Here is a 71570-nt window from a genome sequence, read left to right on the forward strand (position 1 = left end):
CAGTGAGCCAAGATCATGCCACTGCACTCCAGCCTGGGTGACAGACTGAGACTCTGTCTCAAAAAAGGAAAAAAAAAAAAAAAAGAAAAAAAGGCTACTTCAGTCCCCCAGTAATGTCCCAGCATCCTCAGTTTCCTCCATGAGCGTAAGCACAGGCCTTTGAGCAAGGATGGCAGCCAGGACTCAGTCAGCAGGCAGCTCTGCCTAGCAGCTGATGTGGAGAAGATTTCAGGCCGATGAGGTTTCCCTGGAATCCAGTTTTGGTTTTTCTTTCCATCCCTTATTCCCTCTCTTCCTTCTCTTGTCTGGCCTGAGGAGCCAGTTCGTGGTTCTTTGCTATGGCAGCCCGAGCAAACAGATACAAACTCTTTCCAGGTGGCTCCAGGATGGGCCCTTTCCCTCCCCTGCCCTGCCATGGGCATTAATCATGAACAGGAGTTGTATGTGTACCATGGAGAGGAAGAAGACATCGCTAGACAAGAGAAGTAATAAGAGCAGACATAGGCATTGACAAGATACTCTTGCAGTGGGGATGGGAGGTGGGAGTTAGGATAACAGTGCTAACTAACATTTATCGAGCACCTTCTATATACAAGGTAATTCCAATGCAGTGTGTCTGCTCACCCCGAAACGATTCTTTGTAGGTGAGTCTTAATATCACGTCCATTCTATCTACACCCGAGAGTAATGGCTTGGGAAAGTTAAAAGTTATGTCAAAGATTAGATAAGTGGGGAAGCCCATGGTTTGAACCCAGGATCACAATGGTTTGTTTTCAACTTTCCAAGCACAGCAGAATAGAATTTGTGCCTTAAAGCTCACCCTGATCCTCCCTCGGGGGTTTAGCCTGGGGCTGGGTGGAGTCTCCTAGGATCAGCCTGACCTGAAGTTGTTCTTGCCTGTTAACCTCCACCCCAGACATGGCCACTGGGCAGGTCCAGGGCTAAACCAGCCAAACCAGAGCAGAGGTGTCAGGGCCAGGGCCAAGTTCTTGCTCCAGTGCTCTCCCACAGTGGCTGCTGGCCACTGCGGAGACCACCTAGGGTGCCTGTGCACTGGCCAAGAGATGCAGGGTGGTTTCGGCATAGCCACATTTACTCCCATTAAAAAGGATTTTCTACACAGCTGCTAAAGAAAGCCTGAAAACAAAACCAAACAATCTCCCAAAATGTTCTGATTCCGAAAAAAAAGGCTGAAAGCCTCTTCACTCAAGCAACAGCCCAAGGAGAAGGAGCCAGCTTATAGCTCCAGCTTCAGCTCCTACCAACAGTCAGGGACTCAGCTGTCTTGCCTAACTCTGGAATCTTTATTATCAAATAGCACATGTGTCACTCCAAGAACCGTGCCTATGAAGTCCTGTATGAGAACTCCCTTTTTTGCCCTTAAATGCAAAGGTCCCAAATAGGTCAGTCTTACACGCAGACAGGATCCTTGTGGCTGTTGAAATACAGACATCGTCATTCTCATAAACACTTCGACGTGACATTCACTCTGTGCCAGGCATTCCTATGCTTCCTATGTGCTAGTTAATTCCAACCTCATACTTCATTCTAACTTGCCCAAAGTCACTTAGCCAGTTATTGTTGGAATTAGGATTTGAAAGCCAACAGTCCAGAACTTGTGCTTTTAACCACCACTCTATGCTACCTTTCTTAAAATATTTGGGGAAGTAGGGCCAGGCGCACTGGCTCATGCCTGTAATCCCAGCACTTTGGGAGGCGGAAGCAGGCAGATCACCTGAGGTCAAGAGTTCGAGACCAACCTGGCCAACATGGTGAAACCCCATCTCTACTACAAATATAAAAATTAGCCTGGCATGGTGGTACTCCCCTGTAATCCCAGCTTCTCAGGAGGCTGAGGCAGGAGAATCTCTTGAACCTGGGAGGCGGAGATTTCAGTGAGCTGAGACTGTGCCACTGCACTCCAGCCTGGATGACAAGAGTGAGATTCCGTCTCAAAAAAAAAAAAAAAAAAAAAAAAAAAAAAAAAAAAAAAAAACCAACTAGGGGAAAGAGATGACATTTTACTCCTTGAGCATGTGTAACATCCTCACCATTGCAACTAGGTACCCGGCAGCAATTGCCAGTCCTATGTTCTTTCTTCTCTAGTCTGCGAAGCTGCTAAGGACAAAACTCTGGGGGCTGCTTGCTTCCCTGCTCCCTGCAGCACCTCCCAGAGGGCTTCACCCTCCAGTTGTCCATCCTACACATAAGATGCTTCAGGTGAGAGGAGTAGATTATCACCACGAAATATTTGTGAATCCCAAAGTTAAGGCCTTAATTCCAGAAAGCCTCATGAGTTATCTAGATGGTGTCACTGCAATGATTAAAACAGTGGTTCATAACCTTTACTTTGTCTCCTCCAGCTCAACCATGGCTCTAGTGGTGTTTGAAGGGGGAAGCAGATGTAGCTTGCTCCTGTGTCTGGATAGACCAGGTAGACACTACCAGCCACTTTGCATCAGTGCTTCTTTGTTCAAGGTCCAGTGAGCTTGGATTTGGCCCCTCTTAATTATGCAAATATAAGGTACTTATTGTCAGGGAGGAAGAGTTTAGAGGTTTTTTTGTCCTTTAAAGTCACCTCTTTCAATACATTTTGATCTGCAGAAGTGGCCCTTGGAAGGAGGGAATAAGTTCACTCAGAATCAGCCTCATGAGACAAAAGGGATTGTATCAGTCAGGATATGTTATATAAGATATAAGTCAATGTTATGCTGCGGTAACAAATAATCCCTCCAATCACAATCACAATTAAACCAGCAAGGTTTAATTCTCACCCATGATTCCTTGTCATAGTTGCTCCAGAACTAAGGCTGACTAGCCCCAATATTGCTGGTCACCATAGTAGAGAGAAAGTCATTATTTCCATTCACAGCCCACTGGCCAGACCTCCCAGACACAAGGAGGAAGCACAATGCTACCTTGTGTCTGAAAAGCAGAGTCTCAAATATGTATATATATTTGTTTTGTTTGTTTGTTTGAGACAGAGTTTCACTGTCATCGTCCAGGCTGGAATGCAATGGCACGATCTCAGCTCACTGCAACCTCCACCTCCCAGGTTCAAGCAATTTCCCTGCCTCAGCCTCCCAAGTAGCTGAGATTACAGGCATGCACCACCATGCCTGGCTAAAGAATCTGAAATATTTGATGAGCTCAGCCTTATGACCTCTGTAGAGATGGGGAGTTAGGCCCCCTTTCTGTTTAAAAATCATTGCTATTAGAACCACACTGGCAAAGAATAGAATGGATGTGATGAATGGAATCAGAAGGCATCATGGCCGGGCCATAACTCCAACCAGCAAAGCTGACTAAAGCCTTGATTGAATGTTCCTGGTTGAACTAAATTTGGGAAGAAAATATATAATCTCTTAGAAAAATCAAAGTGAACAAATCTAAATATGGATTTAAAAAAGGACCATCATGATTAATGATATTGTTGGGAATAGAGAGAGGATTCTGAATCTGATTTATGTCCATAGAAGGACAAGCTTACTCTGGGGATAATTAGAGAAAAAAATGGATTGTCACAAATAACGCTTGCAAGCATGTAATGAAGGAAAACTTTGTTGAGGATAAAGAATATTCCATGACCCAGAAATACCTCAGTGCATGGTTGAAAAATATGACTTCCTATTGGCTGGGAGTTGCACTTTGCACTGGGCATAATGTCCCTTTGTGACATGGGCTAAGAGTATGGGAGCACTCAGCTCTCTAGGAAATTTACCAGACGCTAGAAATAGGAACTTCAGACCAGTTTACAAAAGACTGTTGTTGGTGGGCAGCTGTGGTGGCGCATGCTTTTAATCCCAGCACTTTGGGAGGCTGAGGTGGGCAGACTGTTTGAGCTCAGGAGTTCAAGACCAGCCTGGGCAACATGGTGAAAACCCATCTCTATCAAAAATACAAAAATTAGCCTGGCTTAGTGGCGTGCATCTAGGGTCCCAGCCACCCAGAGGCTGAGGTAGGAGGATCACCTGAGCTTGTGGAGGATGAGGCTGCAATGAGCCCTGATGGCACCACTGCACTCTGGCCTAGGTGATAGATTGAGATCCTGTCTCAAAAAAATTAAAAAAAAAGGAAAAGGAAGGAAGGAAGGAGAAATGGAGGGAGGGAGGAACCAAGGAAAGAAAGGGAGAAAGGAAGGAGGGAAGGAAAGGGAGGAAGGAGGGAAGGAGGGAGGGAGGGAGGAAGGAAGGAAGGAAGGGAGGAAAGAAGGAAGGAAGGAAGGGAGGAAAGAAGGAAGGAAGGAAGGGAGGAAAGAAGGAAGGAAGGAAGGAAGGAGAAGGAAGGGAGGAAAGAAGGAAGGAAGGAAGGAGAAGGAAGGGAGGAAAGAAGGAAGGAAGGAAGGAAGGAGAAGGAAGGGAGGAAAGAAGGAAAGAAGGAAGGAGAAGGAAGGGAGGAAAGAAGGAAGGAAGGAAGGAGAAGGAAGGAAGGAGGGAAGGGGGGAGGGAAGGAAGGGAGGAAGGAAGGGAGGGAGGGAGAGAAGGAAAGAGGAAGGAGGGAAGGGAGGGAGGGAGGAAAGAGGGAAGGGAGGAAGGGAGGAAGGGCAGGAGGGAGGAAGGAAGGAAGGATGGAAGGAAGGAAGGAAGGAAAGAAGGAAGGAAGGAAAGGAAGGAAAAAAATACTGCTGTTGGTGTATTATGATGGAATAATATAGACTCACATGTTGACCAATGCTATGATCCTTCCCAAAATTCATATGTTAAAGTCCTAGCCCCAGTACCTCAGAATGCGACTGTATTTAGAAATAGGTTTCAAAAGAGTTGATTAAGGGTAAATGAGTTCACTGGAAAAGGCTCTAATTCAATATGACTGGTATTGTTAAAAGAAGAGATCAGGGCACAGACACAGGAGGAAAATCATGTGAAGACACGGGGAGAAGATGGCCACTCACAAGGCAAGGAGAGAGGCCTCAGGAGAAACCAATCCTGCTGACATCTTGATCTTGGCCTTCTAGCCTCTGGAACTGTGAGGAAATAAATTTCTGTTGTTTAACCTACCCAGTCAGTGGTTCTTTGTTATGGCAGCCCTAGCAAACTAATACAACCAGTATACCAGACACTCTTCTATTTTAAAAAAAGGTAATCAAAGCCTAGAAGTTTCAATACTATTGTCCCAATTAATAGAAATCTCTAGAATCTATATGTTCATTGTTCCTCTGACTTGCCACTTCCCCAAATATATTGTCCAATTAAAGAGCTAAAGTCAGCATGGAAACTGGACTAAACTGAACATTGTCTTTATTTCAGGGCTTTGGGGTCTTACTGCCTACTCTGTAGAAATACTTCACTGCCTGTAATATCCATTGCTAAGTCTGTGTTAGCAAATTATCCCAAAATGTAGTGGCTTAAGATAATTATATACATTTGTTATCTATCACAGTTTCTGTAGGTCGAGAATCGGGGATGGCTTAGCTACATTATTGTGGCTCAGGGTTGTCAGAGGCTACAGTCAAGATGTCTGCTAAGGTTGCTGTCATCTGAAGGCTTGATTGAGGCTGGAAGATCTACTTCCAAGTAGCTCTCTCACTTGGTTGGCATCATGGTGCTAGCTGTTGGCAAAAGGGGTAGTTCTCAGCATGTAGAACTCTGCATAGACCTGCTTGTGCGTCCTCACAACGTGGCAACTGGCTTCCCTCAGAGTGAGTGATCCAAGAGGGATCATGCTGGAAACAATAATATCATTTATGAGGAGTCTTGGAAATTACATACCATCGTTTCTACACCATCCTACTGGTTATATAGATCAACTCTAGTCAAAATGAGCAGACACTACCTGAGGATGTGAATATCCAAGAGCAAAAATTATTGGGTGCCATCTTGGAAATGAGCTGCTTCATTGCTTTATCCCAATTTTGTGAACATTTGGAATTTGACCTTCCTCCCTAACAGGGACCACAACATGGCAATTTCTATACTGACGTCGGATTGCTGCCCCACCTATAGGGGCCTTTTCTGTCTTAATAATTGATCTGAGTTGTGGCAGTGCAATACCCACCATTGATATTTGGGCAGCCCTCTTAATGTTTGAACCCCCTCCCTCCACTGCCAACACCCCCCCAACACACACACACAGAGTTTTCAAGCCTAATTCTGTCTTGAGAAACAGGTTAGATGAGTGTTATAACCTCATTGTATAGATACTGAAACAAAGCTGTGAAATAGTTAAATTACTTACTTAGCTTACATTTGTAGCCAGCATAGAAGTGATACCAGCATGATGGCCCCATGACCCTAAGAGAAGCTTCTTTTCACAAGGCCACACTGTTTTACTTTGTCTAGTGGTAATAAACACTCAGTGCTTGTATTTATCTTTTCAGTGAGATTGTGCAAACTAAAAGGGTGCCTTTTTGAAACTGATATTCAAGCTTCACACAGCTTAATCAGAGAAATGGGAAACTGCTTCTACCACAGCCTGGGTCATCCTTTCTTCACTTCACATTATTTCTTAACTTTTCTTCTCAGAATTTTATATAGATTTTTCTAAACCCAGGCTGTGCCTCCAATTTAGAATTAAAATTTAGAATTAAAAATTAAATTCTTCCAAGAAAATGAAAGAAAGATAAGGTGTCACCTTTTTATATTTTGGGACATTTTCTCCCTTTCAGCATCTTGCTGCCAAGCTGGTCAATCAAGGTCATGCAGGGATTGTTGGCATCCATAGTAGAGAGCCATGAATTTCTAATCTCTGTCAAGATCAGGATGCCAACTGGCAGGGGAAGCTTAAAACAACAGACGGCTCCATTTAGTTTTATTCCTTCCGTTAGAACAAGCCAAAGATGAGAGAGTTGTGCTTCCTTGGAATTCTGTGTCTGTCAATTTGAGGCAGCATTATGTGGGCAGACCTGGCACGGGTGTGGCCTGATGATTTCCTTGGGGCAGAGATGTTTTTGTCACTCATGCTGATCTTCATTCCCTTGGGCTTTTGAATTCCTAGAGCTCTGGGCATAACTTTATATCATTTTTAGCCCATGCTTGATGGGGCATCTGAGATTGGGCACTTTATCATGAATGAACTAAATTCAGACTTGGAGAATTCCCTGAAGCTGGGATCATTATAAAGAGAACAAAGTGATTTCGGTAAATTGACGAACTCAGTTCATACATTGGAGGCTTCTATGGTAACTCTACCCAAATGTATGCTCTCTAATTAAATGATGAGTACTCATGCTCTAGCTTTCCTCAGCAAATGGCCATGGTTTCATGCTTTGTGCTTTCCCTCCCATTAGATTGGCCTCTCTGCAATGAGATTTACTGTAAATGGGTTACCCAAATAATTACCATACATAGGTAGAAATGTGGGCACCCTGGGTATCAAAATTCTCTAATCATCCAGTTCTAGGTGGCTTCCCTTTTTTAGAATTGGCAGCCACCCTCAGTGGGCATTCTAAAGCATCCACTGCCATGCGTGTGTTCCTAGACACGGGTGCTGTAATGGTGCCAGCAAATATCGAATGCATTATACTTTCCAGGGGCTTTTGTGTACAAAATCTTATTTGAACTCGTCAGTAGCTTGATGAGCTGAGTAGGGCAGGTGCATTTAGCCTCATTTTTAAAGGCAGACCCAGACCCAGAATGATAAAGCAAGTTTCTTAAGGAATAAATTAGTTATTAGTGTAACCAGGACTAGAATCCAGGTGTGGTGTTTTGTTTGTTTTTGTTTGAGACAGGGTCTCATTCTGTCACCCAGGCTGGAGTGCAATGGCGTGGTCACAGCTCGGCAGCCTCCCAGGCTCAAGTGGTCCTCCTACCTCAGCCTCTAAGTAGCTAGGACTACAGGTGCGCACCACCATGCCTGGCTAATTTTTTATTTATTATTTTTATGTATCTATTTATTTATTTTTACTTAATCCCCAATGTGATGGTAATGCCTGGCTAATCTTTTCTTTCTTTTCTTTTTGTCCAGATGGGATGTCCCTGTGTTGCCCAGGCTGGTCTTGAGCTCCTTGGACTCAAGCAATCCTCCTGCCTTGGTCTCCCAAAGTGTTGGGATTACAAGTGTGAGCCACCACACCTGGCCCATGGTGGGTAATTTTATGTGACAACTCGATTGGGCCACAGGATGCCCATATATGTGGTCAAACGTTCTGGGTGTGTGTTTGAGGGTGTTTCTGGAGGACATGAACATGTGGATTGGTAGACTGGGTACAGCAGATTGCCCTCTCTGATGGGGATGGGCCTCATCCAATCAGTTGAAGGCCTGAATGGAGCAAAAGGCTAAGTAAGAGGAACCCTTGATGCCTGACTGCCTTCGAGCTGGGACTTTATTTTTTTTTCCAGCCTTTGTACTCAGATGGAAACATAGACTCTTCCTGGCTCTTGAACCTGTTGGCATTTGGACTAGAACTACACTATTGGTTCTTCTGGGTCTCTAGTTGGCTGACTGCTGATCTTGGGACTTCTCAGTCTCCATAATTACATGACCTGATTTCTTTTATTCAGTTTCATATAAGGAATACATATGTATATATGTTCTGTTTGTTCCATTGGTTCTATTTCTCTGGGAGAACCTTAATATACCAGGTCTTTTAATTTGATCAGTACTCTTTCCCTGATACTGACACCTCCAGGGCACAGTTACCTGTGTAAAAAATTAGAGGCAGTGCTCTTTGAAAATGAACTTTATCATTTCTCAAGCTCTGCTTAAGTTGGTCAGCAAAATGCCAGGACCGGATTAAGGCATCAGAATAAAATTCCCTTAAGGTGTTGCCCAGAAGATCTCGTCTAGTTCCAGGGCTCTGCTGATGTCCAGTGCCCTTGCTGGAAGTCTCCATTTCTGTCTCCGCCTTATTCTGAAAGTCTTCTAAAGAGAAAGGGTAGGGTAAGAGCCAAGGCAACACTTTTCAGCCCTTCCAGGCTGAAGCATTAGACTCACACGAAGGGCCTTAGTGAGCCTAGTGTATGTCTGTCTTGATCAAATTTCTTCCCTGCCCCCTTAAAAATGCAATGAAGAGAATTCAAATGCCATGAGACTCTTTAAGAGTTTGGAAGGTGGAATAAATGGTTCTTCCAGTGCTAGCAAAGAATAATGGGAACAAGAAAAAGGCAATCTTCAGCTTCTCATCACCTTTTTCTATATCCTGCACGTAACAACTTCCTAGTTGTTCTCCCTCCCTAAAATTGCACAGGCCTCTTCTCGGCTCAACTTTCAGTTTGGCAAAATTGTTAAGCCTGTGCTACGTGTCAGGGACTGTGCTAGATGCTGGTGATGTAGCAGTGAGCTGGACCCACAGGGTGCTTGTCCTCATGAAGTTTTACAGTCAAGGGAAAAAAGACATGAAGTAAAGGGTAATAATGATTATTATGACAGTGGAAATGTCAAGGTAAAAGGGCAGGGAAGGCCGGGTGCGTGGCTCATGCCTGTAATCCCAACACTTTGGGAGGCCAAGGTGGGTGGATCGCCTAAGGTCAGGAGTTCAAGACGAGCCTGGCCAACATGATGAAACCCCATCTCTACTAAAAATACAAAAATAAGCTAGGTGTGGTGGTGGGCACCTGTAATCCCAGCTACTCAGGAGGCTGAGGCAGGAGAATCACTTGAACCTGGGATGCAGAGGTTGCAGTGAGCCGAGATCACACCATTGCACTCCAGGCTGGGCAATAGTGAGACTAGGTCTTGCGGGGGAGGGCGGGAAAGGGTTGGGGGGCAGGGAAAACATTCCCAGCAGAAGACATAGCACATAGGAAGGCTCGGAGCTTGGACACAATGTAGAGTACAAGATGGAAAGTGGTGTGGTGGGAGGTTGGTAGAAGCCTAAAGGTGCACGGTCTTCTAGACCTGCTCGGTCCACTGCAGCAGCCACCAGCCACCTGTGGCTACAGAGCACTTGGAATGAGGCTAGTCCCTACTGAGACTAGACTAGATTTCAAAGATTACCACGAACATTAAATGTTTTTTAAATACAAATTCTAAATTTAAATATAAACTTTTTTTTTTAACTTTTTTGATGTGGCTACTAGAAAATTTCAAATTACATATGGCTCACATTATATATCTATTAGACAGCACTGTTCTAGACCATGTTATAAAACCTAGACTTGACTCTGAGAGCATTGGGAGATTTCTGAAGTGTTTTAAACAGAAAAGTGACATAATCAGGTTTGCATTTTCAAAAGACTCTGTTGTGAGGAGGCTGGATAGTAAGAAGACAGGACAGAGGCAGGGAGGCCAGTTAGGGGTGGCTGCACTGGCTTGAGTGAGAGATGCTGGATTAGACAGGATGGCAGCAATGCAGGTAGAAAACACTTTAAAAAAGTAGTTACTAATACCAAACAGCTCTCGTTCCAGTGAGAAATGATAGGTTGAACCATATAAAATTTTCATCTTCATTTATTAAAAATGGTTGAATACTGAAAGAGCTAACAAGGGCCAAGATGGAACAACTGAGTCACAGAATAATTAAGTATAGTGTTAGAACTCAAAGAATGAGATAAATATTCAAGTCCATGCTGACATTTAAAAAAACTGAATAAATGGAGAAGAAACAACTCTTACAGAATTCCAACTTAATAAATAATGAGGGAATTAGCATATCACAGTAATAATTGCCCTAGGCAACATTTCCATAAGGATACTAAAATAAACGGGGAAACGTGTAAGCAGAAACAGGTTATTTGCATAATCTTAAAGTATGTCCCTCTACATATTTAATAATTATAAAGAGAAAAATGCTAAATTTACAGTGGAAAATTCCAACAGATTATCACCCTAGCCAAAGTGAGTGAGGTTAGCATCACCAGTAATGCATATGGACACCATGTGTTTGTGGGTAAGATGTGCTGAGAAGGGCATTATCACTCTGGGGCATCTTTCCCACATACCCCATAGCCTCAATCTAATCATTAATAAACATCAGACAAACCCACATTAAGGGACGTTCTGCAAAATAACTGACAAGTAATGTTCAAATGACAGGACTGAGGAACTACTACAGATTGGAGGAGGCTACAGAGACATGACAACTAAATGCAGTTTGAGATCCTGCATTAGGTCCTGTAACAGGAAAAGGTAGAAAAGCTAGTAAAAAATTAAGCTAGTAAAAAGGTGTTTCTGCTTCAACTTTTCTTCCTTTTAGTATCCTTATGAAAACTTAATAGTATTGTACCAGGTTTAACTTATTAGTTTTGGGTGCCTGTAATCCCAGCTACTCGGGAAGGCTGAGGCAGGAGAATCACTTGAACCCAGCAGGCAGAGTTTGCAGAGAGCTGAGATCATGCCACTGCACACCAGCCTGGGCAACAGAGCGAGACTCTGCCTAAAAAAAAAAAAAAAAAAAAATTAGATCCTGCTTCAACATTCAACTCAAAAACACGAACTCTATTTACAAGATTCCTAAGGAAAGACCTCAGATACCAACTAGGACTGCAAAGAATACAGCCGAAGGGTGGCATAGTTTCACGGGCCACATCATTACAAGGGACTGGGCATTGGGGGAGGCAGAGAATATTTCAGTCATCTTCCTCCATTCCCACTTCTGGAGACCTGCCACCATGAAAAGCTCTAAAGGAAGAGGATGGTCCAGGTGCCCAACACCAAAGCTACACCAGAGGCCAGAATGGCAAAGCGTCTCTCCAGCAGCGTGTCATACTCATGTGGTATTAAGTCTCCAAGAAAAGTAGCAAGAGGTGTACAGATGTCCCGATACACTTGTCCTACAACTGCTGCCAAGTGAGTACACGGTCCCTTACCATGGTGTTTGTTCAACAATGAGGCAGACTCTAGGTCACTGGTTAAGTTGGGCATTGTGGAAGATGTTCTCCTGACCACAAGGGGATTTCAGTGCAAGCTAAAATAGTAATCTACAAAATTATACTCTATACACCAAGTAGCATTTACAGCCCTTAGTTCTTTCTACTGATGAGCGACTAACAAGTGTTTCTCTTCAGAGGTGGATTACTTTTCATGAGGCTTAAGTACCAATATGTTTATCGCATTTAAGGTATCACTTAATTGTCTAACTTCTAGAGGTAAGCAATTTACTCGCTATTAAGTCAGCCTTTTCATTTGCCACAGCAGTTTCATTGCTTGTAATTATTCACTGTGGTGTTCCCTTTAACTTGAATACTACTTAACAAGATTTTGTTGAGAGCTGGGGCTATATTTCAACCCCAAATCATCAAAATATTCAAGAATGTTTAAAAACTAGCACTTTGGGAGGCCAAGATGGGCAGATCACTTGAGGTCAGGAGTTTGAGACCAGCCTGGCCAACATGGCGAAACCCCATCTCTACTAATATAAAAATTAGCCGGGCGTGGTGGCGCACACCTGTAATCCCAGCTACTCTGGAGGCTGAGGTAGGAGAATCACTTGAATCTGGGAGGCAGAGGTTGTAGTGAGCTGAGATCATGCCACTGCACTCCAGCCTTGGCGACAGAGTGAAACTGCGTCTTGAAAAATAAAAAACAATATTTAAAAATTAAATGTGTTTTCTTAGAACTGGCTGGTTCACATATTACCTCACCAAATAGATATTTGGTCTCACTTTGTACACTCTCTTAATGGATTCATGTTAAAGACATACTCCTACAGTTCTAAATTTGAATGAGACCCTTAGAGAAATTCAGACACTAAGTCCTTGGATAATATAAATGATCAATGTCAAGGTGAGAGTTGAGAATGGTTTTTAAGAAATGCAATGACCATTCTATATACCAAAGGAAATTCTTTATTGTAAACAAGATATAAAGTACAACAAAAGAAATATTGTGCAAATTGTAAGTCACAAGGATTTTTTTTTAATTAAAACTTTTGTTTTCCAAGGGTCCAAGTTTTGATGTCAGAAATCTACACCCAATATACAAAAACAATGTTAAATGGGAAGATATAGTGATGTTTTTCACTATATATTTGAAGCAATTTACTTGTTTTGCCACTGTGTATATCATCCACTATATAACAGAATAAAAGAGAAATACTGTTAACAAAAGTGAATGTTCTAATAATTTTTCTACCCAACTACCTCCACATCCCCAAAAAACTCCTATAAATTAACAGGACATTTGTCCACCTGTGAATAATGGTCACTAATTTTCTAATTCAATAAAGCACACATTATATCCTCATAACATAAAGGTACTTTACTGATGACATAAGCCATCTTTTTCAAGAAGTTATCTAAGATTCTTAATATCCCTTCTTTACAATATATATTTCATCTTCAGATTTTTTTTCTAAACAAAGTGCAGTATATCTTAGAGTCTACAGAAAACACATTGGTATACAATTTTCAAATCTACACAAGAAACTGCAGGCAAACTAAAGTTCAAAGCATAATGAAATGCCTAGATACAGTCATTTGTTAAACTTTCAAAACAAAAATGCAAAAACAAATTGTAGCTATGCTTCAAAGCAATTAAATTAAGGAGGATTCCAATTCTTTGGGCCCTCTTAGCAATATACAGTCGTTCAATTCCAAATATTCACAATAGTGTAAAAATGATAGTTCTAGATATATTTAATCACTACATCCACGATGTTGACTGGAAAGACTAGGAGTAATAAAGAAGATAACTCTAGAAAAAGATGACAATATTTGTAATAATACAAACTGATTTTACATCTCCATGTCTGTACCGTAATGTTTATTTCCTTCCAGCCTCCATATTCTTGAAACCAGTGCTTTAGAAGAATCACATTGAAAAGTTGGTCTCAAGTATAAACAGCAAAAGTAAAGTAACAAATATGCACACAGATTCAAAATCTGTGCTACCTGTGTTGACCTCATCTGAAACCTTCAAAAAATATTCAAAGGAATAAAAGCTTTCTCATCTCTCTTATGTGATAAGAAATGAAACCTGCCTTTCTGTGACCTGCCTGTGGCCGAAGCCCTTTTAGTCACCTAACCCAGGCGGGGCCTTCGCGCCAGGCTGTGGGGCTTCTGCTTTAAGCCCACGTTGTGGGGCCACAGACTTGCAGTGGAAGCATTTTTACATCACCACTGGCTCCCGCTGAGACCAAAGTTAGTTCTGACTCTTCACTTTCTGGTCTGTCACTGTGTGGGAGCAGGGGTTGGAGGTAGAGCAATGTCATTTAACTTGCTCACTTCCATCTGCCAGTTTGGTAGCTTCTTGGCTGACAGATGGCGCCGGGCATGCTTGGTCAAATGGTCACTCCTCATGAACCGCCGGTCACACATGGGGCACGCAAATTTCTTCTCACCCGTGTGGGTTCGCCTGTGTCTGGACAGTTCATCAGAACGGGCAAACCTCCTTTCACAACCTTTCCAGCTACAGCTGAAAGGCTTTTCTCCTAAAACAAAGACATACAAATCATTGTTATGCATAAGATTGCTGTAAATTATATGTTCAATTCTATCTAAAAGTATATGAGAAGATACATTTTAAATAATAAAAGCTAATAAATCGAACTGTCAAATGAATATGAGATATGTATTGCTCCAATTTCAACTTGTCACTCGATCACATTTACAAAACTCTTCCCCTCATGAAATAAGGCAGCCAGGTGGAGTAGTATGCACCTGTAGTCCCAACTACTCAGAAGGCTGGGGCAGGAGGATAGCTTGAGCCCAGAAGTTTGAGACCAGTTTGGGCAACAGAGCAAGACCTCATCCCTTAAAAAAAGCCAAAAATGAAAAGACTTCCTGACTTCAACTATGATTCAAAGACTTTAAAGATGCCTTATTAAAGTAACTACTCAGACATCTACAGAATCATCATTTGAGAGACTGAAACAAAAGCACATCAATAAAGTGTTTACATACTTATTTATTTTTAAATTATTTGTAGAGATGAGGTCTCAGTATGTCGCACAGGCTGGTTTTGAATTCCTATGCTCAAACAATCCTCCCACCTTGGTCTCCTAAAGTGCAAGGATTATGGCACTCATGAGCGGCCTCCAATTAAGTCTTTTGGAGGACCTTGCACTGGTAAATACCATCTTCTAAACTAGCTAAGGCAAGTTATTCCTTATCATCCTGGGTTTAAATGTGTGATCACAGCCAAAACCTCTTCATTTAAACACTAAAGACATAAGTAAGAAGTGGCTGGTACCTGTGTGTGTCCTCGTGTGGGCCTTCAGATGGGAACTTTTGAAGTATGTCTTGCCACATCCTGGGTGGCTACAGATGTGACTCCTTATCCTTGATGAATCAATCTGAGGAGTGACTTTTGCTGCTGAAGGTGAAAACCCAGGAGCAGGGGCAATGGGAGAGAGTCTGGTGCCATTCGGGCTCACCACTGGAGGCTTTGAACTCTGCACAACAGGCTGGGGTACCACAAACATGACAGCGCCTTTGGGGACTTGTGTGCCCATGAACACAACAGGGGGACAAACGGCTGGTGGCTGGCTGGGAGGAGTGCTGGGAACGACTGTTGTCACGACAGGGTTGTTGGCAGGAAGGGGAACCATCTGGCAGATGACCGGCATAGGTGGCACTCCCCCTGCAGATACTGCAGGTGGAGAGACCAACACTGACTTCTGTTGTGGGGACACAGGCGCTGGCTGAGACCTGCAGATGACCGTCTCTGAGGAAGGCACGGAAAAGTCATAAAGTGCAGTACTTGCTTTCTCATCAACATCTGCCACTGTGTTTCTCTCACATTTGGATCTGTTTGGTGACACAGCGGCACATGGTATGTTCTTTCTTGCAGCCTCAACATTTAGGTGGGTTCTTCTTCTAAAAGAATTGTCCTGATAATTGAGGATGCTGGCTGCTTTCACTGGGCAGGACTGGTGGTTACATAGCTGGGCATCAGCTGTATGACGAATCACACTTGTTGCCTGAGCTTTGGGGAGTTTGGGGGCAGATACTGGGCTCTTTTCTTCCTCTTTGAAAGGTGCAGCAATGTGAGGTTTGGCAGTATCTGAGAGTGACTTGAAGTGTACAGTAGATGGCGCTGGTGCCATCAGATTTGACACTTGAGAGGGTTCAAAGTCAGAAGGACTGTAAGGTGGAGTCAAACACTAAAGAAAAGAGAAATATATAAGCATGAGAAATCTACGGTTTATTATGTAAATTTTAAGAAATTATATAATTTACATCTATCTTAAAAACAGTAATACTTACAAATGCTGGGATTGTATGAAAATCAGGTGTTCCCGGAAGCAGATTCTCTTCCTCTGACAAATCAGATACTGGTGTAACAGGTCTGTTTTCAACGTATTTCTTAAAATCAGACTTCCAACTGCAGCTCATTGACATAAGTGCTTCTACAGCTTCAAAATCACTTTTTTCTGCAGTTTTGTTCCAGGAATACATACTCTCTTTTGGCCTTTCAGAAATCATTTCCATTCTTTCCTCCTATAAAAACAAAAGAGGAACGCTTATAAGCATATTTTTTGTCATCCAAATGACACACAGAAAAATAAGTAAATATTACTATTATTTTTTTTCTTACAACTCACACACCTTTCCAAATTAAAATCACAAATAATTTTCCTCTCACACTTACTATGATACTAAGGAAGTTCAGCTACACTTGTTAGGTAGGTAACCCAAACCTCACAGTAGTGGCAATAAAATCTTCCTCATTCTTTCTCTTAACATTTAGACTTTAACACTGATATAGCGATATCCGTTCATGGGAAAGAGGCACACCTATTACCATTAAGGGGACTAAGATGAAAATTATCAATGCATTTGTGATCCAAAAAAAGTATTTGGCTAAGAAGAAAAAAACTGTTTTATATAGACTTTCCAGAGTAGCTACCTGCAACTGGAGTCGGACAAAATAACTAAGGGAGAGTGCTGCGAAAAATTGATCTTTTTAAATATTACAGGTATGGTATGAGCTCTTTTGAGGTACAAATTGCTGATAGAAAATAAAAATAGCCAAAACCTTCTAATAAAGACAAAATGTAGTAGAGCTCTGGCCTGTTGTTATGGGTCTGATCTTTGGAAAGTCACTTTGCACTTTGGGATAAAAATCAAAAGATAAGGGATCCTCAGGGTATCTTTCAAGTTAAAATTGTATTATTTAAGATCTAAAATTATTTGATTATTTGATTATGGTAAAGAAAAATCAAGTGAAATACTTAGAAAAAAATTCTAATGTTTATTTTGATTAACTTTCAATCTCTTCATATTTGTACTCCCATTTACTGAATCTATTTCACACAATGGTTTGCCACACATAACTACATCATAGCTAATGCAATATTACTAAAAACTGGATAATCAAAAAATTTAATATTCTACTTGGAATTTGCAAAAACCGACTTTAAAAAGTCAGCATAATCAAAGTACAATCTATTTTAATTCCTTAAAGAACTGCTTGATGACAAAATAACAGCACACGTTTTGCACTTATTTGTAGAACTCATACCTAATGTTTTATAGCAAAGTTCTTTGAACTACGCTAAAAAAAATGGTACTACTCACCATTTCTCCTATTTTCCATTAAAAAAAAAACTGTCCAGACTCGTTTGGTCAAAGTAGAGATTGTGTAAAAATACCAAAAAACCTTCTTTACGTTGCAAGGTATTATTCTCAATACTAGTTTTTCAAAAATGCATGATGCCTTCGTGTTGAAATCCTAAGAAAACGAGCCATTGCTCTTGAAATAGCGCTAACAATGCAATTGCATAATCGCGCCCGCCTTTATGTAAGCTGCAATGGACAGCGCGCGTGTGTGTAACAGCCCCAAGACGCCAATGCAAAGAAAGGAAAAAAGAAAGGCAGGCGGCAGGGAAGGAGAGCGTGAGCTGGGAAGGACAGGAAGGGAAACAGGGAGGGGAGGAAAGGGAGTGGGGCTGGAGGCAGGAAAGGGAAGCGCGGGCGGAGGCGCGGGCGGGGGAGGCAGACGAGGGGCGGGGGCGGACGGCGGGGGAGATCCTAGCTGGCGGGGACCGACGGATGGGGCCGCCCTAACCTCAATGGGGCTCGCGGGTGAGTCACTGGGAACATTCCTCGCCACTCGCACGTCCCCGCGCCGCTGCCCCCGCCATTGGCCGGCCGGCTCGGCGGCCCGAGCCCGGATTGGCTGTGCGGCCCGCGGCGGGGGCGTGGGCGAGGAGGGGGCGAGGCATGTGAACAAAGCGTGATCAGCGGCTGCTCCGAGAGGCGCAGGAAACGTGAACTGGGAATTGCCGCGCCGTCACCTTTCCCCTACTTCCTGAGCCTGCGGGCCCCCGCCCGCGCCCGACCCGGGGGAGGGGCCGCGGGCGCCGCCGCCAACCGCCCGGCCGTGCGCGCCGGGCCCGCGGAGAGGGGCGGGGCTGCGGGCGCCAGGCTCCGGGAGGCGCCCGCCCCTTCCAGCTCCCCGCGAGCCGCCGTTCCCTTAGGAACCGACAGCGGAGCCAGGCCTCGCTCCCCCCCCTGGCGGAGGCCGGGGCTGGGTCACTCGGGGACGAGAAGCTCCCCGGGCGCACCCGCTCCCGGCCCACCCCCGGCCTCCGCCTCAGATGCGGGAGGAGGAGCCAGGTCCCCGCGGAAACCCGGCCGCCGCCCTCCTCCCGCCGGCAGCCCCCGGGAACCCGGCCGAGCCCTCGGCACTTCCCGCCCACGCGGCCCACGGGACCTCAGACCACCCCGTCTCTCCCTGCAGACGCAGCGCCCCCTCCCCGTAGCTTCCGGCAGCTCCAGGCCCCTCCCGCCGCCCGTCTCCACGGGTTCCCAGACGTGCAGCCCCCACAGGCCCCGGCTCCAGACGCGCGGCCCCCGCGTCTCGCGGCCCAGCTCCCCCCGCCCACCTTCCCGCCCCAGCTGCTGGGTCCCGCTTCCCACCCTCCCGCCTCTTCCAAGGAGTCGTCAGAAGGCGGCCACCTGCCCCTGGGGTAAGAGTCCCCCTCCAGACGTCTGGGGGAGCAACTCGTCCCCCAGGGCGGTCGGCGGACCCTCGTGTCATCCCCCCGCGCCGACGACAGGCGCCCCTTCCCCCAGCCCCGAGCTATCTGCTGAGCAGCCCCCGTCTTCCAAGCGTGGGTTCAGACCCCCAGGACGGGTAGCCCACTCGCCTCTCCTGTGGACACCCCGCCTCCCGAGTGCTTGCGAGCAGCCCCTTCCTACCCTGGCTCGCGTTCCTGAGCCAGACCGGGCATCTCTCCTCGCTGCCAGGTGAGGGTAGCCCCCTTGTCCCTCCCGCGACTCCCCTTCCACACCGTACCCCAACCTCACTGCAGGGCAACGGCCCCCTCCCCACTCCCCCCCCGCTCGTCATCCTCCTCCTCACCAGCCCTCTCGGGTCTCCATGCGGAGTTGTCCCTTCCCCTCCTCAGTACATCTAGAGCAAGACCCCTGTCCCCGTCTCAAGATCCCAGCCCCCTGGTTCGACCCCCTCCCCAACACACACGCCCTCACTAATCCCCATAGTCTGCAGGCAGGAAGCCCTTTCCTTCCCCACGACTCCGCTGCAGCCCCGATTCTCAGGCATGGCTGATGTCAGGGGCTCGGGGTTCGCGCCCCCTTTGGCCCCCCAGACAAGACCAGGCGAGGAAGCACAGGGGCATCCCCAAATGACTTACCGCAGTCTGCTGGAGAGAGGCACCGAAGTTGAGCATGGTTGGCTGCTTGGCCGCCGGCGGCAAGCTGACTGGCTGCTAGGCTGCTGACTGCTTGGCCACAGACGGGCGCCCGGAGACACTAGACGACGCTCCCACCGCCACCGCGCTCAGCGCCGTCTGCCCCCTCCCCATTCAGGTAGCCGCTCAGCCTGCCCCGCGCCGCGGGCGGGGGCGGGGGCGGAGCCTGAGGCCGGCCAATCAACGGCAAAGGTGTGTGAGGCGCCGGCCAATGGGCTCGCGGGGCCACGCGTGATCAGCGACTGCCCGGCAGCGTGAAGCTGGTGTCAGTGGAGCGTGTACACAATCCCCGGCAGCGTGTTCCCTCGGCCCTGCCCCAGGGAACTCCAGAGGCCACCTGATTGAGTGACGCCCCCCGCCCCTCGCCCACCCCTTGCCCGCTCCTCGCCCACTCCTTGCCCCTCGTCCCCCGCCCCTGCCTAGAGAGGCGGTGCCGCGGCCGGGGAGGCGCGGCGACGGCAGCGCGCCCCGGCACTGCGGAGGGCCGGCCCCACGTGGGGGGTGGGGAGGGATGCCCGCTCCGCCCGTCCCCTCCGCGCCGGGCCTCGTCTCAGCCCGCCACGGAGTGGGCGGGACGCCAGGCAGGCGGGGGACGCGGCGGCTGCCAGCCAAGGGGCCGGAGCCAAGAGATTTGCATTGGAAGCGCCATCCTCTTGAGCGTCTGATGAGGAAGCAGAACCCGGTGACCGACTGAGCTGCATTTCTGAAACATTTGCTGGGTTTTGCCTCGCTAAGCCTCGGGGAGCAGTGGGGCGCGGGATGGGGGACCCTGTCACGGAGCCGACACCTACTCGCGCGCCCCTCCCCCGCTCACGCCGTGTCGCGGGCTCGCCCTCCCCATCTGCAGCGCCCGCAGCGCCTGCCCGCCCCGCCCATCCTTCCTCCTGGGCAACCCAGAGGATGGCGTGAGGACTCCTGGAAGCCCCGAGGACCGGACCAGGGGCGTGGTGGGGAGCCGTAGACCCGAGTTTTTATCCTTCTCTGCCGCTGACACTCGGCTGCGGAATCGAGTTTGAGCTCGGTGTAGCTGAAGTTTAAATTGTAGCTGTTTCAAAGGTAGACCCCACCTCACCCCCACCCCTGGACCAAGACCTCTGGAAGCGTCCTGCCTGGAAGCCGCTTGTGGGGAGGGTTCTCCTAGGGTCTCCAGGCTCCCGCTGGAGCACGCCTGGAGGTGGGTTTGCCGGCCGTCCCCTGAAACTGGCACCACTACCGCCCCACCCACCCACTCCAGCTGGTGGGAGGCAGGCTGGGTTTCTGAAAGGAAGCCGCCCGTGTTTTGCGCCCGGGGGCTGGGGCTGGGCCTCCTGATCAGGAAAGCCCATGCCCCTGCTTTGGCACGGATTTGCCCCCGTTTGGCCGTTTGTGCGCGATCACAGCAGCTGTTGTTGGAGAAGAAGGCAGTGATAACGGGGCTTAAAGCAAATTAGAGATCTTATCCGATTTGGACAGGCTGAATTTAAGGCAAAAATCACAGTCTCTTCTGTGAGCACTCACGTCTCTATAACTGAATGAAAGGCTGGTAATGCAAATAGCATTTCTATCCCAATCACAGAATGAACATAGGAAGGGAATTAATTGTTTTAGAAACTGCCAATGCTATGCGTATCTTCCGATGGTTTTTTTCTAATATATCTAAGGCCCAGGCTAGCGAACAACAGCAATAATAATGATAATAATACTGTTGGCCAGGACCAGAGAGGCCCAGGGCTGCGGGGATGAGGACGGAATGGCCTCCTGTCACCGCCCCTCCTGAGTCTGCTGGAGAGGCGCCAGCTCAGCAGCCCGGCAGCTCTTCCTGCCTCTCCCCACCCCATGTCCCTGCTTCTGTCTGCGGGGTGTCCCTCACCACAGGCTTCCTTCCGCCTGGGCTGTCCCATCCTGTTGACCCAGCCTGAGGGCTGGAGCAGCTGGCCCTGGACACTGTGGCAGGAGAGGAAGCTCCTGTATGCCCCTCCGGCAGGCCTACCTTCCTTCCTGTCGGGCTCTGCCCTGGGGTGGCTTCTGCCAGACCCTCCAGGCCAGAACCCTGTCCCTTCCTCAGGAATGTGGGGCCTGCTGGCCTGGTTCCCCAGCGGGCTGAGAAGCAGGGAGCGGTCTTGACTTGTGAGAGTGATTCAAAACAGGAAAGAAAAGAGAAAAGGGGTAGGAGGAACAGTGTGGTGGTGGCACAATTCCTAGAGATTCAGAGAAAGATGTTTCCCGGGCTCCTCAGACTCAACATATCCAAAACTAGAATTGCTGTTTCTACTCCCCGGATGCATGCCTTGTCTCCTTCTAGCCTTCACCTTCTCTCTCAAAGCCCTGGATCTGATTGGTCCCCAGGACCCAGCAGTTTTGCCTCAGAAATGTCTCTGTTCTCACTTTCCATTTCTACTCTCCAAATGTTGCACTAGATCAGTCTGTCATCAAGTCTTGCTCGGATTAAACAATCTGCAATCCCCCCACCCAACCTCCACCCACACTCCCGCTTATTTTCCACTGCCCAAGTCCACACTGTGACTGGAATGGCTTTTTAAAAGTCATGATCCAATCATAACATTCTCTCCTTAAAAATGATCCATGGCTCCTGTTGCCAGGAGATAAAAGGCCATTCAGTTCTGAGCTATCCAGTCCGCCTCCAACTATAGGACTCTCCCAACCCTCCCCACCTCGTCTTCCACCCAGACTTACCCTTGCCCACAGCCACAGCAAACCGCTTGCTGTTCCTCAAACATATGGTGCATTTTCATGTCTCAGTGCCACATCCTCATTCAGGAAACACTATGTTGCACATGCTTTTGTTCGTTTATCCACTCCATTCGACAACTATTTGTTGAGCATCTACTATGTGTTCCAGGCACTGTTCCAGGGACAGTAGCAGTGAACAAGACAGGCCAGGGGAGGCAAAGATAAGTACACGTCGAATATACACACACAGACACACACACACACACACACACACACAAGTACCATGAAGGTGGGTAAGTTGACTGCAGTGCACCAAATTGTAACAGGGTGATAAGACTGTGACTGGGCAACTGGTTTGGTATGAGATACAGGAGAAGCTTGCTCCAAGGACATGTTTAAGCTGAAAACCTCACGAGAGGATAGGAGGATCCCGGGCAAATGCACCTAAGTAGAGGGAGTAGCTAAGTCTGTCTTACAGCAGGAAGGAGCTGGCCCCGTGGGGTGCAATGTGGCTGGAGGTGCAGAGGGTGTCAAGGAGAGTGGGAGGGGATGAGGTTGGAAAGTCAGGCAGGAGGAGCTAGACTACTGAGGAAGTTATAGGTCATGGTTTGAAATGGGGATTTTCTTTTCTTTTTTTTTTTTTGTTTCTTCAGACGGAGTCTTGCTCTTTCACCAGCCTGGAGTGCAGTGGCGCGATCTTGGCTCACTGAAACCTCCATCTCCCAGGTTCAATCAATTCTCCTGCCTCAGCCTCCTGCGTAGCCGGGACTACAGGCATGCGCCACCACGCCCAGCTAATTTTTGTATTTTTAGTACAGACAGGGTTACACCATTTTGGCCAGGATGGTCTCAGTCTCTTGACCTCGTGATCTGCCTGCCTCGGCCTCCCAAAGTGCTGGGATTACAGGCATGAGCCACCGTGCCCGGCCGAAATGGGGATTTTCTTTAAAGTGCAAGGGGAGGCCATGTACAAGAAATGTACATTTGCAGCCGGGCGCCGTGGCTCACGCCTGTAATCCCAGCACTTTGGGAGGCCGAGGCAGGCGGATCACGAGGTCAGGAGATTGAGACCACGGTGAAACCCTGTCTCTACTAAAAAATACCAAAAAAAATTAGCCAGGCACAGTGGCAGGTGCCTGTAGTCCCAGCTACTCGGGAGGCTGAGGCAGGAGAATGGTGTGAACCCGGGAGGCGGAGCTTGCAGTGAGCCGAGATCGTGCCACTGCACTCCAGCCTGGGCAACAGGGCGAGACTCTGTCTCAAAAAAAAAAAAAAAAAAAAAAAATGTACATTTGCATCCCTGAAGGCCCCCTTTGCCTTCTTGGCTTTCAAGGTCTTTGTACCACTGTCACTTTGTTGAAGGCTTCCTTCATAACGCCAGGATGAATTGATGGTTCTTCTTTGCTCTCAGCGTACATTGTCCACACCTTCATGCTGGGAGTGGATTAGTTATTTTGCAAGAAACATTTTTTACGATACTGAATCCTGCCCATGCTCCATCCAGATCTGAACTCCTGAGATGGTGATCATGTATAATCATCTATACTTTTGAACTAGGGTCTTGCACTGTCACCCAGGGTGGAGTGCAGTGGGGTGATCACAATTCACTGAACCCTTAGCCTCCTCTGCTCAAATGATCCTCCCACCCTAGCCTTCTGAGTGGTTGAGACTACAGGTGTGTGCTACCACACTTGGCTGATTTTTTTTTTTTTTTTGAGACAGAGTCTCACTCTGTTGCCCAGGCTGGAGTGCAGTGGCACAATCTCAGCTCACTGCAACCTCCGTCTCCTGGGTTCAAGTGATTCTCCTGCCTCAGCCTCCGAGTAGCTGGCATTACAGGCACCTGCCACCACACCTAGCTAATTTTTGTATTTTTAGTAGAGACAGGGTTTCACATGTTGGCCAGGCTGGTCTTGAACTCCTGACCTCAAGTGATCCACCTGCCTTGGCCTCCCAAAGTGCTGGGATTAACAGGCGTGAGCCGCTGCACCCAGCCTTGGCTGATTTTTTTTTATTTTTATTTTTTTATTATTTGTAGAGCTTAGGTCTCACTATGTTGACCAGGCTGGTCTTGAACTCCCAGGCTCAAGCAGTTCTCCTGTCTTGGCCTCCCAAAGTGCTTAGATTACAGGCATGAGCCACCACACCCAGCCTATAATCATCTTTTTGATCCAGTATCTGTTCTATACGAAGCACTCAAGATTTTTTTTTTTATTGGAGAAAGTAATTGTAGATTGTCTCTGAAGACCCACTGGAGTTACAGACAGGATATGTGCAAACGCCTAGGTGGAAGTGTGGGTCCTTCTATGCCTTTCCCTTAGCTTGTGTCATTGCAGGGTCAGACATGGAAAACTGTCATCTTGGGTGTGTATATGGTTTGGATGTGGCTTGGCTCTGTCCCCACCCAAATCTCACCTTGAATTGTAATCCCCATAATCCCCACTTGTCGACGGGGGATCAGATGGGAGGCGACTGGATCATCAGGGCAGTTTCCCCCATGCTGTTCTAGTGATAGTGAGTAAGTTCTCATGAGATCTGATGGTTTTATAAGGCGGTTTTCCCTGCTCTTGCTTGTGCTCTGTGCCTCTTCCCCTTCCACCATGACAGTAAGTTTCATGAGGCCTTCCCAGCCATGCAGGACTATGAGTCAATTAAACCTCTTTCCTTTACAGATTACCCAGTCTCGGGCAGTTCTTTACATCAGTGTGAGAACAGACTAATGTAGCATGAGTAAAAGAAAGCCCTTGGGCAGTAGTAAGTAGTACCTCAGATAGATGCTGACCCTTCCTGCTGATGGTACTGGTTTCTCCTTAGATCAGAATAATGAAGGAAGTGAGAGGGGAGCCGACATGTAAAGATTTCTCAGGTCAGTTACAAATGTTAGAACACATTGTACCGATGAGACATCTTCTCTTTGCTCCTTGCAGTCAGTGGGTCTCATCACCATTCATCCATTTGTTGCCCCACCATATGCCAGGTATTAGCTGAACACTGAGGAAAAACCATAAAAATGACACTGTTCCAGTGTTGAAGGAGCTTCCAGTATAGTGGGAGAAGTAAATAGGAGAGCCAGCTGTCACTATAGACTCTGACAAATGCTAAGATAAGTACCTGCGGGTGCCTAGGGAAGGGTCAGGGAAGGCTTCTCCCATTTGATCTGTAAGCTGGGGAAGTAAAGGGATAGAGGTGGAGACTAGAGAGAGCCTTGGGGATTTAGGATGCTCTGGAAATTGTCTGGATCACAGATCTGAGAGGCAGGATGAGGAACTTAGGCTATTAAGGAAAGCAGCCCAGAACATGAAGTGCCTTTGCATGCCATGCTAAGGAATGTAGAAGTGGAACTTTTATCCTAAGGAGAAGGGGGACTTGCTGACAGGTTGTAACAGGGATGATGGTATAGGAAGCTCATTCTGGCCCAGCATGGAGAATGGACCAGAGGAGTGAGGGTCTGTCGCCATTGAGAAGGCTTTTGCAAGCAGCAAAGATGATGCTGGGCTAAACTAAGAAATGGTGGCAGGTCTGGAGAGGATGGAATAGAGATGCCAAGAGCAAGCAGGATTCGGTAATTGATTGGATGTAGACATAAGGAAGAGGGTAGTATTGAGAACTGCCAGGTTTCTGGCTTGATTCACTGTATGAAATAGAAGAGGGCCACAGAGAGTTAGTGGGCTTTGGTGGAAAGAAAGAAAATGCCATATTTCAGGTCTGGAGCCCAACAGAGAAAGATCTAGGCTGGAGATTAAAATTTTAGCCGGGTGCAATGGCTTATGCCTGTAATCCAAGCATTTTGGGAGGCTGAGGCAGGAGGACTGCTCAAACTCAAAAGTTTGAGACCAGCCTGGGCAACATAGGGAGACCTCTGTCTCTACAAAATATCAGAAAATTAACCAGGTGTGGTGGTGCGTGCCTGTAGTCCCAGTTACTTGGGATGCTGAGGCATTGCTTGAGCCCAGGAGGTCAAGGCTGCAGTGAGCCGAGCACTGTACTCCGAGCACTGTACTCTGAGCACTGTACAACACAGCAACACCCTGTCTCAAAAATAAATCAATAGATAGAAATAAAAAACAAAATGTAGGTGTCATCAGAGTCTAGGTGGCAATTGAAGCCAAGGGAGTAGATAAAATCCTGCAGGAAAAGAAAATAACGAGAAAAAAGAAGAGAACTGAGGGTGGGCCTCTGAGGAAGAAGCGGGCTGAAGGGGGCAGGCCCGTGGTGAAATGCTGGCAGAGGGCGTGGCAAGGATTTCTTTCCTGTGTGCGTGCTCAGGATGTCCTGGCCTCATGGCATGCAGAGTGGGGATGAGAGGCAAACTGGGGCTGATTTAGAAAGTGAAAGTGCCAGAGTAGAAAAAAAAAAATCTCCTCTGGTGAATATTATTAGTTATTTTCATTATACTAATTACTATGGTTTTTAAGCTCGTTAAAAATTTTTTTTAATCTTAAACTCTATTATGGGGAAAATTGTTTCTAAAGATGCCCACCATAACCCTTCCTGTCCCATGTAACCTTTTCTGCTGTGACTTTGCTATTTCTGCGTCAAGAGGTAAAGTCTGTTTCCCTACCCCTTGATTCTGGGCTGACCCTGCCTGTGACTTGCTTTGACCAGGAGAATCTGGGGCAGTGCTGTGGGACTTCCATGCCTAGATCTTAAGAAGACTTTGAAGTGTCTGTGTTTATCCTCTTGGAAACTAGCCACAAGGCAGAGGAGCCCAGGCTAAACTACTGAATAATAAGAGAACATGTGAAAGGAGAAGGGCCACATGGAGAAAACTAAGGCACCCCAACGAACAGCCAGTACCAACACTCCAGCCACGTGACCAGGGCCACCTGGGACCCGCCAGCCCCAGTCACGCAGGCCCAGCTGACACCACACGGAGCAGAGATGAGCCATCCCCACCAAGCCCTGACCCACAGAATCATGAACAATAAATAGAAGAACAGCCCAGGCATCACTTCCTGCCTCCCCTCCACTCCACGGTCCCGCTTCTGTCCACAGGAGTGTCATTGGGTTTTGGGGTGGTTTGCTATACTGCGAGAGATAACTGAAATAGTCCATGTGTGTTTCTTTCAGTTCTGGAGGGACAGCTACAGTTTTCAAAATATTCCTTTTTATAAGAGTACTTTTTGTTTTCCTTTTTTAAAAAAAAGAATCTAAAATACCTTGGAGAAAGCCCCAGGAAGGAGAACTAGAAAAACTAGTCAAGTAGAAAAGGAAAAAAAATCAGAGCGAGGAAGAAATACATTTTTTTTACCTTACAGAAATGGGAAGTGGCTGGGCGTGGTGGCTCATGCCTGTAATCCCAGCACTTTGGAAGGCCGAGGCGGGCAGATCACCTGAGGTCAGGAGTTCGAGGCCAGCCTGACCAATATGGTGAAACTCCGTCTCTACTAAAAAAATACAAAACTTAGCCAGGCGTGGTGGTGGGCACCTGTAGTCCCAGCTACTCGGGAGGCTGAGACAGGAGAATTGCTTGAACCCGGGAGGCGGAGGTTGCAGTGAGCCGAGATTGTGCCACTGCACTCTAGCCTGGGCAACAGAGTGAGACTCTGTCTCAACGAAAAAAAAAGAAAAAAGAGAGAAATGGAGATCTGGAAGAAAAATATTCCACGCCACCAGCAAGCACTCTCTTGAGTGCTTTGAGATGGAAATAAATGTGTAATAGGAAGAAAGGGAGTTCACCTTGATGGAGCACCTGCTATACACCGGTTGTTACTTGGTGCAGTAAGAATCTGGAGGTCCTAATGTGGCCCACTGTATAAAGTCCATGATATAACACTATAGGGATTTATTTTTGTAAAAAAAAAAATTAAATTCCTCCACTCTCCATTTGCTCTTTTTATCTCCCCAACAGGTGAGAAGCCAGTTAAGTGGTTAAGTGGCTCTGCAAGGTTCCAAGTAGCAGTAAAATATAGTTACTTAACATTGTGATTTTTACCAAATGAATGCAGCTGTGTTCCCTTATTTTTTTTAACAAAGGTAAAACATACTGATTGTTTAAAAAATACAAAAAGGAATAAAAAGATGAAAATCCCCTGTAATCCCACTTCCAGAATTAACCTCTACTAACATTTTGATACATATATTTTCAGGCTCTTTACCCTGTCTTCTCACTCCCCTCTGTATATATGTTATAAAACATGCTATCTTGTAACTTGCTTTTTCTTATTTTACTTAACCTATCATGAACATCTCTTTGCACATCAATAATTGTAAAGGTAGGGTTCTTACAGCTTCTTAAAAGTAGGACCTTTCATTTTCTCTGGATAGACCCAGTGACTTTTACCTGTTCCAGTGTCAGAATTCTGGTAATCTTGCCTAGTATCATGGGTGAAAGGAGGAGTGTTCTTTTTCAAAGGCCAAACATCTTCCATTTTCTTTGTGGGTTATAATCAAGATTATGATATAAAGCTGTAGAAGGGTGAGCAGTCAGCAAAAGCTATGGCTGCTGGTCTCTCTATTTAGCATGTGGCATTTTTTTAACTGAAATCTTCTGAATGTTGAGACGATCTTCCAGAAGGAGGGCAAGGGTCATGCATGTTCTTCCTTGGGGTTCTTAGCCCCCACTGCCACCAAGCCTGGCTGTGCAGTGGAGTGCCGTCTTCTCAGGAGAGTCTTCGTTTCACTCCTGAAGACAAGCATATAGGCCCCTTTTGGTTTTAAGTGCTATGTTGCTACTGATAAAAAAAGTAAAATAAATCCGAGGGTGACATGAACCAACCCAAAACAACAATCAAAAACAGACTGGAGGATGTGATGAAGATTGCAGAATCTGAAATGGTCCTTTTACAGGTTAATGAAACCTATGAACTCCTTCTCAGGATAATGCTTTTGAGCTCATAAAATGAAGTTCATAAGATTACAAATGAAGCCATTATATTGATCACACATTTATCCAAATATAAAAAAAATAGGCTGGATGAGGTGGTGCACGTTTGTAATCCCAGCACTTTGGAAGACTGAGGCAGAAGGCTCACTTGAGCCCGGGAGTTTGAGACCAGTCTGGGCAACATAGGAAGACTACGTCTCTACAAATAATAAAAAAAAATTAGCCAGGCATGGTGGCACATGCCTGTAGTCCCAGCTGCTCAGGAGGCTGAGTTGGGAGGATTGCTTGAGCCTGGAAGGTCAAGGCTGCAGTGAGCCATGATGGTGCCACTACACGCCAGTGTGGGTGACAAGAGAGACTTTGTCTCTAAAAAATAAAAAAGATTACATATATGTGTGTGTATATATATATATATATATACACATATTCACATACATATATAATGGTATTTATGGTATTTTGGCATTATAGTGCTGCTCTAATACATTTGTTTATTATTATTATTATTATTGTTATTTTTGAGACACAGTCTCGCTCTGTCACCCAGGCTGGAGTGCAGTGGCGCGATCTCGGCTCACTGCAATCTCTGCCTCCCGTGTTCAAGTGATTCTCCTGCCTCAGCCTCCTGAGTAGCTGGGACTACAGGCGCATGCCACCATGCCCGGCTAATATTTGTATTTTTAGTAGAGACGGGGCTTCACGATGTTGGCCACACGGGTCTCAAACTCCTGACCTCAGGTGATCCGCCACTCTCGGCCTCCCAAAGTGCTGGGATTACAGGCATGAGCCACACTGTGCTCCACCTATTAACACGTTTAATAACAAGATCTAGTATGGGACTAACAACTGAGGTAATATTGAAGTTATCATGAGCATAAATGAGATTTCAAGGTCTGCAGTAGTTATGCAATATGGAAATATCTGTGATTTCTCCTAGTGACAAAGTCACAGGTCACAGGTCCTGCTGAGCCTAGTGTGGTTTGTTTCCTGTAGTTATAGTAAAGAAAATGCTAGGTGTGGTAAGAGGTTAGTGCAAATAAAAATGTTAAATATTTTTCTCATCCAAGATCACAGACTCCTTGAATTATATCCACAGATGCCTTGGGAGTCTGAGGAACCCCAGATTCAGCACCCCTGCTTAACCTGCTTTTAAGAAGAAAAAAATGGAACTTGATAAACTTCACTCAAAGGAGAGACCCACTAATAACTCCACCCACCTCACACCCAGTGAAGGTCTGGCTGTCCCTCTCTCTTCATCTGTTCAGGCTGCTGTAACAAAATGCTGTAAGTGGGTGACTTATAAACAACAGAAATTTATTTCTCACAGTTCTGGAGGCTAGCATGTTCAAGATCAAGGTGCCAGCAGATTCAATGTTTTAGCAGGGCACTCTTTCTCATAGATGGAGCTTTTTCACTGTGCCCTCAGACAGTAGAAGGGACAAACAGGTTCCCTTGGGCCTATTTCGTAAGGGCACTAATCCCAGAGCCCGCATGACCTAATCACCTCCCAAAAGGCCCCGGGTCCAAGTACCATCATCATCTTGGGAACTAGGATTTGAATCATAAATTTTGGAGGACACAAACATTCAGACCATAGCGTCCTCTGAACTCCTAACTGAGACTTGCAGTGAAGGTAGAGAAGGATTGAGGCTGAAAAGCAGTGAGCATTTTTGGTCTCAAGCCAAATTTGCCATATTTCAGGTCTGGAGCCCAACAGAGAAAGATCCTGAGGGCCGCAAGACTTGCAGACCTTGCCTCCAGTAGGCAGCTGGAGTGAGGAAAAACGAGGCATGGGGTGAAAGGGATATAAACAAAGTATGACCTTGGGGGTTAAAAAATCTGTTTTCATGGGGCTCTTCTGGATATTCTTGGGCCAGTTATTTTAACCTGCTTAGCTTCAGTTTCCTCAACTGCAACGTAAGATTTACGTAACTATACCCAAGGAAATCAGGGGTGTTGAGAAGTGTTTAAGTGAGATAATCAATGTGAACATGTTTGGCAAAGACTGAAGTAGTGCTATTCAAACTGTAATGTGCATAGAATCCCTTGGGGATCTTGCTCAAAGCAGGTTCTGATTCAGTGATTCTGGGTTGGGCCCCAACATTCTGCATTTCTACCAAGCAGCATCCCAGGTGATACCTAAGATGCTACTCTGAGGACCATACTTTGAGTAGCAGGGTCCAAACTACCCTATAAATGTGCCTTATTATTGCCTTTTTTTTGTTTTAGATGGAATTTCGCTCTGTTGCCCAGGCTGGAGTGCAGTGGCATGGTCTCGGCTCAGGGCAACCTCCACCTCCCAGGTTCAAGTGATTCTCCTGCCGCAGCCTCCCGAGTAGCTGGGATTACAGGCATGTGTCACACCCAGGTAATTTTTGTATTTTTAGTAGAGACGGGGTTTTGCCATGTTGGCCAGGCTGATCTCAAACTCCCGACCTCAGGTGATCCGCCTGCCTCGGCCTCCCAAAGTGCTGGGATTACAGGCTTGAGCCACCACGCATGGCCCTATTATTGTCATTTTAATATTCTACCCTCTGACCCAAGGAGAATGACAGCTGAAGATAGGGAGGAAGGCCCAGCTCATCTCGTGAGGCCAGTCTTCTGCTCAGCAGGACACTCTGGTCTTGCAACTCCACCTCCCCTTTGCTGCCTACCACCACCAGGTCATGATGAAGACTGGCCACAGCCAACTCAAAGAATGCTTCAAACCAAGTCAGTAGAAACTAGCCAAACATGGGCGGTGGGGGCAAAGACTGAATGGGATATTTGTGCAAAAAAAGAAATATATGCAGAAAATATTTTGCATTTGTAATGCCGAATATCTCACAAAATTCCCAGAGAATACAACATATGTTTCATCTTCTGGTTTTTCAAGTAAGATCAATCATTCCTGCACAATTCTTCAAAAGCATCCCCTTTCTCATGGTTCTCATGAGGTGAGGAGCCTTTGATAACTCCTGTTGGTTACATTTACTCTGAGCTTCTGTCTAAGAATGACCAGGAGCAGAAAGGTCAGTGCAGCTGAGAATGTGGAAGATATTATAGAACTCTTGGGCACTGTTGGAGGGAGTGTCAACTAGAACCAGTACCACCACTTGGGCAAGCAATCTGGTTTTGTTGAGATGAAGCATGCACATATCCTATGACCTGTGAAAAGCTCTGGAATATATATTTTTTCCGAGGAAGTTCTCCCACAAGTTCATAAGAATGCTCATCATGAAATTGATTGGGGTAGCTGGATGTTGAAGGCAGCTTAGGTGCTTATCACTAGAGAAAGGGATTAACAAAATATGGCAGATGTAGACTGTTGAATACTAAGTAACAGTAAGAAATAACCAACTGGAAGTATACTGCAGCACTGTAGATCTTTAAAATCCAGGGGTAGCCGGGAACAGTGGCCCATGCCTGTAATTCCAGCACCTTGAGAGGCTTGGATGGGAGGATTGCATGAGCCCAGGAGTTTTGAGACCAGTCTAGGCAACATAGTGAGACCCTGTCTCTACAAAAACTAAAAAACTAAAAAAATAGCTGGGTGTGGTTGCAGATGCCTGTAGTCCCATATACGTGGGAGGCTGAGGTGGGAGGATCACTTGAGCTTGGAGATTGAGGCTGTAGTGAGCCAAGATCACATCACTGCACTCCAACCTGGCTGACAGGGTGAGACCCTGTTTCAAAAAACAAAAAATACTGAGGGGTAAGGAAAAAACATAGGAAATAGGAAAGGATATATAGTACATTATCATTTTCGTAAAGACGTCTCACCTAAAATAATATAACTTTTGTAAGATGGCATCCATGCATATCTAAAGATACATTAAAGTAGGTGCTATGGGGTGAAGGGAATATAATTAGGGTTTAGAGGTATAAAGGAAAAATAAAAAGTAAAATAAGGGAAGAACTTTGTTTGGATTAATGATGAAGTACTTAAAAACTGAGCTTTTAATTCAAATTTCTTCACCTGCAGTAGAAAAATATTAGAGCAAAATCACCCCTCACCCCACAAACCCTCTTCTACCACAATGTGTAAGGGTCTTCACAGTCCAGCCCTGCGTGACCTAAATCAAAGCTAGTTCTCTATCTCGGGTGACATCTTCCTCACCATTACCTCACGACAGGTCTTGAACTCTTCCTCTTTGACATTTTTTGGCTAGAGTCAACTTCTTTTCATCTTAGCTTCTTGCTACATCCACCTTCAATATGTCCCTAGCAGACAGGGCTGAGTCCCAGTGTAATGTGGACAACTTCACACAAAGATGTGTTAGGGCCAGGTGCGATGGCTCATGCCTGTGATCCCAGCACTTTGGGAGGCCAAGGCAGGGGGACTGCTTGAGTCCAGGAGTTCAAGACCAGCCTGGGAAACATGGTGAAACTCCATCTCTACAAAAACCACAGAAATTATCCAGGTGTGGTGGCATGCGTCTGTAGTCCCAGAAGGCTGAAGTGGGAGGATTACTTGAGCCCGGGAGGCAGAAGTTGCAGTGAGCCAAGATCATCCCACAACATTCCAGTCTGGGTGACACAGCGAGACCCTGTCTGGAAAAAAAAAAAAAAAAGTTAGGATGCGTTAGATCAGGGATTTGTCTTCCCTGGGTTTGGTGACACCATTGATTTGACATAGAACCTTAGGAAGTCCCTTCATTGTGCTTGTCTCCCCTGTAGCACATTCCACACAGCATGGTCATCTATAATGCAGGTATCTCTGTTCTCCATTAGACTGTAAGTTCATGGAGGATCAGAACCTTAGTTACCGATGTCCACTGCCCAGAACTAATCACATAAGAAGCCTGTCTCTAATAATGTTTGAGAAATGAATGGATTCCCCAGTCCCCTAAACCAGATGGTGGAACAATTTGGCTTCTAACTAACTTACACATCTAATTCAAAGCTTTAATTGGTTGTAGTTTCAAAGTGCTTGTGTAATGGTCCTAGAATATGCCACAAAATAAATATGCAATAACAAGGAGAGTGTTGCCCTAGTTCTGATGTCCGGATGCATAAAGTACCGTGTCCATATTTCCCTTTCCTTCAAGATGCTGAGACAATGTATGTGTGCTCCAGGAATGACTGGATGAAACAAAAAAGAGAGTCTGGATGCCATTAAAGTGTTTGACTATTGGATTCCCACAGTTTGGGTTGGGAAGCAGAACTGGGTGAAACTGTAGGTAAGTGCCCGTGCAGGAAAGCAGCGGGTATACATCACTGGCACCTTGCCTCTTTCAGAAAAATCAAACCCGCCTTCTGTGCAGTCAGATCTGGTGTGCCCATTACCAGCAGGGTTGGATATGTGCCTGGTTGGCTGCTTATGGGAAAGTCTGCATTTTTTCCACTATTGGAGTGATAGATACACGCAGCGGCGGCCACATCCACCTCCAGCCAAACTGTACAGCACGTGACTCAGCATCCTGGGAATCTCCGGCCTAGCTCGGACTACAAGTGCACCCATCCTGATTGGCACATTCTCCAGGAGGTGGTCAGACCTTCTTGAGATCTGGAGGGAGTATGGCCTGGGAGTGGTGAGGAGCAGGCTGTCATGCCTGTGGGTAGAGGTCACAGGCTGTCATAACCAATGTGGACGCAGTGCCCAGTACAAGGCCTTGGGTCTCTGGAACTGGCTTTTCTTGTACTGATCACTTTCTCAATAGGAAGTGTTAATTTTAAAATGTGCTTTTTCATGACTGCCTTTCTTGGACAAGGTGAAAGGCAGTGGGAAAAAGCACATTTTAAAGGACAGGACATTGTTTCACACCCAACTAAGTGGAATGAAAAGACCCTCACAGCCCAGGGGAGAGCAAGTAGGTGGTGAAACGGGTTCATCTAGGGCCTGGCTCTAAGGTCCCATCAGCACAGCAGCAGCGGTGTTCAGTTCCAAAAGTCATTTGTGGTCTGCTGGGACTCTGGGTGGCTGGCTTTTGCTGCCTGCTGCTCCAGGATAGAATCCAAACTCCAAGCATAATGCAGAACATTTCAACTTAAATTTGGGTATACGGCTGCTGCGGGAACGGTGTTTGTTCCCTGGTGCCTTCAGCTTTGAAGGCTGCCGTCTGTCCAGCTGTAAGCAGGCTGGAAGGACTAGGAACGTGCTGCTTGGAGGTTGTCTACCTCCCCTGTTCCCCACTCCTGGGTCCCCAACCCTCCCTCTCCTCCTTTCCTCCCTCAATCCCAGGTCCCCAGCCCACCCCTCCTCTTCCCTACTCCTGGGTCCCCAGTCCCTCCACCCTCCTCCACTCCCTTCTCTGTCCTGGCCTTCCCTCCCCGCTGATCCTCCTCCCGCTTTCCTGGGTCTCCAGGTTCCCTCCTACCCCACCCCAACCCCGTCCCCACCCAGTCCCCAGCCCTCCCACCTTCTTCCGCCCACTGCCTGTGGCCTGAGTTCACAAAACTCCCTTCACCTTTTGGGGCAGTGGGCTTTAACAATTCTTGAGATATAGCAACACTAGAAAAGGAATAGGATTAACTGGGAGGAAAAAGTGGAAGGGTAAGGAAAAGGGCTGTAGTGGAATGTGATATAGGTCCTTTTGCAAGAGCAAAAATTAGGAAAGATTAGTGTATCTCAACCTTGGCTGCATGTTAGACTCACTTGAGGAAGTCTTAAAAATCACCACTTCAGGCCAGGCGCAGTGGCTCACACCCATAATCCTAGCACTTTGGGAGGCTGAAGCAGGCGGATCACTTGAGGTCAGGGGTTCGAGGCTAGCCTGGCCAACATGGCCAAACCTTGTCTCTACTACAAATACAAAAATTAGCTGGGTGTGGTGGCGCACACCTGTAATCCTAGCTACTCAGGAGGACGAGGCAGGAGAGCCCCTTGAACCTGGAAGGTGGAGGTTGCAGTGAGCCAACATCGCACCGCTGTACTCCAGCCTTGGTGACAGAGTGAGACTCCATCTCAAAAAAAATCCCCACTTCAGCCACATCCAAGACCAATGAAGTGGGTATCTCTGGGGGTGAGACTCAGACGTGTGTAATTTTTAGAGTGCTCCAAAGTGATTCCAACGTACAGCCAAGGTCGAGAACCATTGCTCCAGATTCAGGCAAGACATTAAGGAAAGGATGGTGGCTCTCTGTTTGTTTCTGTTTCTTCCTGCTAGTTAGCTAAAGAATTAGGCAACTGTCAGAACGATCGCTGGTGCTTGTGCACACTCTCTGTCTTCCCACATCTGACGATAATTGCTATCAGGCAAGGACATTTAATATGAGTCCACTTAAAAAGAGAATCGTGATTTTGTGATCAGTGTGAAAAATGTTTGATTGGAACTTCCTACTGAGAAGTGAAATTAAAAGATATTAAAATATATTTTCTTAGTTTAACAAATCTAGGTTATAATTGCAACTATGCACTAATTGTTACAAAATGAATTATATGTTAGTTACTTTTCTCAATATTCATTTCCTAACAAACTTTTATATGATAACATCTTTCACTTGGACTTTTAAACCCTATCATAGAAGAGGTGGAGTTTTTTGGTTTTGTTTGTTTTGCAAAATAAGAGTTTATCAGCGTGGGCAATATGACAAAACCCTATCTGTACAAAAAAGTACAACAATTAGCTGGGCATGGTGGCGTGTGCCTGTGATCCTAGCTAGTTGGGAGGCTGAGGTCAGAGGATCGCTTGAGCCCAGGAGGCGGAGGTTGCAGTGAGCTGAGATCACGCCACTGCACTCCAGCCTGGGCAACAGAGCAAGACCCTGTCCCAAAGAAAAGGAAAAAAAAAAAAAAAAAGAGTTTATTAGTTTTCCTAAAAGCTTCTTTTTATCCTTTGATATTTAAATTATTTTATTTTGAAGGGCCTATGTGGCACCGTCTTTCTCAGCACTCTGCTCTTCAGTTGTGAACTGGTCTAAACATGCCAAATCTTTATTTGTCAATGTCTTTGCCTGAAGTTCAAGCAATTTGCCAATATTACTTTTGTCACCTTCATTAAATCCTGTATCTTTGGCAAGTTTTGCAGCTTCACTCTGAAGGCAATTTGCATAATATTTACGTTACATTTGCCGAACTTTTACAATGGCAAGAGACTGACCCACAGAGACCTAATCAGTGGGGCAGTAGTGTTAACTGAAGTGATGTTTTAACCTAATCAGTGGAGTATAGTGTTAGCTGAAGTGATGTTTTTAAATAGGGATCAGTTTTATAAGTGACTAATATATTCACTAATATATGTATTGTGAATAATATATTCACTATGTATTCACTAATATATGTATTAGTGAATATTTTCACTACTGAACTTCCTAACTTCAAGGAATTGGATAATGAATACCTAAGTAATGATAAATAGACATACACTTATTGCATATTGACCCCATATATACACAAAAGAGGTAAATGTGCACTGTAAAGTATATACTAGTTAACCCAGATTATTGTACCTTGTACTTAAATGTGGCATTTCAGACAATGTTACTATTTCCTGTACCTGAAGAAGTGGGCACGTTAACTGTTTTAATCAGTGTGTCTTCAGCAAGGAAGTGACTACTAGTTTTTCTATATGGTAATCATAATAATCTCTAACACTTATTAAGCTAAGGCTCTGCTCCAAGCCCATTACCGTATTTACAGCAGCTCTCTGACCAATATGAATAATGCTATCTCCAGGTTGCAAATAAGTTCACATGGATGCTCTATGTTGCTAATGCCTCTTGAAATAACTGGAAGCGTTCTGCAACTGGTCTTCACCTGTAGAAAGCCTCCCTCCTTAGTCCAGCCTGAAAAAGCATTTCCTTTGCTCTGGACAGGAAGAGAGCTCTGTATATATAGCTTTCTGGCCTGAGCATTCATCTCAGAACCCTGAGCTGGGTTGGACTCCTCCGGCAGCAGCTCAGACCCCTCCCAGCACAGTCCCTCAGTCCTGCTCCTACACCCCAGTGCTCAGATGCCCACCACCTCTCTAGGCACCTTGTTTTCTTTTTCTTTTTAAACAAGTATAATTGTTCAAAAGTTTTTCCTTGTGCCAAGATTTTTTCCACCCACCCCACCAATCCCAGTTCTGCTATTGGGGAATTACTACCCCAAACAAATAGAATTCCTTTTCTTTCTTCTTTCTTTTTATAGACAAGGGCTCACTCTGTTGCCCAGGCTGGAGCCTAGTGGCTCAAACACAGCTCACAGCAACCTCAAACTCTTGGGCTTCAGAGATCCTCCTGAGTAGCATAGGACTGCAAGTGCACACCATCACACCTGGTTAATTTTTTTACTTTTGTAAAGGAGAGATCTCATTATGTGGCCCAGGCTGGTTTCGAACTCCTGACCTCAAGAGATCCTCCCATCCCTGCCTCCCAAAGCATTGGGATTACCGGCATGAGCCACTGCGTCTGGCCTAGAATTCCTTTTCCGTGGGGATATTCTTCATGGAGCAGAAGGCACTGTCACCTGAACTGTGGCGAGATGCTCCGTGCTGTGGGTATACACCTCTGAATCACTTGTTCAGCAGGCTGTAAACCTAGAACCAGAGATTTTACTGGAATTGAGCAGTCAATTAGTGAAATAAATTAGGACCCATTGAATAAAGGTTAAACACAGGCCAATAAATTACTTGTAAAATGTTTGCGTCATCTCCAGAACAAAGGGTGGGTTTTTCCCCCACACACCACGTAGAAGGTGCCTAAAGCTATTAAGGAGAATGTGATAAGGGGTCACGAAGTTAATAACCCACTTCCCGGGCCTGGCTGCCTACAGTTTGAGATTCCCCTGGGGAAGTGCCTCTGCATCAGTTTGTTTTGACAGCTGACCTCTTTCTGAAGCAGAGGTTCTGTCAGAGATGGCCCTGGAGTCTCAGTGGCCACCATCTGGCTGACTCCTCCCTTTCAGAAGGATGACAAGCTTGGTGCAGGAGAAGAAGCAGCCTCGCAGTTCTATTTCACTGGGCTCAGATGAGGAAGGCAGGTGGACTGTGTACAGAAGGGAGGAGGCCATTTTTAGTTTCCTCCTTTTCTTATGTTTTTTGAGACGGAGTCTCGCTCTGTCACCCAGGCTGGAGTGCAGTGGTGTGATCTCGGTTCACTGCAACCTATGCCCCTGGAGTTCAAGAGATTCTCCTGCCTCAGCCTCCTGAGTAGCTGGGACTATAGGTACCCACTGCCACACCCAGCTAATTTTTGTATTCTTACTAGAGACAGGGTTTCGCCATGTTGGCCAGGCTGATCTCGAACTCCTGACTTCAAGTGATCCGCCCACCTCGGCTTCCAAAAGTGCTGGGATTACAGGCGTGAGCCACTGCTCCTGGCCTGCTTTCTCCTTTCCTGTGCTGAAGAATGTTTCTGGGTTTGGGAGTTCAGGGGCTTTTCTTTGTTCAGCTGTCTCCTCATCATTTACCTGGGGAGAGAATTGGCCTAAAGGAGCAACGTGAAGGATAGCACTCTCCTGTCCTCGTGAGGGGACTCGAGACCTGCTGAGGGCTCCTCTGTGGCCTACAGTATCAGTCCTCCCCACAGGCACATGCCTGTCCGTCTGATGCCCCAGCTGGCACCCCAGCTAGGGGTAAGGGCAGGAAGAGTGAGGGTGCTGGAAGAGGATTCGGGAAAGATCTAGAGAAGAGAAGAGAGGGCAGGAGACATGGCTGTCTTTGAGAGAAAATAGCAGTAAGATTGGCACTAAACCCTAAAATCAGGGTTTCAACCCAACTGTTGGGTCCCTGATGGAAGCTTCCTCTCTGGGCTTCACCACTCCCCCAAAGTCTCCTGAGCATGTGTAAAGCTTCCGCCGTGCCATCCAATCCTTTGATGCCAGGTCTGACTTCGGTAGAGTCCAGAAAAGGAAATTGAGAAGCTGGATGTGTTGCTAGAAAGATGAGTGTGATAAGGACCAAACATGACTGCACTGGGCGCTGGGCTACATCTCTGTGAAGTTATCTCCCTTGGCCTCACCACAAGCTGCCTACGAGCCCTCCTCCACAGAGGAAGGAACAGAGATTCACAGAGAGAAGTCTAAAAACAAGTCACATTGCTGGTGTGTGGACAGGAGCCCAGGCAGGCTGCTCATTGCTTCCCCATCCTGGTGTGGTATGTGCCTGGGGACCACGGCCACTCTGCCAGGCTGAGCCCACAAAGTGCTCTCTAAAACCTGGAGTCCTTACTCCTGGTTACAGTAACAGTTCCCAAGCCTGGGTGATCATGAGCTGCTCATTAGGAAATCCAAATACAGATTCCTGAGTCCTCTCCCTGACTTCATACCTCTGGTGTAGGGCCTGGGAGTCAGTATTTTCCAAGCCCTCCTCAAGTGGTTTTGATAATCAACCAAGTGCAGGAACCACTGCGTTAGATCATTAGTGGGGCCTTTGTAATTAACCTCACCTAGGCCAGGCGCGGTGGCTCACACCTGTAATCCCAGCACTTTGGGAGGCTGAGGCGGGCGGATCACGAGGTCAGGAGATCGAGACCATCCTGGGTAACGCAGTGAAACCCCGTCTCTATTAAAAATACAAAAATTAGCCAGGCGTGGTGGCGAGTGCCTGTAATCCCAGCTACTTGGGAGGCTGAGGCAGGAGAATGGCATGAACCTGGGAGGCGGAGCTTGCAGTGAGCCGAGATCGCACCACTGCACTCCAACCAGGTGACAGAGCGAGACTCCGTCTCAAAAAAAAAAAAAAAAAGAAAAAACCTTACCTAATTCCAGGCACCTGCTTTCCTGGACTTAGACTCAATTATAAGGCTGCAGAACACACTAGTGTATATCTCTGGAACTTTAAGTCTGGCTCTGGCCATTTAGTCACTTGAGCAATGTACATGAAATACCCATCTTGTACCTGTGCTGTTTCAGGAACGAGGATATACCAGAAGAGGCAGGGCTACTGCTCTCATGGAGCATGTAGTCTAGCAGAGATATACAAAACCCCTTCGCTTCCACTCCAGCACCTTCCTTTCCACCACCTTCACCACCTTGCATCTTTTTTTTTCCTGGTCTTCAGACCTTATGAATTCATAAACATTTTTATTAAAAAAATTTTTTTTTGAGACAGGGTTTCACTCTGTTGCCCAGGCTAGAGTGCAGTTGTGCAATCATAGCTCACTGCAGCCTTGACTTCCTGGGCTCAAGTGATCCTCCTGCCTTAGCCTCCCAAAGTATTGGGATTACAGGCCTGAGCTATTGCACCTGGCCCATAAACTTCTCCTTTCAAAGTGGAGTCTCTGTCCAATTCATTTCTAGACTGTCATTTTCTCCTGGACTCACCCCTACACCCAGTCACCTATACCTAGTATAATAGTTTGCACTCAGTGAATATTTGTTAAATAAATGCATTTATTCATTCATCAAATATTTAGAGTGCCTACGATGTGCCAGGCATAGTTGTTGGTACCAGGACAATGATGAGAGTGAAGCAAGCAAGGTGCTTAGGGTGCACAATTTAAGGAGACACTTACTCTAGGATCATGCAAGTGCACCGGAGCCTGAGGACCTCCTTAAATGTTGTGCCCTAGGTGCCCTGGCTCTTTGCAGGGATATGCATGTTGCCTGTCCTAAATATTTTTAATTTGTGTGTGATCTGCCTTTTCGACCAGATTGTGAGGCCTTATTCTGGTCTGTCTCTTCCTCCTCTTCCTGCACCACCTCCTGCCTCGTACGGTGTTTTCTAGAATGTTGTCCCTGATCATCTGCCTGGGAGTCCTTGGTAGCACTAGTTTAAAATTCAATTTTCCAGGCCAGGCATGGTGGCTCACGCCTGTAATCCCAGCACTTTGGGAGGCCGAGGCCGGTGGATCACTTGACATTAGGAGTTTGAGACTAGCCTGGCTAACATGGTGAAAACCCATCTTTACTAAACACACACACAAAAAAAACAAACTAGCCAGGCATGATGGCATGCACCTGTAATACTAGCTACTTGGGAGGCTGAGGCAGGAGAATTGCTTGAACCCAGGAGATGGAGGTTGCAGTGAGTCAAGATCGTGCCATTGCACTCCAGGCTAGGCAACAAGAGTGAAACTCTGTCTCAAAAATAAAAAATAAAAAAAAATAAGAAGATAAAATTCAGTTTTCCAAGTCCCACCTATTGAGTCAGGTTCTTTGAAGGTGACACTGAGGAATATGCATCACTGACAAGTTCCCTGAGTGGCTGAGGCACAGTTGAGGACCCCTGGCTCACTGGTTTGTTCAGTCAGTAGGATTAATGCTGAACAATACTAGAAGAAGAACACAGGGAGAAGACAGGGGAACAGGGGCATTTAATATGCATCAGTGCCTTTGGATTCTGTTTACAGAGACAGAAAAGGAAGGCAAGGGAAGAAGGCAGTCTAGAGGTGTACATGCTGGCCTGGACTCTGCCCTGTATGCTCTGCAGAAAGATCGTGATCAGCTCACCCTTGCACTTTAGCTGGGCCACTCTGGGCCCTGCCCCATCTTCCTCTGACTCTTCTTCTTTTTTTCCTTTTTTCTTTTTTTTTTTTTTTTGAGATAGTGTCTCACTCTGTCACCTAGGCTGGAGTGTAGTGGCATGATCTCGGCTCACTGCAACCTTTGGCTCCCAGGTTCAACCAATTCTCAGCCTTCCAAGTAGCTGGGACTATAGGCACGTGCCACCACCCCTTGCTAATATTTTGTATTTTTAGCAGAGACGAAGTTTCATCATGTCGGCCACACTGGTCTGGCACTCCTGACCTCAGGTGGTCCACCTGCCTCGGCCTCCTAAAGTGTTGGGATTACAGACATGAGCCACCACGCTGGCTCTTTGACTGTTCTTGAGTTGTCCACACTGCCTGCCCAAGGAGCTAGAGGCTGACACTGTCAGCTGCTTTGGCAGCTGTGTCAGAAGTTTCTCTGGTGCAGGGTAGGGGCAGGTGGGTTTATGGCTGGCTGGGGGGTAGGTATGAGTGTGGCAGGGCAAACAAGGCACGTGGGGAGGTCTGTAAGTTCACCTCCGACTTCTAAGACAGGTAGCTATCATTTTTACATGCTTCCATGGTACACTGCATCAATGCCCACACACTTTGGGGTGACAGACACATATTGTTTAATGGTAATTATCTGGATGAGAGAAATCACTTGTGTGAGTTACCAGTAAACCCAGTTTGCAGGGTGGAGCACACCTTTGGCTTTCCCAATCCATTAGCCCCTTGGCGGTATCACCATGAGATTCCTCTTGCTGTCCAACCACACCCAGCTCCCTCATAGAAGAGTTCAGGTGTGAGTCTAGAATCTGCATTTTAGCTTGTTCTTAAAAGTATTCAGGCAGGGAGATGGAGGACATAAAGTCCAGCTCAGGAGGCAATTTGGGACACTGTTGGCATCTGGGTAACCATCCAAGTGTCCCTAAATGGCAAATTATTGATATAGGGCTTCCAACAGGAGGTCATTCAAGTTGAATTAATTAATAACCTATTATTTGCTTGTAAGGTTGAGGACAGTGGCTTTCAAGCTTTTGTGTGTATCAGTATGACCTATTAAGCTTGTTAAAACAGATGCCCCACCCCAGACTCTTAAAAGATGAGGCCTGGAAATTTATCCTTTCAACAAAACTCCCCAAGCACTTCTCACACACACACACACACCCCACAAGTTTACCTCTGGTTCTTTGAACTAGGAAGTTCTGCAGTGTTTTTTTCTTTCTTTCTTTCTTTCTTTCTTTTTTTTTTTTTTTCTTGAGTCGAGATCTGGCTCTGTTGCCCAGGCTGGGGTACAGTGGCACGATCTCAGCTCACTGCAACTTCTGTCTCCCAGGCTCCAGCCATCCTCCTACTTCAGCCTCCAGAGTAGGTGATACTACAGGCACATGCCACCACACCCGGCTAATTTTTGTATTTTTTGTAGAGACGGGGTTTCGCCATGTTGCCCAGGCTGGTTTCAAACTTGTGAGCCCAAATAATCCGCCGGCCTCAGCCTCCCAAAGCGCTGGGATTACAGGCATGAGCCATCGCACCTGGCCAAGTATTTGTTTCTTAATTAAGGCAGAGTATTCTCTCTCTACCCTCAGCCTTTTCTTCAAATGTGATGGTTTGTGCTCTGTCCACTTGGCTAAGATGGAACTATCTTTTCAAGATCCCTTTGCCTGTATAGTTCTGAGTTAAATTTGGCCAGAAGAAGAACTTGTACCAGGTTTGGAAAATGTGAAGCGGCGGCCATTACTCTCGGAAAGTCAGCAGGGTTAGATATGGTGACAGACACAGAGAGGCCAGCGGGTTCCAGCTTGCTTTCTTGCTGTCCTGCACTCCACATCCAGTCTTCTTCCTGACTGCTGACTCCAGGACCGACAGCAGCCCCAGCCCCTCCCTCAGATGGCATTTCCACGGAGGAGGGACCACAGGGTTCTCTTTTCAGCCCTTCCACAGCAGCAGGATGTGCTTAGCTTGTCGAAGGGACTGCTTGGCGGCTCCTTCTCTGATCCTCCCATTCCTCCAGGGCCTTTGCCTCTCCAGTTCCTCCCAAAGTTGTGTAATGTCCAATTCCTATAATAAGTGTGTCCTTTATCCCATAACTCCAAGGGGTTCCTTTCCCTGACTTAACCCTGACTGTTCAGTTAAGAAGTACTTCCCATGTCTGAAATAAATCAAGACCTGGGAAGTAGGACTTCCATTTAGATCCAAAGGGATGTCCATGGGATGTAAAGATGTGTAAACACCGTGAAGACAGCTAAAAGCTCACCCGTCGGTCTTACCTTCCATGATTATACGGTAATTGAAATATATGATTTCCCCAAGTTCTCTACTGGCAAATACAGTACCTTGGGCATAAGCAGTAAAAGTCACCCTTTCCTTTTCCTCCTGACTTTCCCTTTATGCCAGTGTCCTTGTTCAGACCACAACGTGCATATGTGGTATGTATGTGGTAGCCTGTCACTTATTGCAAAGAAGCCCTGAGTCCAGCCTGTAACCGAGTCCATTCCTAGAATCATTAAGCATAGACAGGTCACAGAATGACCCCATCAAAAAGCTTCATGAAAGGATAGGCATTCTTTGGCTTCTTGTACAATTTTTTCTCTGCCCCAATGCCATGGGTAGCCATTCTTTTCTGACCACCCATGTGAACAAGCTCTGGTAGGATCCTGGATTGTCCCTACCATAGCCTTCATGATATTGTGCTGCTACTATTCACTGGATGTCTGTGTCATGCACTAGATGGAAAGTACTCTTAGGACAGTGTCTCTCATCCGGTCACTTGTCTTCCCAGTGTCCAGCACAGCACCTGCACAGAGAAGCATACAGTAAACATTTGCGGAATGAGTGATGGGCCATGTGGAGGTCACATCTGCTTTGAGGCTGAGACTTTCCTATCAGGCTTTATCCTCATTTGAAAGGGCCTGGAACCAGGGACCAGATCTGTGCCCCCTTTGGAGTGTGAGGCCCACATACCAGGAGATGGAGCTATAGAAGGGCCAGCTACTGGCCACCAGAGACCTGACTGGTGTGAGGCCTCCTGTGGTGCCTGGCCAATCTTGGCTGATCATAGCCTACGTCAGGTTGCTAATCATGTGGCACAAGAGCCCCCTGCTCCATTCTCCAGAGCCCACACTCCCTAATCTATTATGACCCTTGAGCCTTCTCAAGACAACACCTAGGCAGCTGCTACCAGTGATCAGAGTGGCAGCTATAAATGGAAGCCATTCTTCACCCTTGGACAGCCTCTGAGATCTGTCTCACTGTCATCCCTGCCATCTGAGGCATCACTATTTTTGTTTATGGGGAGGCATGAATACCAAACCAAAATATCAACAAGTGAAGTAGAAATTGAGTTGTAAATAAATGATACCAAGTTTATCCAACTCAAGCAACAAATAAACCAACCACTTGACTGGGAGAAAAACATTTTTCTCCCAGTCAAATGGAAAAGGCAAAAAGATGGCTTTGTCTGTATGCTGTGATGCCACTTTTATTTATTTATTTATTTGTTTTTAGAGACAGGCTCTTGCTCTGTTGCCCAAGGTAGTGTGCAATGGCACGATCATAACTCACTGTAGCCTTGAACTCTCGGGCTCAAGTGATCCTCCGCTTCAGCCTCCTGAGTAGCTAGGACTATAGGATGTGCACCTAATTTCATTTTTTTTTTCTGTAGAGGTGGGGTCTTGCTATATTGCCCAGGCTGGTCTCAAACTCCTGGTCTGAAGCGATCCTCTTGGCCCTGCCTCCCAAAGCACTGGGATTACAGGCACAAGGCATTGCACCCAGTCAATGCCACTTTAAAAGGGGAGTTTGGTATGGACCCAAATGTCTGGGGACAAGACTGCCCCCAGTGGGGACTCCTTTACTGCAGAGAAACCTCCTCTCCCCACTCCACAGCCCACATGCAGGTCTGGTAGGAGTCTCCAAATCCCACCCGTCTCCCTGCACTGCAGTTGCCCTGCTTTACTTGCAGAGTTTGGCATCCGGTAGCAATGACTTGAACCCCTGGAGTGTCAGGTGGGGAGAGGAGAGGCCAGCGCTGTGGTACAATGGAAGGAGGGGACAGGAGGCAACCACTTGGCTTCTCGCCCCAGTTCTGCCACTTACAAACCATGTTACCTGTGACAAGTCAACATTTGGGAGCCTCCACTTCCTCACCTGTTGAAGGAAGTTGAGGCAGTGGTTATTAGTTGCCTGTATGTATGTATCTCGTTGGGATATTGATAATATCATATAACACTGAAAAGGCTAATGTGAAAGTGCTTTATGTAAGAAAGGGGAAAGTTTTTGTTTTGTTTGCTACTTTATAGCACACAGCCTGGCCCATAGTACAGCGGGGTGTTCAGTAAAAGGTTTGTTGAATGAACAAATGTGAACACAAACATCTTGCTCCCCTGGGAGTGGAGAGGGAGGTGAGGTCAGGAAGGTGCACACAGGGGACCTCACAGGTAGAGGAGATATTATATGTGTGAGGCTGACAGGGGCTACATGCTACATGCTTTCTCGTTCCTCTATGTGTTTGTATGTTGATGTTTTTTGTATGTATTCAACATCTAATGAAAGCATTTTTTAAAAACTAATGAACAAACAAACAAGTAGACAGAAAAAACCCCTGTGAAGTACCTTCCCAAAGAAAGCTATTATTAGTGCTAGTACAGCTTTTGCTCTGCCACTAAAACAGTTCTAAGTGATTTCACTTAATTCACAAAGGTTCTATGTTTGGGCCAAGCGTTGCTGAAAGGTGGAAGAATTCATGGAAAGAAGGTTATACCAGAAACCAAGATGTGCTTTTTAAAAGGGAGCATGTGCGCTCATCTTTTGGCTTGAATTCACTGCCTTTCACTTATGTGTGGTCCCTCCTGTGCTGAGTCAGCATGGGGTTCAGGTAAGCCATGGTACTTTGCTTGTGCAGTGGCCTCTGCCTTGCTTCTCCTTGCTAAGTCTTACTCATCCTTCAAGACCTACCCCAGGTGTCATCCTTTCCAGGAAGTTTCTCTGAACCACCTCACTGGATTAAAAAGCATCGTGCCACCTTAGCACATCTATGGCAGTGGATCTCAATTGGGGGTGGGTGACTTTGTTTCACTGAGGACATTTGGCAGTGTCTGGAGACAATTTTGATTGTCATGACTGGGGGTGGGGATGGAATGTGTACCACTGGCATCTAGTGGGTAGATGCCAGGGATGCTACTAAACATCCTATAGTGCACAGCACAGCCACCCCCACAACAAACTGTCTGATCCAAAATGTCATTAGTGCTACTGTTGAGAAGCCCTGCTTGATGGTATGAAATTATCTCTTTGTGTCTCAGTAAGGACGCATATCAACCTGGGAAGACCCAAGGTTGATTCAGCCTTTTGTCCCCAGCACCCAGTACACTGCCTGTAACCACACACACAGACACACACACACACACACACACCGTATAAATATGTATATATAAACAATGTGTATCTATATTGGGTGGGGTTTTTTTTTTTTTTTTGAGACAGGATCTTACTCTATCACCCAGGCTGGTGTGCAATGTTGTGATCACAGCTCACCACAACCTCCACCTCCCCAGGCTCATATGATCCTGCTGTCTTCAGCCTCCCGAGTAGCTGGGACTACACAGGCATGCACCACCACACCTGGCTAATTTCTGTATTTTTTGTAGAGACAGGTTTTTGTCATGTTACCCAGGCTGGTCTCAAACTGCTGGACTCAAGCAATCCGCCTGCCTCAGCTTCTGAAAATGCTGGGATTACAGGCTTCAGCCACCGCACGTGGCCTTTTTTTTTTTTTTTTTTGAGACAAGGTCTCGCTCTGTCACCCAAGCTGGAGTGCAGTGGCATGATCACGGGGCTCACTGCAGCCTTGACATCCCTGGTTCAAGCAATCTTCCCACCTCAGCCTGTCTGAGTAGCTGGGACTTCAGGCAAGCGCCACTATGCCCAGCCAATTTTTAAAATTTTTTGTAGAGATTGGGTCTCATCATGTTGCCTAGGCTGGTCTGGAACTCCTGGCCTCAAGTGATCCACCCACCTGGGCCTCCCAATATGCTGAGATTACCGACATGAGCCACCATGCCGGCCTGTGTTGTTTTTTTCATTTGTTCATTCCTCTGTTCCGTGTAAAGTGTAGTACTTAGCTGGAGATGCACAAAACTAAGGTTCCTGCTCTTAGGAAGCTTGGCAATCAAATGGAGGAAAAGTTCACGTCAGCACCCAATTATTCACAAGACAGGTTGAAACAGGGCCCTAACAGAGGATAGGCAGAGTGCTCTGGGAGGCCTGATTATTAGGTTGAACCAAAGTAAGTTGCTGACATGCTATCTTTTTAACTGGAAAAACAGCAATTTCGTATGGTTCACCCCAAAATGTGGTTTAACCTATATGCTTTGGATTGGCTTGAGGGCGACGATCAGACTTTACAGAGGAGACACAGGAAATGTTTCCAGTCTTGCCTTCCCCACTGCATGGTCCTTCCCTAAATGCAAAGACCATGTATTTTCTTCCCTGACATCACACTTCCTGGGAGAGTGTCTTGCATTTATAAGGCCTTAGTAAATTTTTGTTGACTAGGGTTCAGGTAACTATCGGTATTGCAAGTTGGTTTTTATTATTGTGACTGCACTTTTACCCCCAGAAATTCTGAAGAACAGTGTTATACAGGCACAAAATTTGTAGTGTTTTCCTAGTAGCAATAGGTACAAGAAAACACAGTCCCCTAATACCACCCAAAGCCACAGCCTGTCAGGGGAGCCATCATGGAAACTGTCAGGAGCTAAAGGTCCAGAGCATAGCTGGTGGCCATCTGGGAGGTCAGCTGCCCCTGGCGGTGTCAGGCAGCCCCAGGCACACCTGGCCATGAGCCTTGGCCACTTACTTACCTCGTGTTCTGCAGCAGGTGGTGGAAGATAAACAGCTCAGAGCTGGACTCAGAACTTGGCAGAGTCCTGCTTCAACTACGTGCAGCCAGAAAACTCTGGAAAACTGAACTGTTTATTAGGGTCAAACTTTGGTAAGTCTGATAAAGTCTGGCTCTAGGTGTCAATCTAGTCTCTTGAAAGAATTGCCCAGAAGCTCATTGCTGACTGGCTGGATGTTACCAGTGGCATACAGCCTCTGCTTGTAGGTGGAATCCAGCAGCTCGGACACCGCCCCACGGTTCCTGATGCAAGCCTGGGCAGGAGCTAGAGCTAGGGGCTTGCAGCCAAGGAGGAGATAAGCCCAGGGGAACCCTGCAGGCTATCCAACCATCTGCCAGCTGGACTCCCTCCAGGCCACTGGTGACCCCTGCCATGACACCGGACACCAGTAGCAAGAAAGCCTGCAATCCAGTATGCTTCTCGTTTCCTTTCTACAGGACTCCTAGAGAGTGGAGCTAGCTCCCGTCCTTCCAAATGCAGCAATGACATTAAGGACATTTGTTCACATGGATCACAGTTGGTGTTGGAAAGTTTTCCTACCAGGACATTGCTGTCAGAGCCATGGACTAAAATACTCAATTCTGGCCTAAATAAAGCAAGCTCTCGGTGTTAAAGACTTTTTTTTTTTTTTTTTGCGATAGAGTCTGGCTCTGTTGCCCAGGCTGGAATGTAATGGTGTGATCTCAGCTTACTGCAACCTCCGCCTCCCAGGTTCAAGCAATTCTCCCGCCTCAGCCTCCTGAGTAGCTGGGATTACAGGTTACAGGTGCATGCCACCATACCTGCTAATTTTTGTATTATTAGCAGAGGCGGGGTTTCACCATGTTGGCCAGGCTAGTCTCCAACTCCTGGCTTCAAGTGATCCACCCACCTCAGCCTCCCGAAGTTCTGGGATTACGGGCGTGAGCCACAGTGCCTGGCCTTTTTGAGGATTATTATAAGTAAAAGAAAATTCAGACCACGAACATAGCATTCCTTTAGGTGTTTTGCATAGATACGGTTTTTTGCTTTACTATGGGTCCACTGGGAAAAGGCTTGTGGAAATCGGAGCAGCTGATGTTTGTGCGCTCAGATTCTTTGGGATCTATCTATGAGACTTGGCGAGGCAATACGGCTTCCACCATTTCCCCAGGGAAAAAGTTACTCAAGGTTACTGAACTCATGAAACCATGTGGATTTCCAGCATGTGTTATTATAATCTCACTATCCTTTCGATTTTAAAATGCTGTAACTCTGTAATTTTTTTCTGTGGTCAGCCCTTCCCAAAGGTATCCACCTTCCAGTTTGTCCTGTGGAGCACGCTCTTGGCAGAGTTTGGCATTGTTTGTTATCAGGGGGTTTGATTTATGTAAAATTGTGTCAAATCACTAATAAGGAAGACTTTTTTAATTTGTATTTTTGGAGGGAAAGAAATATTTTTTGGTATAACCATCATAAATCTTACCAGCTCATAAGTGGAGCTTCATTTCCAGATACTGTATGTTAAAGCCACCAATGTTTCAAGAGATTCTAGAGACTATGATGTTTGTTGAATGACTGAGTTTTCCAGCATCATTTCTAGCCTTCATCATATGTTACTACTATCATAACAATAGTTATATAAGTTATAAAGAGTCTAAACCCATAGTTTGATAAGTGAAATTAAATATCCTTCATTTTTCGTAAGGTTTTCCAGCCTGAGCAATGTCTCACAGGTAAAGAAACAACACAAAATTAAGTCAATTACTTTATTTTGAACAAGGAAGTGGCATAAGCAATTCAGAGTGTGCCCCTAACATAGGAGCTGTTCCCCCATACCCCTCCCCATCCCAGAGTATAATTTTGGGAGAAAGAGGTGTCTTCTATGTGGTTAGTTATCTACTGTTGCACCTTCTTTTTTTTATTTGTTGAGATGAAGTCTCACTCTTGTCACCCAGGCTGGAGTGTAATGGTGAGTTCTTGGCTCACTGCAACCTCCGCCTCCCAGGTTTAAGCGATTCTTCTGCCTCAGCTTCCCAAGTAGCTGGGATTACAGGCGCCTGCCACCATGCCCTGCTCATTTTTGTATTTTTAGTAGAGACGGGGCTTCACCATGTTGGCCAGGCTGGTCTCGAACTCCTGACCTCAGGTGATCCGCCTGCTTTGGCCTTCCAAAGTGCTGGGATTACAGGCATGAGCCACCGCACCCGGCGCACCTTCTTATAAAGTAAGCATCACATCATCTCTAGAATGAGCATCTAACTGCCCATTGGGAGATGAAACTTTCATTCTGGTTTGACATGAATGCATGGACTCACATAGGGCTACTGAACCACTAGTCTTGACTGAGTTAGAGAAAATGAAAGTAACATGTTTATATTTCCAAGTTGCTTCCATTGTAAAAATCAGTTTTATAGCTCCTTTTGTTAGAAAATATTCTGGTAAAATAATCTTGCAAAGGGAAGATAACCTAGCCTCAAGTCTGTCATATAAAAGCAAAGAGACAATGATTGATTTTCTGCTCAGTTATCATGTTTACGACTTTTACAGGGCACACGTTAATTCCCAGGGAACACTGCTATGCTGTTTGTGCCAGAAATTTCCTGTATTGTCCCCAGGCATCAAAAAGGTCACCTGGCCGGTTGTACACAGTCCACGCTGGGTCTCCCACAAACAGCCGCATGGCCTTCATATAGATCTTTTCCTCCAGCAGGAAGTGATAAATTCCTGCGGGGAGAGTTATGATGTCTCCTTACTCCAGAAAGATCCCCAACCATTTGTACTCTTTTATCTCTCACATCAAAGTACCTGCTGCAGGAGGCATGGTGGCTCGGCTCACCTTGTAATCCCAGCTACCTGGGAGGCTAAGGTGATCCCTTGAGGCCAGGAGTTAGAGACCAGCCTGAGCAACATAGTGAGGCCTTATCTCCAAAAAGAAAAAAAAAAAAAAAAGGCAGGGGCTGCAGGGGGAAGAAAAAGAAAACAAATGTAGCGGAACTCATCATCCAAGTGCAAATACCCCTCATAAAACATCTTAATCTTTTCTTCATAATTTGATAGTTTATCTTTGCACATGGTTGTTATGTCAATCTAGGAGTAGTTTCTCTCCTTTCTTATTGTTCTAATTCTGAATCATTCCGATATTGGTAGCATCCAGCTTCTAGTAGAGCACCCGAGGCAACACGGCTGCTTTAGGCCCATGAGCAGAGGAACGTGGCGGCTCAGGGGGCTCATCCATGTATGAGGACTGACCAGGGCCTCAGATGCCCTGGCAGAGCAGGCTCAGCAAGCAGAGGCTGCCCGGGACAGCGGCTGCTGGAGAAGGGAGGGGTCGTGGTGGTCCAATCTGAAGGTCCGCAAGCTCTCTGAGAAACACTTTAAAAAAAAATCTAATTCATCTATACTAGAGGCTACTGGGACTCCTATATTCCTTGGCAATAATCGTTGTCTCTGTGACTGGCTTTCTGTGCAGCGAGCAGCAGGACCTAGACCAACCCCCTGGTGTTTCGCTAACAGCAGCACCTGCACTGCACAGAGGCAGGTTGCCAACAGTCATCTGTACAGATGACTCAATAATTCACATTGAATTGGTTATTTTCTGTCTCTCTCACTGCCACCTCTCCAGGCCAGGCCAAGCAAACACTCATCCATACGCGAAGTACTGGAATGACCTCTTAAATGATCTTCCTTTTTTAAATTTTGTCCTTTAATCAGCCCATTCTCCAAACAACTGTCAGTCATCTTTTAGACAAAACAAAACAAAAGGTCTGATGCTGTGTGACTTCTCTGCTTTCAAACATTTAATGGACTTCCATTTTCAATAATATAGTGGGATAGGCTTCAGACGAACCCTCCATTGTACAATACATACTCAGAATCTTAAAGGTATCAATGACTTGGCAGGATAATAAAGAGCTGTCTGATAGGTTCAAATCCAAGTAAAACTGGGAAGCCAGAAAAGTAAACAGAGGATGGGAGCCACTTTTTTTCCTGAGGAGATCTGCCATAACTGGTGAACTCTGTAATGCACAGTATTGTCCGGGAGTGATATTTAAAATGACATCAACAAAGTCAAGCCTAGACCAGATCTGGCCTCTAGACTGCAAGTAGGTTAGGGGGAAAATGTGGATGATGGTTGGTGTTCCCTAAACTCTTGAGTTTGTGTTTATTACCATTGCACTCTTGATACTGACTCTCAGAGATTTCCCTAAACCCTTGGCTCTATGCCTACCACTTAAGGAGATTTCTTCTAAACAGGTGAGAGAGTTACATTAGAGAGGATTATAGAGTCTTTACCTTCTAAATGTTTTTTAATTCTCTGGCTTTCTTTTCCCTTCCATGGTTTCTGAGTCATTTCTCTGTTGTTAGGCAAGGTGCCCAACACTTCATAGCTTGTAATTCCTCTTCACTTTTCAGGAAGTGACTAGACTTTTCAAATCCAGTCTTAGGGCACAGCCTTCTGCTGGCAGAGCTCCCTCACCGGGGCTTTGGAGCTGCACGGAGACAGAGATGCAGGATATCCAGGTAGACAGCACCTTGTTGACTGAAGGGCTCCTTCAGAGGACTGGGGAGTATCCGTGTTTCAGTATCTCTGCACCCTAGCTTAATAGAGAGTGTGGACAAAGTGGACGGACAAAAATCCAAGAAGGAAACAGTGAAGATCTGAGAAGCAAAATGGTGCAATGTAGACATTAAGAATCTGGACTTTAGGATAAAAGAGATCTAAGACTAAATTCTGGCTCTGCCACTTTAAAATGGTGTGATCTTTGCCAAATTATTTAAGCCTCAATTCTTCCATCCGTAAACTAGCAATATTATGAGGTTAAACCATAGGAAATGGCTTTTACGTAATTATTTTCAAATTATTGCGAAATATTTTCAACTTCATTTGGGCACAACCTGATAAGTTGGTACCTACCTCATATGGTTGCTGAGAATGAAAGATCATTTAATAAAAAGGGCATAGCAGGCCAGGAATGGTGGCGTGCATCTGTAGTCCCAGCTACTCAGGAGGCTGAGGTGGGAGGATTGTTTGAGCCCAGGAATTCAAGGCCAGCCTGAGTAACATAGAGATATCCTATCTCTAAATAGATACTGAGAGAGGAAAACAAAGGGCCTAGGGCAATGTTTTAGTTTTTTTTTTTTTTTTGAGACAGTCTCACTATGTCACCCAGGCTGGAGTGCAGTGGCTCAATCTTGGCTGCAACCTCCGCCTCCCCGGTTCAAGCAATTCTTGTGCCTCAGCCTCCCCGAGTAGCTGGGATTACAGGCGTGAGCCACCACACCCCACTAATTTTTGTCTCTTTAGTAGAAACAGGGTTTCACTATGTTGGCCAGGCTGGTCTTGAACTCCTGGCCTCAAGTGATCCGCCAAAGTGCTGGAATTACAGGCATGAGCCACCACGCCTGGCATCCTAGGACAATTTTAAAGAAGTATTTGAGTAGAGAACTGAAGGAAGTGTGTGAGCAAGCTGGGCAGAAGGAATGGTGAGTGCTGCAAAGTCTCCAAGGCCAAGGCAGCATGTTGACAGTGTTCCAGGGACAGCAAAGAGACCATTGTGGCTGGACCTGTGAGGGAGTGGGCAGGGCTAGACCACACAAGGCCATGTCGGCCAGTGTGTGTGTGTGTGTGTGTGTGTGTGTGTGTGTGTGTGACTCAGTGATGAAAACAAGAGCTAGTGTTTATTGTGAAGGATATTCTGAACACTTATGCAGCACAAAGTAAGTGCTCAATAAACAAAAGTTCAAGAAGCCGAGGATGTAGATGGTATGTAGGTGAATGAGACAGAGAGAAGAAGGAGCAGTGACTCTACATAACACTTTGAGCTAGGCAGCACAACTTGGGACTTGCTAGGGGAGGAGCTGCGTATTGTGCTCCCAGGTACTGTAAAGAAGGACCCTCGGTCCGGGGTCCAGGATAAAGGGCTGTCTCATGGTGCTTGGCTCATCACACACTGAGGGCAGGCCAGGAGGTTATTCATGGGTGATTAAAGCTGGTAAATTTAGCATCTTTAGCTATTAGGCACACAGACTCTCGACTCAGCTCTACCAGTTACTACTTCTGTGACACTGGGCAGGCTACTTAACCACTCTGAGCCTTAGTTTCCACTTTTGTAAAACAAGAGTAATGATGATACCTCCGCCTTCTGGAGCTGCATGAGGATTAAATGAGATAACTCGAGTAGAGCTCATTGTAAGCAGTCAGTAATTTTTATTATTCCTGGATGCCTCCAGCCCATTAGCTACTACTTATATTCAGGCACTTGTGTGAGGACCAAAGGCTATGTCAGAAGAAACCTGACAAGCATCTCCAGGGCCCAGGAAAGCCTGGATAGGAAACTACAGGCCTTCAGGACAGGCTTCAGGTCAAGCACTGGGATTAGGGGAGAGAAAGGAGTTGTGAGAAGTGCTTGGAGAGAAATGTGGACTTTATTGCAAACTGAGATTTGATTTTTTGGACCATGAGTTAATGAGGAAGAGCAAATCTCCCCTGGCTTGAGGGAGAATGTAAGGGGAAGGGGGTGGTATGTGCAGAAACATCCTGTGCGCCATGCCCTGTGTATGCCCCTCATTTAAACCTGGCTAAGTGTCTTCTCGCCTACATAAGGAAACTCAGGCAAAGAGGCAGAGCCAGAAGTTGGAATCTACCAGAATAATACTTACAGCCTAATATTTATGTGAATAACAAGGAGATCTCAGATATGACCCCTATGAGTTAAGATTCTGTTGGTTGCAAGATGCAAAAATTAATTGGAGCCAGCTTAAGAAAAAAGAAAAAAAATAAAGGAAATAATAATAATAATATTTAGGGGAGGATCCCAGGAAGAGTAGATCCACCAAATTTCAGAAGGAACAGAAATGATGGAGAGAAACTGATGGGTCCAGCTGTGTCGAGGGACAGGACCTAAAGGACCAACATGGCTGCTAGGCACCACGTGCCTTGGAGCTGCTTCCAGAAGATGGGAATTGCTGGACCTGTGCGACATCCCCAGAGCAGTCTGAGACACAGTGGGTTTCTGCAAGATTCCAGAATGGGACTAGGCAATAAGAAATAACTCTTAAATTTTTTATTAAAAATAAATTTCATTACTTTTGAGTTTTAGTGAGTTTCATTATATAAATTTATTCAGTGCCAATGGATAAAACACAGATCACCCAGATGACATTGTTGAGGGTTCACCTGTGAGTCTAGGGGATTATCTGGAAAGTACAGGTGGTAATGTATGAGGGTACTGCTCTGGTGATACTACCTGGAGGTTGGGGGACAGTGGGGCAGTGTCTGGGGACATAATCTGAAAATGAACTCTCTGAATTATGAAGACATTATGGAAGTCACATGACAGGAATTTAGAAAGAGGAGAAAAATGTCAGCCATAATTCCATCATTCTTGTCACTTCAGTTGCCATCACAGTGTTTGTGTAATTGTTTAACCTGCTTTTTTCCCATTGGCATGAGCATTTTATGCTGCTCATAGTCTTCACACCCATGACCTTTAATAGCAACACAACACGAATGCACTTTGTATAAAATGAGCAGACTTGGCATGGGGAGGGCAAATTTGACATTTTTGTCAAGAAAACACTAATGTGAATGAAAAGTCCTAAACCTGATGCCATCTGCCAACCGACCTGATTTTTAAGTTATCACCTGTTCCTGAATTCTTCATAGCCATGCTCTTCCTGCCTGTCCTATTGTGATCTGTGTCCGGATCTGTTGCTTCAAGGTGGGAGTGTGCAAGGCATAGAAGGTAAAGCTGGAATGAGATAGAGTCCCTGCAAATTGTCTGGATGTCTAGATCGGTTCTCCACTAGAGGCACCCACCCACTGAGTGAACATTTGGCAATGTCAGGAGATATTTATGGTTATTACAACTTGGGGTGGGAGAGGGGTGTTGCTGGCATCTAGCGGGCAAAGGCCAGGGATGCTGCTGAACTTCCTACAGTGCACAGGACACCCCCACAACCAAGAATTATCCCATCCAAAACATCAGTAGTGTCAAGATTGAGACACCCTGATCTAGACTGGAGTGGAATTTCGTTTAAAATGTTAATGGCGGCGGGGTGCAGTGGCTCACGTGTGTAATCCCAGCACTTTGAGAGGCCTAGGCAGGCAGATCACCTGAGGTCAGGAGTTCGAGACCAGCCTGGCCAACATGGTAAAACCCCGTCTCTACTAAAAATACAAAAATTAGCTGGGTTTGGTGGCACGCACTTGTAACCCCAGCTACTCGGGAGGCTGAGGCAGGAGAATTGCTTGAACCTGGGAGGCGAAGGTTGCAGTGAGCCGAGATTGCACCATTGTACTCCAGCCTGGGCGACAGAGGGAGACTGAGTGTCCAAATAAATAATTAATTAATTAAAATAAAGTAAAATGATAATGGAGCCAGGCGCAGTGGCTCATGCCTGTAATCCCAGCACTTTGGGAGGCCGAGGGAGTTGGATCACTGGAGGCCAGGAGTTCAAGACCAGCCTGGGCAACATATTGAGAGCCCATCTGTACCAAAAATACAAAAAAATTAGCTGGGCATGGTGGTGGGTACCTATAATCCCAGCTACTCCGGAGGCTGAGGCATGAGAATCTTTTGAACCTGAAAGGTGGAGGTTGCAGTGAGCTGAGATCTTGCCACTGCACTCCAGCCTGGATGACAGAGCAAGACTTTGTCTCAAAAATAAATAAATAATAACATGTTAGTGGATGAGCACACCCTAAGTTTTGTTTTCTGCTCTTGCTTCATTTGGGAAGAATTCTGATTTTTATTTTTTATTTTTTTGCTAAGGATGATGAGAATGAATTACAATAGGTTTGCAAAGGACTTGAAATATAGCACAAGGCAAAATAATACAGAGGTTAAACATAATGACTTTGGAGTTTGAAATAATTTAATAGTTGAAATCTTGGACCACTGAGTAAGCTTTCTAAGGCCTGCAAAATTGGATGTTAATGCCTGCTTCCTAGTGCCACTGCGGGGACCAAATGAGGTCATGTGTGTAAAGCACCCAGCTCACTGCCTGGTGGGGAGTGAGTGTGCCATAAACGATGGCAGGGGGGATTATTGTGACAAAGCTCAGGTTCACAGAGTTTATCACTTCCCTAGCCTCTGAATTGCATTTGGTAAATTCTTATTTCAGGAAGAATAGGTTTTAACTGATTTTTGTGATCTGGGCTTTTGAGATCTAGGCAATGTAGAACAGATATCTGACCTACATAAATTTTATAGTGTGAACTTTTTGGGTGTGAATCGTCTAACTGAAATATCTAATATATTTTTCTGGTGATCTTTCTTTTAAATAACTTGTTGTGTATTCTCAATTAAGAATTCCTGGGTTTTGGCCTGGCACAGTGGCTCACGCCTGTAATCCCAGCACTTTGGGAGGCCGATGCAGGTGGATCACGAGGTCAAGAGATCAAGAGCATCCTGGCCAACATGATGAAACCCTGTATCTACTAAAAATACAAAAAATTAGCCGGGTGTTGTGGCAGTTGCCTGTAGTCCCAGCTACTTGGGAGGCTGAGGCAGGAGAATCACTTGAACCTGGGAGGCAGAGGTTGCAGTGAGCCAAGATTGCGCCATTGCACTCCAGCCTGGGCAAAAAGAGCAAAACTGTCTCAAAAAAAAAAAAAAAAAGAATTCCTAGGTTTTTGTTTGTTTGTTTGTTTTTAACATTCTTCATTGGCTGTTTTGTATCTATTGAGAATTTAAGAGTGGGCCAAGCTAAGGTAAAGATTGCCAGGTATCTAGACAAAATTATGGTCCACAGATTCAATTAGAATCTTCAGTGCAGTGTAAGGAGATCTTTTATCCCCATCCTGAGCTAAGTGTCTGGTTATCAAAAAGCAGGAGGAGGGCTCAGTGTAGCCTGAAGGTTTGCAGTCACTTTATGTTGTATAGCTTGTCCTTGTGTGTCTGAGAACCCATGAGGGGCATTGAATATCCCTTGTAAAAAGCATCCCGGGCTTCCTGGGGGAGGCACAGTCCTGAGTCCCAGTAGAAGGAAAGGGCACACCCAGGAGAGCCTGGTGCAGGGGCCGTTGCTGGAGGCTGAAATGGGTGCATTGAACAGGTAAGGGTGGAGAGGGTAGGGTGGGGCATGCAGGAATTCTGGCCTCCAAAGAAGAAAGAGGAGAAAGGAGATCCACAGGGTAAGAGCTGCTCCTGACGCAGGGCGAACACTGGTCCTAGAGAAGGAAGACACAGCCAAAGAGCATGGGGGTGCAGAAGTGCGGGCTTGGGGATTAAGCCTGTTTTTGCCTTTGGAAAGCTGACTCATAGCAGAATATTCACAGCCCTTCCAAGCCGGCATGTTCCTCCTTTCGCTCCTCCTCTCATCCACCCTCAGCATTGTCATGAGGCTCCGTGCTGTTTTTATGAGTTCCTGGATGCTTTGGATCCCCTGGAGTCCTGGTTGGGACTGACCACTTCTTTCTTCTTCAGCTGGCCTGTGCTTTGGGGCCCACTGCAGCCCCTGGAAGAGGGCAGAGGAGCACCCATGTGTCATCTTCATTCATAGCTTTGATCTATCACATTTCATTGTCTTTTTGTGAGCCATTTCTGTTCTCCCCAGAACTTTAAGTGAGCTGAAAAGATAACGGATATGCAATAATTGGTTTGCGTTCTATAAATAGTGTACAAGAAGAAAAGGGAGAGGGTTATAATAAAAAACAATGTGTGGGAACGTAGCTATTGAAAAAGTGTGAAAATCGGGGGTTGAGAGAAGGGACCAAAGTGAAGCAAACAGTGGAAGAAAGACAATGTGTCTGCAATTCAGCCTTGGTGGAATGAGGCGAAGTCAAAACCAGCAGGCCTTGAAACATGCTCCTGAGAAGAGGAGGAAGCACTGAGGGAGCCCAGCCAGAGGATCCTGGAAATTTTGCATTAGCCTGGGGCCACCTAAGCTGTAAAGCTACAGATCATATAGGATGTTTGGGGAGCATTAGAGCATCTTTCAGGAATTCCCAGAAGTTGTTGGAAGATTTGTGTGTATTGGCAATTTGTGGTTTTTCTAGGATGAGGGTACAGAACGACCTGTGTTAGTCCATTTGTGCTGCTGTAACAAAATACCCAAGACTGGGTATTTTATGAAGAACAGAAATTTACTTCTCACAGTTCTGGAGGCTGGGAAGTCCAAGGTCAAAGGAGCAGCATTTTCCTCACTGGTAAGGGCCTCTCTCTGCTTCTGAGATGGTCCCTTGTTGCTGCACCCTCTGGAGGGGAGGAAAGCAGTGTCCTTGCTGAAGGAGGAAGGGCAAGCAAAGCGGGCTGAACACTGTGCAGCATGAAGCCTCTTTTATAAGGGCCTTAATCCCATTCATGAGGAGTGGAGCCCTCATGACCTAATCACCTCTTAAAGACCCCCCCTCTTAATACCATCACATTGGCCATTAAGTTTCAACATCTGAGTTGTGGAGGTGACATATTCAAACCAAAGCACCACCCAAGTGGCAGTTATATGCAGAAGCCTGGATCATGAGCGGAGCTGGACTTCTAGATTGGGAGAGTGGTCAGCATGGAGGTGGTGGGGCAGGCCCTGTGTGGGTGGATGGTTCTGGATGGGTCCAGACTGAGAACAGAGCCTCAGATAGCCCTGGTAAACAAATAAGAGGCCCCAAGTGAAAGGGGATCCAGAAAGAGCTGGAAAGCTGAAAGGGAAAAACCTGGGAAAGAATGTTATACAGCAACCAAGAGAAATGGGAGTTTCATAAAGAGAGAGTGAATAACAGATCAGATCATATAAGAAAAGACCTACAGGGGTTTATTGGATGTCAGTAACGGTATGGTCAGTGGCATCTGTGGTGGGAGCTGTTTCCCTGCAATGGTGTGATTGGAAACCAGGTGGGGGTATAAAGGGAAATGCCAGGAGAAGGAAGGATTGAGAGCTAGTGCCAACTGCTCTTTGAGAAGGTCAGCTTGGAAAAGGAAACCTACAACACTTACTGGGAGTTGGATGCAGGATCAAAGAGTTATTTTTCCTTGTCTTGTTTTTTTTCTAAATAACCCAGTCTTAGCATGGATACAGGCTGATGGAAAGAAGCCAGGACAGGCCAGGGGAGAAGGTGCAGGAAGGAGAGTGGACAATGGTAGAGCAAAGACCCGGAGCAGGCCATATGGAATGGGATGGAATGCAGAGCCCACGGTGCAGCTTTGCGCATCGGCACAGAGGATGACAGTTGAGGTAATTCATGCCTGGTAAGCTCTCCTTTCTCCGTGAAGTAGGAAGTGTGCTCACTCACTGAAGGGACTGGGCCAGGGAAAGGGTGAATTGCCCAGGTAATTGGGGCAGAGTCTACAGGACTGAGCAAGCAGTTGCTGCTGGAAACCATATGTTGGTGGCAGCTCCGGTATCTTGCCTGGGGTTTTCTCCAGCAATGAGACTACCATGGATGCCCCATTCTACCAGCCAGGCTCCTCCTCCCCAGCCTCCCAGGGCCCAGCCCCTGCCTATCTACCCACTGCCCCTTAAAGAAAGTGTACTAGGCTGGGCAGGGTGTGTGTGTGTGTGTGTGTGTGCGTGTGTGTGTGTGTGTGTGTGTGTTAAAAGCCCTATCAACACCCCATTGCCTGAAATGAGCCCAGCCTCATTTGAAAGTTCTCATAATGTTGACCCAAAACCCACTTTCCAGACAGTCTGTGTTTTGGAGTCCTGATAACTTCCACAAAGCTGTTCTAATTCTACCTTCCAAAGTCAGACCAATCTAGGTTTGAATCCTATTTCTTCCCCTCATTAACTCTCTTTCCTTGGGCAGAGTTTTACATAACTGTTTTCCAGTTTCCTCAACTGTAAAATCAAGATAATAATACCATCATATGAGGTTGTTGAAGGATTAAATGAGAAGGCGTGTGAAGCATTTTGTACAATGTGTGGCTTATAGTGTGAGACCAATGCACGATCACCATAATAAAAAAAAACAGAGATGATGCCTAATGTTAATCTTATTGAGGTTAACAATAATTATAATCACAGTTCTGCAAATATTTGTTGTCAGTGATGTTGTCATGAAACTCTTTTTTCTAGTTTAAAAGTCTTCACTTCTTTTGACATTTTCTGCTGGGGAAGGTTTCAAACAGCAGCTCTGTTGGAAGGAAGTGGGTCCCATGTCTCTGGAGGAATTCAAACAGAAAATTGAAGGTCACTCGGCAGGGATGGGACTTGAACTTGTGATTGAGGCTCCAGCTGGAAAACCCTAGGGGCCCTTTCCAGCCCTATGTCCTTCCAACCTTCTGACTTAAAAACAAGGTCAGAAAATGAAATGTGTACTAAATGCTACCCAGTATCATAATAGTTATCATTGTCGAGGCCAGGGTTTTAATAGAAATGTCTATCTTCTAAACTCTAAAATTAATGGAGAGTGGTCTTATTCATCTACAAAACCTCAACAGCATCATGCTTGATTTCTAGAGCTGTAAAGGTATGTAAAGTGTTACTTTTCTGGATAAAAATAGTAGAAACACTTGTATAGTACTTATCCTTTAAGTTCTGCATATTTCACATGTATTAGTTTCCTTAGTCTTCATGAAAACCGATAAGGAAGGTATAGCTGTTATCCTCATTTTATAGAGGGGGACATTGGGGCTCAAGAGGATACATGACATGCTTTAGGCCACCGTGCTGGGGAGTGCCACAGCAGGGCTTGAACCCAAGCAATCTGGCTTCAGAATCCTTTCTTGACCACTAAGCTATACTGCCTCTCTGGTGAGGATGGAAATTGCAAACATGTCATTTTGAGTTTTTGTTCCTTTTGCCAGAAGAGCTCAAGCCACTTAAACCAGAAATGAGTTCATTTTCTAGCTACAGTCTTTGAAACTACTTTGTTCAGCCCCCATATCATAGATGAGGATGCTGAGACCGGCTGAGTTTGGGCCTTGCCTGGAGCCCAGGTCTTTGGTTCTCTGCATAGTAGCTTCTCCACCCACCATGCTGTTGATCTTTGTCACTTCTCTTCAAGGGGGTTGAATCCGTCCCCCGCTTGGGCATTGAGCCCCCTTCTCTGACCTTGCTGGGTGCTGGCAGAGAGGGTCAAGGGAACACAGTTTCCCCATCTCAGAGACTTTCCAGAGGAGTGAACTCAGTCCTGTTAGTCAATAGAGGCCCCTCTAACTGGGCACCTTAATTCAAACAGGCCCTTCCAGGCCACACTGGGTGGCTCTTTACTGATCTGCCCCCAGCTTTATCTGTTTGTGCTGAAACCAAATAAACAATCTCACCACTCGGGAAGGGTTAGGAGTAAATTGGGAAATCACTATCAGAGGCACAACTTGATTGGGAACAACTCCAGATGAGTAATTATGACTTCAAGGGGAATTCGCTGAGTCGCTGCAGCTTGGGAAGAGGACTCTTCACGTGTAAATTGGGCCATCTCACAGCTTTGAGTCTAATAATTTAATTAGCTCCATAGATAGTTAGATGTTATCAAAGCCAGTGCAGCGTGTCAAATAGACAGTTTTACGATCGCCGTGCGGGCGCCTTCATGATCCGTGTTTGTGAATACCAGACATCCCGAGCTGTCTGCAGAGGCTGCAGTGCTGATCAGAGCTCCCCAGGGCTGCACCAGAAACCCTCTCAGCATCTCACCAGGTACCTGTTTTCCATCTGATCTGAACTGGGAAAACTCTGCAGTTCAGCTCTCAAATTTTAAGAATTAGTTTTATTCATTTGACTGTTTTCGGAACATTTTAAACATACACAAATGTAGAGAGAAGGGTCATGAAGCCCCATGGACTCCAACATCCAGCTTCAATCGTTGTCCACATTTTTTTCCCACTGCTTTTTGTTTCCTCTGGCCTTCCCTGCCCCCAGAACAATTCTGTTTAATTGCTTGTTGGTTTTTGCTGGAGTATTTTAAAGCGAATTCCTGAAGACATATCATTTCATCCGTAAATACTTCAGGATTGATCTCTAACCAACAAGTCCTTTAATAAAAACATAACATGCCAGGTATGGTGGCTCATGCCTGTAATTCCAGCACTTTAGGAGGCCAAGGTGGGAGGATCATGAAACCAGCTCAATGGTCCCATAGAACTGATGTTTATGGTTTCTTTAAATAAACACAGAAATTAATCCTCCCAATATATATATATATTTTTTTTGAGACAGGATTTCTCTCTGTCATCCAGGCTGGAGTGCAGTGGCACAAATGTGGCTCACTGCAGTCTTGACCTCCCAGGCTCAAAGGATCCTCCCACCTCAGCCTCTCAAGTAGCTGGGACTACAGGCACTCACCACCATGCCCAGCTACTTTTTGTAATTTTTTGTGGACACAGGGTTTCACCATGTTGCCCAGGCTGGTCTCAGACTCCTGCATTCAAGCAATCCACCTGCCTCAGCCTCCCACAGTGCTGAGATTACAGGCCTGAGCCACCACGCCTGGCTGGCCCCTCCCAGTCTTAAAACTTGAGAAAGTTATGTTTGTCTTATCTGAGTTTCTTTCTCAAAAAACCAACCATCAAGCCTCCCAGGTGGTATCAAGGAGCTGAAATTTACCAGATCACTGCATCCTGACAATAAGACATTAGACCCTTCACCCCTCATGATTACCTAACTGACCACCTGCTTCCTGTTAAACAACATATCTTCCTTACCCCTCCCTAATTCCTGTTTTCCCAGACATGGTTAAATTTCTTCCTTGCTATACCGACCCTAATTTTAGTCAAGGAGATGGGTTTGAGACTGGCCTCCCATTTCCTTGGTGGCAGCACCTGATTAAAGCCTTCTTCCCTGGCAGTACTCATCGTCTCAGTGATTGGCTTTCTGTGCAGCAAGCGGCAGGACCTAGACCAAACCCCTGGCATTTTGGTAACAGTCACTTGAGGCCGGGAGTTTGAGACCACCCTGAGCAACATAGCAAGACACTGTCTCTGTACTTTTTTAAAAAAGTATTTATCACACCTACCACTACCCGGAACTCCTTAACATCATCTAACATCCTGTCTGAGTTCAATCTTCCCCAGATGTCTCAAAAAAATGCCTTTTAACAGTTGGCTTATTTGAATAGAATCCAAACAAGCTCCACATATTGCCTGCCTGCCTTTTTCTTTCTTTCTTTCTTTTTCTTTCTTTCTTTCTTTCTTTCTTTTTCTTTCTTTCTTTCTCTTTCTTTCTTTCTTTCTCTTTTTCTTCTTTCTTTTTTTTTTTTGCATTACTTAAATGCTTGTTAAATCTGTAGCAGCTTCCCCTCCCCAACCCACCTCTATTTTCATGCCATGTATTTGTTGAAAAGCAAAGGCATTTGTCTATAGTTTCCCTCACTCTAGGTTTGGCTAAATGCATCTTTATGATAGTTAATGTGTTCCATTTCCACCTGTGTTTACCATAAAATGAGGAGACTCAATTGAGTCAGGTTTGGTTATTTATTTATTTGCAAGAATTCTCCATAGGCAGTTCTGGTTTGTCTCCATCATGTCACCTCAGAAGGCACATGGTGTCTGGTAGACTCAGTCTTTGAAATTCAGATTGATCAGGGGCTTCAGATGGTATCAGCCTGATCGATCTATGCTGAAGTCACCATCATTGCTTGCATCCATTCCTTTATTAGGGTTTGCTCAGTCTGTTCTAATAAGTCAGCCAGACTTACTTTTACCTTTAAAGGAGAATAAACTTAAGTTCCTATTAGTTGTGATAGTTCATTTCTAGCATCAGGGTTCTTTTGCTTTATAAATTCTGTGTGCCATTTTAAATGCCCTTGCAGAAATGTTCCCCCTTGGGAGAGCAACTCTGACTTCTCTCCTTCCCTGGGGCTGGTGAGCTGGGACCTCCATCTGGGGAGTCTTGCGTTACATCAAAGCTAACTCCACAGCACCACCACCAATCCCAAGTTGATTTTGTTAGAAAATCAAATTTTTTGACTGTTTGATTTCCTTTTTTCCTTCCATTCCTCCCTCTGTGGTGTTAGATTGACGAGACAAAGAGTATTTTCACAGAAAGTCTGAATACTTGGGTTTCTCATGTCTTGACCCACAGTTCAAGTTGACATTTGTTGAGTACATCCGTGTGCTTGGCTCTGTGCAAAGCATGTTCTCTGTATGTTCTTGCCTGATCACCACAACATCCTTGTGATGTAGGGTATTCTCACTAGCCCTGTTTTTCCAGTGGAAAAACTGAGATTCTGAGAGATTCAGACTCTAGAGCCCATGCTCTTAGCCACCATGCCACTGTTTCCCTGGCTATGCTGGGGGCTCTGTAGAGCTGTGTTTGCCTGTTTTCCAGGAATGTTTACTCTTGGTTACAGGAACCTAATTCAGAGGTCATGAGGGCTGCAGCGACAGTGAGGAGTCAGACAGAGTGACCAGCACTTAAGCTCTTAATAATAAAAATGTGTTGAATGAATGAACTCAGTTCTGATCCTTAATTTGTTTATTTTGATTGATTGACTGATTGATTGATTGAGACAGAGTCTCGCTCTGTCGCCCAGCCTGGAGTGCAGTGGCGTGATCTCGGCTCATTGAAACCTCAAAACCTCCTGGGTTTGAGTTATTTTCTTGTCTCAGCCTCCTGAGTCACTGGGACTGTAGGTGTGCATCACCATGCCTGGCTAATTTTTGTATTTTTAGTAGAGACGGGGTTTCACCGTGTTGGCCAGGGTGGTCTTGAACTGCTGACTTCCGGTGGTCCACCCACTTCGGCCTCCCAAAGTGCTGGGATTACAGATGTGAGCCACCGCGCCTGGCCCTTAATTGGTTTATTATTTTTTTTAATGGAGATTTTTAAAAGATCTTTTCAGGGTTGTTATAAGATTCAGTGAGATGCTAGCACAAAATAGGTGCTGGGTAACTGGAAGCTATCATCATACGAACAATTTTTAAAAAGCAGATAATCTCAATTATCCCTGTATTTAGCTTTGGAACTAAATTGCCATGGTCTGAGTGTTTGTGCCCAAATTCATATGTTAAAATCCTAGTCCCCAAGGTGATAGTATTAGGAGGCAGGGCTTTTGGGAGGTGATTCGGTCATGGTGATTGGTAATTAGAATTAGTGCTCTTATTAAAAGATACTCCAGAGAGCTAGTTAGCCCCTTCCACTGTGTGAGGTTACAGCGAAAGGCAACTGTCTAGGAAGTGGGCCCTCACCAGACACCAAATCTGCCAGAGCCCTGATCTTGGGCTTCTCAGCCTCCAAGAACTGTGAGAAACAAGTTTCTATTGTTTCTAAGCCACCCAATCTATGGTGTTTTGTTATAGCAACCCAAATGGATAAAGCATGCATTTTCTGATTTAGGCAAAGTTTCACTTTCCTAATTAGGTTTCATCTGGGCTGGTGCCATGAAAGCCTGGTCCATGAAATTCTTGAGATGATCTGCATGTGCATTGCTCTAGCCAAAGAGCACAGTAAATGCTCTGAGCAGGCTGGTGGCAAACAAAGCTATTTAAGTCAAAGTGTCGCAAACACTTAATTATGGAACCCCCTTTTAAAGTAATACTCACTGAAGTCTTACCCAATTATTTTCTGTAGACCACCATTGGATAATGCTGGTTTAGACAAATGTTAGAGTCTTCTTTTTTTTTTTTTTTTTGAGATGGAGTCTCGCTCTGTCGCCCAGGCTAGAGTGCAGTGGCACCATCTTGGCTCACTGCAAACTCCGCCTCCCAGGTTCAATTGATGTTCGTGCCTCAGCCTCCTGAGTAGTTGGGATTATAGGTGTGCGCCACCACCCCCAGCTAATTTTTGTATTTTTAGTAGGGACAGGGTTTCACCATGTTGGCCAGGCTGGTCTCGTATGTCTGACCTCGTGATCTGCCCACCTCGACCTCCCAAAGTGCTGGAATTACAGGCGTAAGCCACCATGCCCGGCCTTATTTTTATTGTAATTTTTAAGCTTCCTACTTACGGTGAGTGACACTGGCTTTCCACTTATAAAGTACTATAAAATTCCATTTAAATATATTTCTTTATATTAAAGAAGGTAATATGATTTAAAGGAGGCCCAATGACACAGATCTTTATGTATCGACCTGATGATCTCCAGGACATGTTTGTTAAATGAAACAGCAAGATGTGGAGCTGTGTGTATAGTATAAGTACAAATGAAAATAAAATAAAACAATTATACATATTTACTCTTAAATCTAGAAGGGCACAGCAGATGACATCAGCCGCTTCTGGGGAAAGAGACCGTGTGACTTGGAGGTAGACATGGAAGGAAGATTTTTTCACTCTGTAACTTTTTGTTTTGTAATTATTTATTGGGTCTCACCCTGTCACCCAGGCTCTGGAGTGCAATGGCATGATCATGGCTCACTGTAGCCTCAGCCTCCCAAGCTCAATTGATTGTCTCACCTCAGCCTCCTGAGTAGCTGGCACTACAGGCGTGCACCACCACACCTGGCTAATTTTTGTATTTTTTGTAGAGATATGGTTTTACCATGTTGCCCAGGCTGGTCTTGAACTCTTGGGCTCAAGTGATCCACCCACCTTGGCTTCCCAAAGTGCTGGGATTACAGGTGTGAGCCACCGCACCTGGCTGTTTTGTAATTTTTAAATTTTGAACTGAGGAAATTGTAGAAGGCAGACTAATGACTCTACAGAGATGTCCGTTCCTTAATCCTTGGAACATGTGAATATGTTATTCTACATGGCAGGGAGGAATTAAGGTTGCAGATGGAATTAGGGTTGCTAATCAACTGACCTTAAAATAAAGAGATTATTCTGGGTGACCCCAGTGTACTCACAAGTGTCTTACAGATGAAAGATGGAGGCAGGAGAGACAGTGTCAGAGTCAGAAAGAACTGAAGATGCTACCCTTCTGGCTTTGAAGATGGAGGAAGGGGCCAACAGCCAAGAAATGCAGGCAATCTCTAGAAGCTGGAAAAGGCAAGGAAACTGATTCTCCCCTAGAGCTTTCGGAGAGAACACAGCCTTGACTACACCTTGATTTTAGCTCAGTGAGAGCCATTTCAGACTTTTGACCTCCAGAAATCTAACACAATAAAGTGAGTTTTTTTTTTTAAGTTATTATACTTTAAGGTCTGGGATACATGTGCACAACATGCAGGTTTGTTACATAGGTATACATGTGCCATGTTGGTTTGCTGCACCCATCAACTTGTCATTTACATTAGGTATTTCTCCTAATGCTACCCCCCACCAGCCCCCCACCCCCCTACAGGCCCCAGTGTGTGATGTTCTCATTGTTCAATTCCCACCCATGAGCGAGAACATTCAATGTTTGATTTTCCATCCTTGTGATAGTTTGCTGAGAATGATGGTTTCTAGCTTCATCCATGTCCCTGCAATGGACATGAACTCATCCTTTTTTATGGCTGCATAGTATTTCATGGTGTATATGTGCCTAAAGTGGTGGTGTTTTAAGCCACTAGGTTTGTGGTAATTTTTTGCAGCAGTATTAAGGTAACACTTATTTTAAATACACACACATATACCTACATACATTTATATATTTAAAATACATAGCATAATGGTTAAAAGCTTCGACTTGGATGCCAGAATTATCTGGGTTTTAATCCTGGCTTTCCTAACTGTGCAACTTGGGCAAGTTGCTTAACCTTTTGTGTCTAAGTTTTATCATCTATAAAATGAAATACTAACATTTATTTATTTAGCAGGTAATATCTGCATCAAAGTGTTATTGATGGTTAAATGAGTTAATATGTGCACTTCCAACACAATATGTGCACAAAGAAAGTGTTAATAAATGTTGACTGCTACTAGGTTTAACCGTCTTCTCGGATAGGTTCAGTTGCCGAGAAATAATTCCCATTTTAAATGATATAAGTGGAATAAACTAATGTAAATTACTGTATTCAAAAACAAAAACAGAAAAGAAACCAAAGAAGTGTTTCAAGAAACCATCTGCAGGTATCTTCAGAATCTGTTCTGAAGGTCTAGAGTTATTTGGTGATGTCCTAAAGTGGTGGAATAAAAGTTTCCTTGTATATTTAACCACTGCCAGTTTAAGGAAAATACTTATGGAAGCCTTTTTATTAAGTCTTTTAAGTGTCTTTTCCTTTGCTTTCTTTCTTTCTTTCTTTTTTTTTTTTTTTTTTTGGAGATGAAGTCTCGCTCTTGTCCCCCAGGCTGGAGTACAATGGCATGATCTAGGCTCAACGCAACCTCCGCCTCCTGGGTACAAGTGATTCTCCTGCTTCAGCCTCCCAAGTAGCTGGGATTACAGGTGCATACCACCACGCCCAGCTAATTTTTGTATTTTTAGTAGAGATGGGGTTTCACCATGTTGGCCAGGCTGGTCTCGAACTCCTAACCTCAGTGATATGCCCGCCTCGGCCTCCAAAATGCTGGGATTACAGGTGTGAGCCACTGCATCTGGCCTTAAGTGTCGTTTTCTAACACATCTTCAGATGAGTTAATAGCCAAGTCTTTCAGGCAATGGAAAAAAAAATCTTGACTCAAATCAAAGTCTGTGGCACCAGATTTGCCCCACATTTTAGTCCCTTAGTCTTGAGTGGGGAGTACTCCTGCAGTTCCTCATAACCATATAGCTAGGGGTTTAGATGAGCAAGTAGATTAATTTACAAAGCCAGACCCATTCAGTCATAATACCTCACAAAGGGAAAGTTTTCTCTCTCTTTTTTTTTTTTGGAAATGGATTCTCACTCTGTTGCCCAGGCTGGAGTGCAGTGGTGTGATTTTGGCTCACTGCAACCTCCACCTGCTGAGTTCAAGCGATTCTCCTGCCTCAGCCTCCCAGGTAGCTGGGACTGCAGGCGTGTGCCCCACACCCAGCTAATTTTTGTATTTTTAGTAGAGACGGGGTTTCACCATGTTGGCCCAGCTGGTCTTGAACTCCTGACCTCAGGTGATCTGCCTGCCTCGGCCTCCCAAAGTGCTGCGATTACAGACATGAGCCACTGCGCCTGGCCTCACAAAGGGAAAGTTTTCTAAGAAAAAGGAAGTAGGCCAAGCACAGGGTCTCGTGCCTGTAATCCCAGTGCTTTGGGAGGCTGAGGGGGGTGGATTGCTTGAGGCCAGGAGTTCAAGACCAGCCTGGCCAACATGGTGAAACCCCATCTCTACTAAAAATACAAAAAATTAGCCAAGTACGGTGGCGCACATCTGTAATCTCAGCTGCTTGGGAGGCTGAGGCATGAGAATCGCTTCAGTCTGGGAGGCAGAGATTGCAGTGAGCCATGATCGTACCACTGCACTCCTGCCTGGGTGACAGAGCAACACTCTGTCTCAACAAAAATGAAAAAAAAAAACCAGAATACAAAAAAATTAACTGGGCGTGGTGGTGCACACCTGACCTGTAGTCCCAGCTACTCAGGAGGCTGATACAGGAGAGTCGCTTGAACCCAGAAGGTGGAGGTTGTAGTGAGCTGGGCTCACGTCACTGCTCCCCAGCCTGGTTGACAGAGTGAGTCTCTGTCTTAAAAAAATAATAATAAAACCCAAAAAACCCAGTCCCTATGTCACCGACTCCAGGAAGCCTTATTTGACTTCCCTCTGCCGCCCTAGTGCC

At 45.8% G+C, this 71570-nt stretch overlaps 1 protein-coding gene and 1 long non-coding RNA gene across 2 annotated transcripts; one reads left to right on the forward strand and one right to left on the reverse strand.

Annotated features, from left to right (window-relative positions):
* Window positions 1-12646: 12646 nt before the first annotated feature.
* On the reverse strand, window positions 12647-19581 carry KLF10 (KLF transcription factor 10). The gene is made up of 4 exons (XM_055286947.2): window positions 19418-19581; window positions 16023-16256; window positions 15007-15919; window positions 12647-14245 (listed from the first exon to the last, which is right to left on the reverse strand). Exons 1-4 carry the CDS (start codon window positions 19451-19453, stop codon window positions 13986-13988), a joined length of 1443 nt encoding a protein of 480 aa, XP_055142922.1. The 5' UTR covers window positions 19454-19581; the 3' UTR covers window positions 12647-13985.
* A 445-nt stretch (window positions 19582-20026) lies between these two features.
* On the forward strand, window positions 20027-33933 carry LOC129486692 (uncharacterized). Its single transcript, XR_008659055.2, has 4 exons — window positions 20027-20648; window positions 30067-30254; window positions 31200-31338; window positions 31515-33933. It is a non-coding gene; the product is annotated as an uncharacterized lncRNA (long non-coding RNA).
* The last annotated feature ends 37637 nt before the right edge of the window (window positions 33934-71570 follow it).

This window comes from Symphalangus syndactylus, chromosome 7, assembly GCF_028878055.3.
Source record: "Symphalangus syndactylus isolate Jambi chromosome 7, NHGRI_mSymSyn1-v2.1_pri, whole genome shotgun sequence".
NCBI lineage: Eukaryota > Metazoa > Chordata > Mammalia > Primates > Hylobatidae > Symphalangus > Symphalangus syndactylus.

Bases quoted from the DNA above. Each gene is read 5' to 3' on its own strand.
- KLF10 (XM_055286947.2), bottom strand. From the start codon at position 19,453: ATGCTCAACTTCGGTGCCTCTCTCCAGCAGACTGCG. The intron at 16,257-19,417 runs GTAAGTCATTTG...TTGTTTTTATAG, and splicing joins CCTCTCTCCAGCAGACTGCG to GAGGAAAGAATGGAAATGAT. The intron at 15,920-16,022 runs GTAAGTATTACT...TCTTTTCTTTAG, and splicing joins TTCATACAATCCCAGCATTT to TGTTTGACTCCACCTTACAG.